Below are 64,954 nucleotides of genomic sequence, written 5' to 3'. Positions count from 1 at the left end.
ACACCATAGGCCTTATGACATTGCCCACCAGTCCCAAAATTTCTGGCAACCTTCCTTTTGGAGAAATAGACATATGGTAGGACCCCTCGCACCATTTGGTCACGATTGAATGGGGTGACTCCAGCATCAAGCAGGCAGCCCCCAAGGCAAGGAAGTGCTACTTTCAAGTTTGAGTTGCTATAGCCGTAAGTAGAAGGGAACCCCCTACTAGATGGCTTGTTTTCTGAGCAAGCTTGACTGCCTCCAGTGACTTCATGATGGGACCTGAAAGCCACCCCCATAAGGGCTCTTGCTCAGTGCCAGAGACTTGTAACTCTGGTAGGACAGCTTTGCCCAGGGTCCTTCTACCTTGCTCTGTTCACTAAAGGACTTCTGCATCTCCCATCACTTGGGTTTGGAACTACCCAACTCTCCTGGGCTTTCAGATAGACAAATATATAAAATATGCTTTGATTCTACATCCTTGGGGGGGCATTTGTTTGTTTGTTTACATTTTTTTTTTCAGAGCTGGGGACCGAACCCAGGGCCTTGCGCTTCCTAGGCAAGCGCTCTACCACTGAGCTAAATCCCCAACCCTGTTTACATTATTTTTGAGATGGGGCCTCACTGTGTAGCCCAGGTTGTCCTTGAACAGATTCTTTTCCCCAAGTGCTGGGATTATAGGCAAAGGGTACAAATGGTTGGCATAAGTAGCCTTCTGTTTTCTTCTGTATCACTTGTCAAGGTTACAGTATCCACACAAATGCTGATGTACTCATTGGCAACTCCAAGTTAATCAGAATATATTCGTCCTTTTTCAAAGCTATATAATATTCCACAAAAGTTTATGGGAATTCACATTTTGAGAGCTTGAGATGTTGTCTGGCTCTGTCTCCTTAGCTGGCCTGGAATTCCCTATTCCCTCTGTTTTGCAAGTACTGAGGTTTATACGTGTGAGCCACCTTATTTGGCTTTTACAAAACTTACCCAGATCCCTAACTTGTAAGTCCCAATGATAGACATGTCATCACACTATTAGAGTAACACTGGCTGAAGACCCCTGGGCTCCCCTTTAAAAGGAAGCAGAGATAACTTGTGTTTTGTTCTGTAATTGCAACTTTTTAAAAAAGATTTATTTTTAGGGGCTGGAAAGATGGCTCAGGACATAGGTTCAATTCCCACTACTTACCCAGGGGACCCAACACCCTCTTCTGGTCTTCATGGGTATCAGACATGCATGTAGTATGTACAAAGCCCTTCATTCAATCCTCAGCACCACGTAAACTGGGTGTGGTAGCACATACCTATAATCCCAGCACTCAAGAAGTGGAGACCAAGAGGGTTGGAAATTCAAGGTGGCCCTGAGCTATATAGCAAGTCCGAGGCCAGTATGTGAGATTCTGTCTTAAAAACAATAACAACTAAACGAAACAATGGTTTTTGTTTTTGAGATCATCTCACTGTGTATCCCTGGCTGGCCTGGAACTCTATGTAGACCAAGCTGAGCAGAAAATCACGGTGATTGGCTTTGCCTCTGCCTCCAGAGTACTAGACTTAATTAAAGGTATGTAAAGCCAGCCAGAGCTGCACAGTAAGACCCTTTTCAAAATAAATACATAAAAGGCCTTGGTGGGGGTGGCTACTGAAGATCGAGCCTTAGAGTCTTGCATGTGCTAGGCCGACATTGTACCACTGAGACATACATCCTAGCCATTAACTGTAATATTTAATACTCTGTCCTCAATGGAGTAACTGTAGTTTAAACCCATTAAAATGTGCCCTATTTGCATGTGAACAACCGCTTATAACTATAGTTCCGTGGGATCTGACCACCCTTTGAGGGCATCAGGCACACACATGATGCACATAAATGCATGCAAGCAGAACACACACACTCCAAGACAGGGTTTCATATCCCAGCATACCTCTAGAACCACCTCCTACCTGCACCTCCCCAGTGCTGGCATTACATTGCGAGCTGTCACACCCAGCTCCAAATCGACTTTTCAATGGCACTTGAGAGACTGAAGAAGATATACAAAGAGCCCACGGCTCTCTTCCAGTTCCCCAAGCCCCAGGTCCCTGATTCTGGGGCATTTTCTGATCAGAATGGCTAGCTGCCTGAATGTCAGTGGCTGTGCCTGGAGCTCTGTGCTAGAGCCCACTTTCCCTCCTCTCTGCTGTGACTGGATGGGAACCCATGGAAGAGAATACTCCTCCACAAGCATCTGTTCCCACAGCTCCCATGGAATCAGCAATACAGTACGCCCACAGCATTCCTGCACCACCGCATGGAGCTGGGACCAAGAGCCTATGTGCTTGTCTGTTTCTCTACTTAACTAATGTTCTTCTTTTTCTGGTGTCCTGATAAGCCAGCTAGGTGAGGATTAGCCATACCCTCACTCTAAGCCTAGGTTGTTCTGGAATTCACTGTGACATTCAGGCTAGCCCCTGACTTGTAGCAACCTTCCTGTCTCAGTGTGCTGAATGCTGGGATTAAAGGTTAGCTAGCTGTGGCTAACTACTGGAACAAATTTTCAAAATCAGCAAGCCATGCAGTAAACTCAGCAGCTAATGATCAGCTTCAGTAGGGGGGCCAGCCAAATGGTTCTGCGAGTAAAGGTGCTTGTTGCTAAGGCTGGCAACATGAGTCCACTCTCCAGGACCACATATGGTGGGAGGAGGGGAACCCAAGGTCTAACTAAGCCAGTAGGCCTCATGCTGTGGTGCACACACCCTCGAAAGAGAATATTTACGTTTTTTTTCTGATCATAAAACATTTTGCTCAGGACTTTTCTGTCTCTACCATCACAGCTGTGTCATGAGGTGAAAAATAAGAACTTTCCCTTCATTTGAAGGAAAGAGAGGGGCTAGAGAGATGGCTCAGTGGTTAAGAGCACTGACTGCTCTTCCAAAGGCTCTGAGTTCAAATCCCAGCAACCACATGGAGGCTCACAACCATCTGCAATGAGATCTGATGCCCTCTTCTGGTGTGTCTGAAGATAGCTACAGTGTATTCATATATGTAAATAAATAAATCTTAGAAAAAGAAAAGAGAAATAAGGGCTGTAAATGTAGCCCAGTGGGTAAAATGCTTGCCTAGCAGGTACAAACCTCTGATTTCAAAGCCTGGTGCCACACTGTGAGTGGTGAGTTCTCTGAGCACTCAGGAGCTAAAGACAGGAGAACCAGAAGTTCAAGGTCATTCCTCACCTACGTACTGAGGTGTTTTGGGTTTTTTTTTACTTTTTTTTTAATTGGATTTTTTTTTTTTAATTTACACATACTGAGTTCTAAGCCAGCTTGCTACTGGGGGCAAGGAAAGATGTCTTCATTAATGTTCTATTGCTGTGAAGAAACACCATGACTAAGGCAACTCTTATTTAAGACAAAATAACTTTTTTAAGCAATTTATTTTGTGTGTATGGGTGATTTCCTTGCATGTATGTACGTGCACCACATGCGTGCCTGGTGCCTGAGAAAGTGGTGAGCTTCCATGTGGGTGCTGGGACTAAAAACATGGGTCCTTTGCAAGAGCAGGGTCTCTTACCACTGAGCCAACTCTACAGTCCCCTCCCCACAAAAGCATTTCACTGGGAGCTTGCTCACAGTTTTAGAGGCCATTATCATCCTGGTGGGGAGCAGAGAGCCTGGGGCCGAAGCAGTAGCTAAGAGCGTTACATCCAGATCCCCAAGTAGCAGGCAGAGGGAGAGGCACTGGGCCTTGCAGATGCTTTTGAAACTCAGAGCTCACCCCCAGTGACACACCACCTCCAACAAGGCCACACCTCCTAATGTTTCCCAAATAGTTCATTGACTGGAGACCCAGCATTCATATAGATGAGCCCATGGGGGCCGTTCTCATCCACCACAAAAGGAAAGGAAAAATGGCTGAGAGGTAGGATGCAGGTCCACTGCATTGTTTTCCAGACAGGGTCTCCCTATGGCATCTCTGGCTGGCCTGGAATTCACTATGTAGACCAGGCTAGCCTTGAACTCACAGAAACCTGCCTGCCTCTGCCTCCCAAGTGCTGGAATTAAAGGAATGCACCATTACACCCAGCACCCTACATCCAATGCCTCAACAGAAAGAAAGAAATGAACATATGGGAATGAAATTTATGTGTTCTTTGATTTCTCTTTTTTTTTTTTTTTTTACTAATTATCCATACATTGATGTTTGAGGGCTAAGCACATAAAATATTCTCAACTAGATTATGTAAGCCATCTCGTTCCAGTAAGCTTACACATGGATAATTTCAATATAAAGGTCCTTGTGGATTCTTAAGGAATTTAAAGGGTCGTATTATAAAATTTTAGCGGGGGTTGGAGAGATGGCTCAGTGGTTAAGAGCACTGACTGCTCTTCCAGAGGTCCTGAGTTCAAATCCCAGCAACCACATGGTGGCTCACAACCATCTGTAATGAGATCTGGTGCATCTGAAGACAGCAACAGTGCACTTATATATAATAAATAAATCTTTAAAAAATAAAATAAAATTTTAGCAAGACGATCTTACAGTTTGAAGATGCCTTTTTTTGAGGCAGGGTGTAGATGTCCCTGGATGTCCTAGAACTTGCTCTGCAGACCAAGCTCTGACTCAAAGATCCACCTGCCTCTGCCTCTTGAGTGCCAGGATTAAAGCTGAAAGGCGTATGATGCCCCCAACCACCCAGCCGAAAACATTTTTAAAGTTGTCAGATAATAGAACGTAGGTGTACAGTAAGAATCGTGTTTGCTGGGAATAAATAGTGATGTAACCTTAACATAGCAGCCTTCAATTGCAGAATGTTCGTACTTACAGCTCAGAAGGAAGTGACCCTCCTCAGGAAGTCCCAGGTCAGGCTCAAGTTGAACAGATGTAAAAAAAGCAAACAGCCCCATCCCCAAAAGCTCTTACATCTATATCAGGATAATATCGAACGGCAAATGACAGTGGGGAATAACAAGATGGCTCATCGAGTAAGGCAGCATGCTGCTGCGCCGTACGAGTTCAGTGGAGGGAGAGAACACACTCATGCCAAGCTGTCTGCTGACCTCTGCACATACACCAGGGCACATGCACACCCTCACATGCTTGTGTACAGAAATAGAATAAAAATTTATTAAGAAATAACTAGGTAGGGGAGGTCTGGGAAAATGACTCCAGTGGTGGGTCGGATTGTTTGCCGTGCACGTATGAGGAACCGAGTTTAAATCTCTAGTACTAACAGGAACCTCTGGGCATCTTTCTGGGAGTGCTTGTACCCACAATAATGTCCTCTTCTGGCCTCAGCACAAGTACACACAGATATAAACACACCTCACACATATATAAAATAGTTTTACAGGGTTTCTCTGTAAAGCCCCTGGCTGTCCTGGAACTCACTCTGTACACCGCACTGGTTTCAAACTCTGAAATCCACCTGCCTCTGCCTCCCCAGTGCTGGCATGTGTGCAGTGGCTGAAGGGACCAGAAGAGGGTGTGAGATCCCCTGGGACTGGAATTACAGATGATTGTGAGGTATAAACGGCACTCGCTGAGAATTGAACCTGAGTCCTCTGTAAGAGCAGTCAGTGCTCAACCCCTGAGCCACCTCTGTGACCTAGGCAGAGGTCACTTTTACCGTAGACTTTGTACCAAGCCACCTCAAGACAGAGCACAGAGAACGAGTGGTTCTCACTGATGGCCACGCTGCACAGCTAAACACTGAAGGAAGGCACAGCCGGAAGAAAGGAACCCATCTCTGGCTGTGCCCACCTCAGAGGTGGAGCACGAAGCCCAAGGACAGAGAACAGTGTAGTGTTTGGGAGCAAGATTGCAACAGACGGCCTGGCGGGAAGTAAGTCATTCTAAGTGCCGGGGTTTCTTTACCTGATAAGTGGGGGGTTGGGGGGTGGGAGGTTCTGGCATAGTTATATATCCCATAACCCCAGCACGTGGGAGGCTGAAGCAAGAGGTTTACAAATTTGTGGAGGTGAAAACAGAACTCAGTGATAGAGTTCTTTCTAGCCTGTGCAAGGCCCTGGGTTCATCCCCAGGACAGTGACAACCAAAGTGGTTACACCACGATGGTCACACCCACCATGCATGGTGGCATCACATGTAATGCTTCTAAAAGATTAAAGAGCTCACCTGGCAAGTGACCACTACATCAGAATTGTCAGGCTAACCTCTCTCTACCTTAACGTGGATTTCCCCAAAGTGGGCTTAGCGGTAAAATGGGGCAGAGAAGACTGGCCGACTGCTATGGTTCTGATGTTGAATCTTGAAAAAGGTCCACATACCAAAGGATCTGTCCCAGGGCAGTACAACTAGGAAGCAAGGGAACTTTTATGAGGTAGGGCTTATCAGTTATCACTGGGGGTGTGGCCTCAAGGGGGTTACAGAATTCCTCTCCCCTTATGCCCCCCCCTTCCTCTTTGTTGTTGGTTTTGTTTGATTTGTTTCGCTAGGACAAGAGTCTCATATAGTCAAAACTAGCCTACAGCTCCCTATGTACTTCTGAAGATGACCTTGAACTTCTGATCTTCCAGCCTCAGTCCCCTAGGTGCTGTGATTGTAGGAGTGTACCACCACTTCCAGATTCAAGAAGTGCTGTGGAGGGGAGGGGAAGAAAGAAAAAAAAAAAAAAAGAAGTTTTATAGATCACTGGGTGTGGTGGTACATGCCTTTAGTCCCAGAACTTGGGCAGAGGCAGGAGGATCTCTAGGAGTTTGAGGCAAGCCTGATCAACAAAGTCAGTCCAGGACAGCCAGGGCTCTATTAGATAGGATAACCCTGTCTCAAAGGTCCTTTGGCCTAACCCAAGGCTTCGTGTGTGCTAGACAGGAGCTTTACTACCTGAGCTGCGTCTTAGCTCCTTGTGCTTCTTGGCTGAGGAGGTGAGCGGGTTACTTTGTCTTGTTTTGACACAGGATCTCACCGTGTAGCTCTGTCTGGCATGGCACTCGCTGTGTAGAGCAAACTGGCCTCAAACTCTGCTTCCTGAGTGTCACAATTAAAAGCTTGTGCCACCACACGAGGCTAACCGTGCACCTGGTGTAGAGAGCTGAGCCACTGCGGGTCTCCTTCACTGTCTGCCCAGAAAGTCTGAGTCTGCCCAGCTCTGATGTGGACACAGTTGATCATTTAAGAAAGTGTTTTCCCCAAGACTGTAATCCAAGGTTAACTTGACCCCCTGCTGTGCTCACTGGAGCGAGAGTGTGTCTTCTACCCTGCTCTTGGTAACCTTGGGTTTTCTTGGCATCTAGGCAGCTACAGTTAGTTCCTTATTATCACATGGCTCAGACCAAACCCTGAGATTCATAACTGCAGCCACAGGAGGGACTGGACCGTTCCTGAATTAAGTCACCACCTGTTGGTCCAACAAGAAAAAGGCCAGAATTCTTTTCTTTTTATTACTCTTTTGTATATGTGGGTGTATTTCCTGAATGTCTCAGTATCTGTATGTGCCCCTACAGTGCCTGTAGAGGCCTGAGGAGTGAATCGATCTCCCGGGACTGGAGTTACAGAGGGTTGTGGGCTGCAATGTAGGTGATCAGAATCGAATCCTGGTCTTCTAGAAAAGCAGCCAGTGCTCCCAAGTGCTGAGCCATCTCTCCAGCCCCAAGGCCAGGATTCTTGATCACAAGAGCAACAACATCTTTAGAAATTATGTCGGGCAGAGACTGAAGGAACGGGTATTCAGAGTCTGCCCCACCTGGGGATTGAGCCCATATATATACAGCCACCAAAACTAGACAATATTGATGAAGCCAAGAAGTGCATGCTGACAGGAGCCTGATATAGCTGTCTCCTGAGAGGCTCTGCCAGAGGCTGACAAATACAGAGGTGGATGCTGGCAGCAAACCATTGAACTGAGAACGGGGTCCCCATTGGAGGAGTTAGAGAAAGGATTAAAGGAGCTGAAGTGGTTTGCAGCCCCATAAGGACAACAATGCTAACCCACCAGAGCTCCCAGGGACTAAACCACTACCCAAAGACTATACATGGACTGACCCTGGGCTCCATCTGCATATGTAGCAGAGGATGGCCTTGGTGTGTGTGTGTGTGTATGTGTGTGTGTGTGTGTGTGACATATACAAGGCCCTGACTTCCACCTTCAGCATTACATTAAAATAAGTAAATAAACACTACAAAGGGAAGCATTGCAGTAGCTGTACCTGTCTTGCCACGAGTGAGCCTTGTCTTATGTCTGCTGTTTCCGTGCCACAGATTCTACTGTGTTCTGGCCTGGTTTGTTGGCTGACGGAGTCTACACATGGAGACATTGTCTGATAAAAGCAGCAAACGTGGTACTCACCTCTAAACCCAGCCCTTGGAAGGCAGAGGCAGGTGTGTCTCTGTGAGTTCAAGGCCAGCCTGGTCTAAAGATCAAAGTCCAGGACAGCCAGATCTATGCACAGAGAAACCCTGTCTTGAAAACCCTAAAAAGGGGCTGGAGAGATGGCTCAGCAGTTAAGAGCACTGGCTGCTTTTCCAGAGGACCCAGGTTCAATTCCCGGCACCCATATGGCAGCTCACAGCTGTCTGTAGCTCCTAATCCATGGCATCTAACACCTCACACAAAGATGCATGCAGTCAAAACAACAACACACATAAAAATCAATTTTGAAGAAGCAAGCAAACAAGAAAGTTCTACAGTGTTTCCCCAAAACTCTGAGTAGTGTCCCTTCTCATTCTTCGTTTATGAGCAGAGGCCCACAGAGAATAAACCTGAGCCCAACTATGGGTTGAATCAGTCTTCAAATCCACATCTTCAGTTCCTAGCCCTCAGCACCGCAGAATGTGACTGCATTTGTAGATAAGGAAAGTGGGTGTGGCTGTTTGGTGGAGTGCTTGCCTCACGTGCACGGTGTCCTAGGCTCCAACCCCAGCACCACATGTACCGATGAGACAGTGTGGACCTGTAATTCCAGCACTTGAGAGGTAGAGGCAGGGGTCAGAAGTCCAGCGTCATCCTCAGCTACACAGCGAGTTCCAGGTTTCAGGTTAGCCTCCAAGAGACCTGCCTCAACAACGACAAAACACAAACCAAACGAACAAGCAAAATCACAAACAGGCTCCTTAAGTGAGAGAGAGGGCAGTGCTGCTCTGCCCGGAGACCAGAGTTTGGTTCCCAGCACCGACAGCAAGAAGCTGACAGCGTCTGTAACTCCAGCTCCAGTAGATTCAATGCCCTCCTCAGGCCTCCTCAGGCCTCCTCAGGCCTCCTCAGGCCTCCTCAGGCCTCAGCACTCATATGTAACAAGCATGGAAACATACACATATATAAAATCATAAGGAAAGAAAGATCCCGAGCACCTAAATAACTGAGCACAGTGGCACATGCTTGTAGTCTCAGCTCTCAGATGGCTGAGGCAGGAGGATGGGTGGTAACTCCAAGGTTAGTCTGAACCCTAAGTTCAAATGGAATGACTGAGGGAACCCCCAAAGGTTACAATCTGATCTTATCCCATCTGCCTAGTGCTGCTGTGAGAACTGGGGACCCGGACCATGGGGGCACCAGAATGACTTAGACACACACAAGACAGCAAGCATGACCACAGGCAAGACACAGAGACGGACCTGGAGAAACCAGCCTTACAGACTCCATGATCTCCAGCTTCTGGCCTTGAGAACAGTGGAATATAAACGTCTGTTGTAGCCTGCGGATTATCATGGCTGCCCCCGAAAACCAATACAGTGACCCTTACCTATGGCCTCAGAGAGCCTCAGCATCCACAGGAAAAAGTGGAGACAAGATCTAGAAGATGTTGATTGTCTGTGGCATAGGTATTCTCCTTTTTGATGGGGTGGTGGCCATGAAGTTCTTTTTTTTTTTTTTTTTTTTTATTGATTTCGTATATATGAGTACATTGTAGCATTCTTCAGACAAACCAGAATAGGCCATCGAACCTCATCATAGATGCTTGTGAGGCACCATGTGGTTGCTGGGAATTGAACTCAGGAGCTCTGGAAGGGCAGTCAGTGCTCCTAACCACTGAGCCATCTCGCCAGTTCTGCTCCTGCCTTTCTTGTTCTGTCTTTTCCGTTCCTACTGGTTGCCTCTATGTCCCAGACATGTTAGAGACCTCACCACCAGGGGGCCTTTGCTCATGACTCTCTCTACCTAGCCTCTCTCACCGATCATACATGTGGTCATCCTTCAAGACGGAAGATGGATACTTCCTCAGGGAAGCCCTCTGGACTAAGCTTCTGATTGGCATCCAAATACCACTTGGCTTCTTTATTTGATACTCTGCTGTACTCTGATTTACTAGGCTGGCCATCCGGTTAATGTTCCTTTCCCTAGTCCAGAATTTCAGATTTGCAACGCCCGAATTAATCCCTAGTAGGGTACCTCATTCCCTGTGCCCTTGAGCCTGGGACAGGGTTGCTATGCAAATCTGTTGGTTGAATGAATATTGTTGTTGCTACTGTTTCCCTAAATCCTTCCTCCGACATTTCGGGGGGTATGTGGAGGAACACCCCTCAGATCTGTCTTCAGAAGGCTCGTCCAAAAGCCAGGAGTGATGGAGAACGTCTGTGATCCCAGCCCTTGGGAGGTGAAAACAGAAGGATCTGAAGTTCAAGGCTATCCACAGCTATTATAGTAAGTTTAAGACTAACAAGCTAGACCTTCCTGTGATCCTGTCTGGGACTGACATAGTGGCCATGCCTTGGAAAGCCAAGGCAAGAGGATTCTGTGTGTTCCTGGCCAGCCTGATCTACATGAAAGGCTACTGGCCAGCCAAGGTTACAGGGCAAGACAAAGCAAAACAAGAAAGAAAGAAAAAAGAAGAAACAAACAAACAAAAAATGGGGTTGCCAGGAGTGGGTCAATTTTGGCCAAAGCAAACGTCATTAGAGGCGGGGCTCTTCTGCGGGGGCACTGTGTTCCCCAGGGCTCCCACTAATCTCTCCAGTATTGTCTATCGATGCGATGTATCAACTAGCACTCTGTTGCCTCTCAGCTTCAAGTTCACACCCTCGCTGAGAAGACTGAGGTAGGTTCACGAGTTTGAGGCCAGCCTAGATAAATAGAAAGACCCTGCCAAAATAGATGTGGAGGGGCAGGGAGGGAGAGAGAGGAAGAGGGGAGAGAGAAAGGGACCCATACTTGCAACCCCAGTATTAGACAGCCAGTGCAGAATGATCACCGTGAGTTCGAGGACAGCCAGAGCCACCACATAGGGAATGAACAAATGAACGAACAAAAGAACAAACTTTTGCTTGGGGGGTGGGGGATAGGGGTAGGGGTGTGTGCGCGCGCCAAGAACAAGGTACTCACCCCCACCCCTACCCCCCCGCAGTACTTGTTGGGCCTGCACTCAGGAGAGGATGATGTCGAGCTTTGCCGGTAGAGGGCGCCAGAGAGAGCATGGTGGGCAGAAAGTTCCTAGCCTGTGTGTCCATCTAATGATCACCACCCCAGCCACAGCGCTGAGTAGCTGTCAGCGCCCTCGAGGCCCCCTGCAGCTCTCCTCGGGCTAGAGGCCCCCCACGTTGGACCTCACATCAACAGATGCCCTTGTTCCACCGGCCACCAGCCTCAGTCCCTGCAGCTGCGGTTTGTCCTGCTGCCCATTAACTATGGAACAGCTGTGGACGAGCACCCACGCAACTTCTCCACATCCACTCTCCTAAGAAACCCCAGCATAGAAGAGCGCCCTGCTGCCTCTAGGGAACTTCTAAAGTTCCCTTTGTGTCTTTAGTACCTTACAGTGTAAGCTTGATCTTTTTCTGTATTAATCAGACCCGGGCTGTTTTTTGTTTGTTTGTTTTGTTTTGTTTCTTTTGGGGGAGATACTGGAAGTTGAACTCAGGGTCTTGTACATGCTTGGCAAACACTCCATTTCTGAGCCCTAGCCCCAGCCCAATCAGCCCATTTTAACCACTGTCACTGTGTAGTGACTAGATTGGATACAGGATGTCCCCCTGTGCTCCCCGGTCTCCACTCAGCCCAGGTGTCAGATTAAGGGACTCTCATTCCCTCCCCCTCCATCCCGCACAATCACTGCCCTCAAATCTCTTCACATGACTGACTCCTTCTTGGCATCTGTTCCTCCGAGGGCCCAAAGACAGAGGCTCCCCTATCATGCTCAGAACACAATCTAGTGGGGCTCTGTGTACCCTGCTCCTCATCTAAAGACCAGCTATTTTCCAACACTCCTCATTCTTCTCCCTCTGGTCCGGAACCTTCTTCAGTCATTGTGGCCTTCTTTTAAGTTCAGACTGGCAAATCAGATCTCACCTCAAGGTTTACGCGCGCGCGCGCGCGTGTGTGTGTGTGTGTGTGTACATGCGTGCTCATGTGCATATGCCAAGCATATGAAAGACCCTGGATTCAACTTCCAGTATTACTAAAAAGGAATGTGTATATATATCCTGTATCCTAAGTGCTGGGATCACAGGCGAGCTTTTTTCTTTTTTTTCTTTTCGTGTGTGTGTATGTGTGTGTGTGTGTGTGTGTGTGTGTGTGTGTGTGTGTGTGTGTGTGTGTGTAATGCCAGAGATGAAACTACTCCGGGTCCTACTCCGGGTCTCACACACAAGTAAGAGAGCTTCCACAAGCTACACACCTACACACCCTCCACCCTCCATTCAAGGCTCGTTCCCCGATTCCACTCTACCCTCTTCAGAAGAGCCACTTCCTTTAAGAGACTCTTCACCAGCTTCCCAGACTCCTCTTAGCCTGCTTTGTGGCACTTGTGTCCCACAACACAATATTTCTCGCCATTATTTATTATTCACTGTATTGGCCTCCGCAGACGAAAAGTCTCTGTGAAGCCAGACTTGGTCACATATACTGCAGGATCCCCAGAGCAGGGACTCTTTACTGGGTATGCCATGGGTGCTCAGTACAGATTCGTTGATTGACTGAATAAGAGCGTTTTGCCTTTGCTACTGCCTCCCTGGAATGCCTTCTCCTCTCCATCCTGCCTTTCCCCACACCCTGCCTAATGCCTAGCCCCAACCCCCGTCTCCGGGGAAACCCTTCATGAGTTCTTCTTCCCTCCGCCCCCATCGCAATGGTTACATTTAGATAATAGATACAGTCCAAAGGGGACTTTGCAGGCAGAACAATGCAGGCTGCTTTTATTGGAGCAGAAGGGAATGGAAGAGACAAGCCGGGAGGCGGGGGAGGGGAAGGGAGGAGAGGAGAGGAGAGGAGAGGAGAGGCGAGGAGAGGAGAGGAGGGTCTCCTAGGCTGCGGAAGCAGAATCCGTTTGCAAGGGCAGGCAGCAGACTACGATGTTGGTCACTTTTTCCACTCCTTCTTCTCATAATCCCAGTGGGCAGACAGGCCCTGTATGGGGTTGCTCTTCATGTCCAGGAGGCGCTGGAGCTGCTGGGCTTTCCGTTCTTCCGTCAGGGTGACAACCTTCTTAGGGAACACTGCAGGGAGGGAGAGGGTAAAACAGGGGCAGCCCAGGTCCCCACGGCCACTCCGACTCTGAGCCTGGTCTACAGTCACACTGTCAGGGTGCCCTAGTGTCCTTGCTATCTCCAGGTTCTCCTCAATATCTCTGCCTGACCCTATGGCTTTGGCTGTCCTGAAACTCACTGTGTAGACTAGGGTGGCTTTGAACTCACAGAGATCCACTTGCATCTGCCTCCCCAGTACTGGGATTAATGGTGTGTACCAACAGGCTCTCCAGACTCTTGAAAAGAACGGTCCAGGACCCAGGCTTTGCTCCCAGCTTTGCCTTAAACCTACTTCAACTCCTTCCCTGCAGTAAGTCTGTTTCCCCGCTTATCTCTGTGATGACTAGCGGACTGATTTGAGGACTACCTGAGTCACTCCCAGCCCCACCCCTTCTGCACCCCGTGGCCTTGAACAAGTTACTGCACCTCTCTGAGCCTCAGCTTCCTCAGCAGCAGGAGTGGGTTCTGTCTGCAGGGCTATGGGGATGAAGTATGAGAACTTGTGAGGGTCTGGGCATCTCTCTGGCTGTACAGAAAGGAAGTCTTGGCTGTAACCTCCTACTAGACAGGAAAGGCAAGAGAGTTCCTTCTGTGTCCTGCAGCTTCGGGAGGTCATAGGGAGTAGGTCAGCACTGTTCACTTTACAAACTAAGGGAGGAGCCAGGCGGAAGTACAGGCCTGTCCTCCCAGCACTTGGAAAACTGAGGCAGGATAGAGAGCTTAGGGCCAACCTGGGCTACATAGTAATGATAAATACCAGGGAAGAACAGTATTTAACCCAAAGGCTAGATCCTCAGAGAGGGACTTGAGAGACCCTTACCTATGAACCAGAGAAGGTCCAGGACTAGAACTCCAAATAGATAGATAGATAGAGAGAGAGAGAGAGAGAGAGAGAGAGAGAGAGAGAGAGAGATGTAGATATCTGCATCCCAGGGTGACCCCCTTAGCCTAGGCTCTATCCCTGGTACGTAATTTCCCCCTTCATTCATTTATTTGTGTTGGTGTGCACAGTGGAGTACCCGTGTGAGCGCATGTGTGGAGGTCAGAGGAAGTAGTTCTCTCCTTCCAGCACGCGGCTCTTGGAAACTGAGGTCAAGTTGTAGGCATGGTGGCACACACTTTACCCACTCCCACCAGACAGACTTTCTCACTGTTCCCAGGGCTCGCTGCTCAGCTAGGCTGGCTGCAGGAATCCTACTGCCTCCCCCTTCCCAGTGCTGGAATTACAGATGTGCTCCACCACGGCCCAGCTTCAAAAATAATAATAATCATTGCAATAATTGGGCTGGAGAGATGGCTCAGTGGTTAAGAGCGCTGACTGCTCTTCCAGAGGTTCTGAGTTCAAATCCCAGCAACCACATAGTGGCTCACAACCATCTGTGATGGGATCTGATGCCCTCTCCTGGCACACGGTCACATATGCAGGCAGAATACTGTATACATAATAAATAAATCTTAAAAAATAATTACAATAATATAAAATTATTTATTACATTTTGGTATAATTTATGTTTATATATTATTCAGTTATTATTATTATCATTATTGTTGTTGTTATATCGGTGTTCTGCCCGAGTGTATATCTATTCACCATGTGTGTGTGTCTGGTACCTGAGGAGACCAGAAGAAGATGTCATATCCCCTGGAACTGGACTTACAAACTGTTGTGAGCTCTCATGTTGGTACTGGAATGAACCCAGGTCCTCTAGAAGAGTAGCCAGCATTCTGAACTGCTGAGCCATCTCTCTGGCCTGACATCTCAGCTTTCCGTGTGTGTGCTGGGATGGGATACGAACTTAGATCCTCCTGCTTGCATGGCAAGTTCTTTACTGACCGAGCCATCTCCCATCCAGTCACTGATACACTCTAGCCAGCGGTAGACAAGAAGGGCCCCAGCGACATAGCAAACCCCGAGCTAGACCATTTCCCAAAGACTTCCCCATCTCGTGTCTGTGCGACACAGGAATTCCCATCAGGCTCTTACAGAAAACACAGTAGGCTACTCCAAGTATCTGGGAGGCAGAGGGAGAGGCAGGCAGGTCTCTGTCCAGTCAAGGTCAGCCTGGTTTACACAGAGCATTCCGAGGCAGCCAGGAGTATATAATGAAACCCTGTATCAAACAAGTAAATACCCAAAGGACTGGCAAAATGGCTTAATGGGTAAATGTGTTTGCCACCAGGCCTGACTTGGACACCCAAAAGCTGTCCTCTTACCTCCATACCAAATACAATTTTAAAAGAAAGAAATGACCCACCTCCAAGAACTAAAAAACAAAACCAACCCGTGATGACTCTTAGCGTTCTCAGTGCTTGAAATTTTACAGCAGGATGGTGACAGCTGAGGATCTGAAGCCAACCTGAGGCTACTCACGGGGCTTCACCAGCCTGGGTGTGGTGCTTTGAACAAGAATGGCCCCCATAGGCTCATGTATTTGAATATTTAGTTATTAGGGAGTGCCGCTATTTGAAAAGCATTAAGAGGTGTGGCCTTGTTGGAGGCGGTATGCCACTAGGGGTGGGCTTTGAGATTTCAGAAGCCCAACTTCTCCCTTCCTGCTGCGTGCTGACCTGGATGTGGAGCCCTCAGCACCATGTCTGCCTACCTGCCACCGTGACAATGGGATAAACCTCCGAAACTGTAAGCAAGCCTCAATTAAATGCTTTCCATTTTAGAGTTGCCATGGTCATGGTGCCTCTTCACAACAACAGAACACTAAGACATTGGGAGAAAGAGTAAGACCTTATTTATTTGTTTGGTTGGCTGGCTGGTTGGTTTTTCAAGACAGGGTTTCTCTGTGTAGCCCTGGCTGTCCTGGAACTTACTCTATAGACCAGGCTGGCCTCTAATCCAGAGTCCTGCCTCCTGAGTGCTGGGATTAAAGGTGTGCAGCAGCAGCACGACCACTACCACCCAGCAGGACCCATTGTGGGAGGGAGGGGTGGATTCCCAGAAAAGGGACGTTTCCTACATTTCCCAGCTTTCCTTGTAGCTAAGCAAGGACATGTGATCATCTGTAGCCAATAGGACACGAACAAAAGAGGCTGGTCATGGAAGCCCCATCTTACACATCAAAGGCAAGCTTCCCCTCCTGTTAAGTGTGATGGAGCAGAGGTTCTGAGGAGCTGCCCTCCTGCCTGGATTGTTTCACTGGCTTTCTGCTATGAGGGATGAATAAACCTAGCTTAGGAGTTCTCTTACATACCTAACCCTGACTCTCAGAAAGGAGACCCCCCAAGTCTGAGGTCAGCCTGGGCTGCATAATAAGCCAGCTTTCAAAGGAAAAAAAAAGGAGTTGACCACAGTGGTGATCACCTTTAGTCCCAGCACTTGGGAAGCAAACGGATCTCTGAGTTTGAGGCCAGCCTGGTCTACCTAGTAAGTTCTAGTCTAGCCAGGGCTAAATAGTGAGACTGTCTTAAAAAAAAAAAAAAAAAAAGGGGGTTTGGGGATTTAGGTGGAGGGGAGGGCTTGCCCAAAGGAAGGCCAAGGCCCGGGGTACGGCCCCAGCCCCGTTTCAAAAAAACCAAAAAAAAAAAAAAAAAAAAAAAAGGGGGGGGGGGTTGGGGATTTAGCTCAAAAAAAAGAGTGCTTGCCTAAAAAAAAAAAAAAAAAAAAAAAAAAAAAAAAAAAAAAAAAAGAAAGAAAGAAAGAGAAAAAGGAAACAGACAATAGACTCATGTCTTCTAATTGTTGAACATATGGTAAGAAATGTGCAGTTGATACCCAGCAATCAAAAATACCACCATTCATGTCATGCACCCACTTAAACCTATAGCCCTCTCATTAAATCCTCAGGAGAACACAGAGAGCTGGGTGTCACTAGTCCCATTTTGCAGATGAGAAAACTAATGCCCAGAAGAGCTAACCTCCCTATATCCCCCACTAGGTGGCCATGTTCTGTTCTTCACCCTCCCTCTGTGGAGACTTTTCAGAACCCTTCAGATGAGTCCTAAATATGGTCCCCATGAGAACTCAGCCAGCGGCTACAGACACAAAGGACATAGAGGGCATAGATGGCTTATAGCCGTATGACCCATCCGATACTCACCATAGACCCGCTGCCACCAAATCACCAGAGCCGTGAATCCAATGAAGAAGAAGACGCAGCCCATCACTGTCTTCCATTCGTTGGAGCGATGGTTCATCTCTGCGAAGGTCTCGTGGAACTGGAGCCGGTACACTGGAGGCAGGCAGTGTGTGGAAGGGGACTCATGCATAACCGAACCAAGGACCCTGGAGTCTGGTCTTGGCCCCAGAGACCGTTAGCTGTGCCTTCCCGCACCATAACTGTGCAAGTGTATGCACATGGACATGTATGTAAAGGCTGGAGGTCGTCCCCCATCTTAGTCTTCCTTAATCTCTCTCTACTGTGTCTTTTGAAATAGTCTCTTACTAAACCTGAAGCTCACTGATTGGTCTAGACTAACTGGCCAGACAGATTCTCCTGCCTTGGCCTCCCCACAGCTGGGAGACTGCAGGCCAGTGCTTGCCACCCCAGTTTGTTTATTTGTTTGTTTCCTGAACTCTGTGGGCTCATGCTCGCATGACAGCCCTTTACTGACTGAGCCGTCTCCCCAGTACCCAGCCCATTCCTGTTTGCTGGTATGTTTTGCTTATTGTGACCTACAGTCTCACCCCTGCCTCAGCTTCCTGGATGGTGCACCCGGGAGGCAGCTCACCCATCAGATTCTTATTAAACACGTTCTGTACCCAAAGCATGGCAACCCTGTGCACAGCAGTGACCAAGCTGAAGGAAAATTCCTGTTGGGGAGACACTAAACATTTCAGGAAATGTGTTAGGGATGGGGTAGGGAAGCCGCCTCCACTGGGGAGACTAAGAAAGCCTCTAAGAGGAGATCTTGGAACCCAAGTTTGTGAACAGAGAAAGTCAAGTTGAAATTAAACAAAGTCAGCATGGGGTGGTGGCACATGCCTTTAGTCCCAGTACTGGCCAGGTGGAGGCAGGCAGATCTCAGTGAGTTCAAGGTCAGCTGGGGCTACCTGTTGGATACCAGACCCACCGAGATATATTATGAAAGCCTTTGTCTCAAAAAACAAAACAAAATAACAAAAAAAACCCCATCATCATCATCATCATCAACAACAACAACAACAACAACAAAACAAACAAACAAAAAACTAAATTCCCCAGGACTTCTACAGATGGGGAAGGGCCAAGGAAGGGTGGTGTGGCTGGGGAGTAGTGAGTCTTAGTGGGAGGCAGATCCCACAGGACCTGGCCAGCCACAGGGAAAACGGATTTGGGTCCATTCTTTTTGGTTTGGTTTGGTTTGGATTTTTGAGAAAGGGTTTCTCTGGCTGTCCTGAAACTCACTCTGTAGACCTGGCTGGCCTTGAACTCAGAGATCCACCTGCCTCTGCCTCCCAAGTGCTGGGTCCAAAGGCGTGCACCACCACTGCCTGGCTGGATTTGAGTCCATTCTAAAGGAGGAGGGAAGGTAGATTTCTAACACAGTACAGAAACGAGCTGTCATGTGACAATTTTCTATCAGGACTTTCCTGCCTCCCCTCCTGCTGCTGAGGCTTTTATCTGCTTCGTAGAACGCACCCTCCCCAGACCTTTGGAAGAACAAGGGCTCTGTTCACCAATATGTTCCTAGCACCTAGATCCCCAGACCTTTGGAAGAACAAGGGCTCTGTTCACCAATATGTTCCTAGCACCTAGATCGTTAGCTGCACACAAGAGGCTCTGTTTTGCATCGTTATGAATTAAAAACTATAAAACGTTAGTTTATTTGGGGGAAGAATCTCACTACACAGCCCAGGCTGCCCTTGCACCCATCATCCTCCTGCCTCAGCCATTCCCAGGGCTGGGACGCCATGTATATCACCATGCCAACTTAAAAACTTTATTTTTGCTTAAGTTGTACACTTTCTGGTAATTATCAAAATACAGTCACAGTCAGATCTACCTAGGCTCTGGCATGGTTATCGGGAGATGTGTGGACCAGGCCTATCGTGGCCCACTACCCAGCATGGTGCCTCAGCTCAGACCAAGAGTCACAGAGTGAAAAATCAACAGAGGGGACAAGAAGTGTCTGTGTCCTTGCCTCCTCCCTTCATTCCTTCTTTCCCTCGTTTCTTCTTTTCCCCCTTCCTTTCTTTCCTGCCTCTCTTCATTCCTGGTCACCCCTCTTTCCCTTTTTCCCTACAGTTCTTTAAGGGTGTCGGCCCCAAATGAACAACGTTTCTCTGTACTTTAAATAGCTCTAACGGCTGTGTGAAGGAAAAATGAGAGCTGGCTCAGCTTCCTGGGCAAAAGTGTCTTGGGTTGGGCAGTTTGGCTGCCGCAGTGACTCTCTACCCAGAGCAGCAGAAAGAAGGGAGGAGGTGGGGTGAAGGTGAGAGCAGGGGTGGGGTGGGAGGGAGAGGTCCAGGCTCAGTTGCTCTTTGCTGAGGGCACTGGTGGCATCTGCTGTAGTTCACCAACCTTCCCAGAATGTGTGGTATGGCTGCGGTATAGTCCTGGAGCCTTCTGTGCAGACTGGTGTCTAGTCTAAGCTGTGCAGACTGCTGTCTAGTCTAAGCTGTGTAGACTGGTGTCTAGTCTAAGCTGTGCAGACTGGTGTCTAGTCTAAGCTGTGCAGACTGGTGTCTAGTCTAAGCTGTGCAGACTGGTGTCTAGTCTAAGCTGTGCAGACTGGTGTCTAGTCTAAGCTGTGCAGACTGCTGTCTAGTCTAAGCTGTGCAGACTGCTGTCTAGTCTAAGCTGTGCAGACTGCTGTCTAGTCTAAGCTGTGCAGACTGCTGTCTAGTCTAAGCTGTGCAGACTGGTGTCTAGTCTAAGCTGTGCAGACTGGTGTCTAGTCTAAGCTGTGCAGACTGGTGTCTAGTCTAAGCTGTGCAGTGCTAGACTGCAGACTGCTGTCTAGTCTAAGCTGTGCAGACTGCTGTCTAGTCTAAGCTGTGCAGACTGTGTCTAGTCTAACTGCAGACTGGTGTCTAGTCTAAGCTGTGCAGACTGGTGTCTAGTCTAAGCTGTGTAGACTGCTGTCTAGTCTAAGCTGTGCAGACTGCTGTCTAGTCTAAGCTGTGCAGACTGGTGTCTAGTCTAAGCTGTGCAGACTGGTGTCTAGTCTAAGCTGTGCAGACTGGTGTCTAGTCTAAGCTGTGCAGACTGGTGTCTAGTCTAAGCTGTGCAGACTGGTGTCTAGTCTAAGCTGTGCAGACTGCTGTCTAGTCTAAGCTGTGCAGACTGGTGTCTAGTCTAAGCTGTGCAGACTGGTGTCTAGTCTAAGCTGTGCAGACTGGTGTCTAGTCTAAGCTGTGTAGACTGGTGTCTAGTCTAAGCTGTGCAGACTGGTGTCTAGTCTAAGCTGTGTAGACTGCTGTCTAGTCTAAACTGTGCAGACTGCTGTCTAGTCTAAGCTGTGTAGACTGATGTCTAGTCTCAGCTGTGCGGCCACATCAGTGCCTTTATCTTCCCGAGCCTCAGTTTCCTACAGTTGTGAGACCAGCTGCTGGCCACTTAATGGTGAATACAGGGACATACTTAGTGTGGTGACATTTGGGTAAAGAAGGAAAGAGGGGGTAGCTGGAAAGATGGCTCAGCCATTAAAAACACTGACCGCTCTTCCAGAGGTCCTCAGTTTAATTCCCAGCAACCACATGGTGGCTCACAACCATCTGTAATGTGATCCGATGCCCTCTTCTGGGGTCTGAGGACGGCTATAGTGTACTCACATACATAAAATAAAAACAAACAAATAACTAGAAGAAAAGAGGGGAGCCACTTCCTTTCTGGAATAGAGAGAAGGAAGGGAATGAGGGAGGGAGAGGGAGGTACAGGAGGGAGGAGCAGAGAGGGGAGGAAGGTGGAGAGGAAGGAAGAGGGAGGTTAGGGAGAGGGGGAGCAAAAAAGGAGAAGGGGAGGGAGGTGGGAGAGCGATGGAAGATGTGGAAGGAAGGAAAAGGAGCCAGGCAGAGCACTGGGCATGTAAGCTTACATGGTAAGGGTGCAGCCTGGCTTGTTCCCAACCAAATTGCCAGGGTCTGCATTTGTAGTAGATGCCCAGTAAAACACAGAGCGAGGGAGTAAGCAAGTGAGTGAGCGAGTGAGCAAGTGAGTGAGTGAGCGAGTGAGTGAGCTTCTGTCCATTGGCACCTCCTGAAGGAAAAGATGTCTGCCACCCCAACTGTGGAATGAGGCAAATAGGCTCGAGGTAGCCAAGGTTGGCCCAGGGCCACATAGTCTTCTTACCTCCTTGCTCCCTGCCTGCCTCAGCTGCCTCTCTGTGCCCACATAGTGTCCTAAGGACCCTCCACATGTGTCACCTGCTGTGACACCTTTCTCCATGTCACTTGGATTCCCCAGTAAGACCTCCTGGAGACCCCACCTGTCTTTTGGGTCTGCATTCCCAGGGACATATCCAACCTTAGCCACACATCCTGTTTCACACCCTGAGGTCAGTCCAGGTGACTCTCTTCATGTCCCCAGTGTCACTAGCTTCAGACACGGAGGTTCAGTGAATAAAAGCGTGAATTGAACTTCATCCCCTCCCTGCCTTCCCCTTCTCTCCCGCCAGCCAGCCAGCCTAGCCCAGTACTTACAGGCCACCTTCTCTGCTTGGCTCAGCTGGGCCCAGCTGCCCTTTTCTTTCTCCTTCAGGGCCCGCTGCTCCTCGCTGAGCTCTGTGCAGTAAGGCTCATCCGGCATGGGATAGGAGCGCTGGGCATAGCAGTCAACATAGGGGGTCATCCTCCGCTGACTGCTAGCTGCAGATACAAAGGAGGGAGCTGTGTCCAGACTGCCCCAGAGTCACCCTTCTCTAGTCATGATTTTAATCAGAGACAGACAGTACATTTCTTGTTCACCATGTGCCAGCTTACGGCTTTCAGGTGAGTTGTTGGCTCAGGGGCCACATGTCACTCTGGACCAGATGATGTGGTCGTCTCCATTTCACAGATGAACACATTGCTCCTTCAGGCAAGGAACACAGCCAGGGCTACAGGTTACCTCTTCTTTGCTGCAAACCCTGTGTCCTTTGGGAAGAAGATCTAAGCCTGAGAGGAGGTCCAGTAAGGCAGAAGTTAGGGGTGAGGAAGGGCTTAAAGAGGGAACTGAGATCCATTTGAAACCGCCATGCAAATTATAAAGTACCCTGTGCGTGTCTTTACACGTGCCTAATGGGGCTTCATTAGAGACAGCCGGGTTTGCACTGCCGCTTAACATGCAAAACACTAGGGGTTGGGGATTTAGCTCAGTGGTAGAGCGCTTGCCTAGGAAGGAGGCCCTCTATCAGCTCGAAAAAAAGAACCAAAAAAAAAAAAAAAAAAAAACATGCAAAACACTGTGCACGGATCTATCTGAGCGGCCTCATTTAGAAGGTATGGGCGATAGAGACATTGTTTCACACCTCAGTGGAGGCTTCCAGATCGTGTATCCAAAAGTCCTCTGAGTGAAGAGGGGACAAGAGTACAGCTTGGTTGGTAGAGTGTTTGCCTAGTACACAGGAAGCCTGAGGGTGTGAGGAGGTCTGGCTTTGATCCCCAGAACCACCGAGCATGGTGGAACAGGACTGTCATCTCATCACTTGGGAGGATTAGAAGTTCGAGGTTGTCCTTAGCAATTCCCAGGTCAGCCTGGTACATGACAGCCTTTCTCCAAACTATTGAACTAGAACAAAAGGAAAGGAAGGACCTGCAAGTGACTGGGGGTGAAGACAGCTCAAGTGGCCAGATGACCTGAGAGTTCAGTCCCTAGAGCCTATGCAAATGTGGAAGGAGGGATTCCACAAAGTTGTCCCCTGACCTCTGGAGGTATGGTGTAGTATAAATAAATAGGACTCCATATCTCCCACATGCACACAGTAATACATTTAAATGGCCCCCATGCATGGTGCATAGAAGCAATAATACTTTTTTTAGAGCACCAAAGGCCTGGCACACTGCAGTATTCAGTGACATCAGTCCAGAGAGGACGGTTTTCTCCCCAGCCTCTTCTAGAGGCTTTCCTTGGTAGCTAGACCTCAGCTTCTTGCAGACTGCTGGGTTGCCCTGAGAAGGCTAGGAAGTGGGGGGTCTTGCTAGAGGCTCCCCTGTTTGCTGACATTAGAGACAGGAGAGCAATATTAGGACAGTTTTCATTCTGAGTCCTCTCCTCTCTCTCTCTCTCTCTCTCTCTCTCTCCTCTTCTTTCTTCTTTTCTTCTTTTCTTCTTCTTCTTCTTCTTCTTCTTCTTCTTCTTCTTCTTCTTCTTCTTCTTCTTCTTCTTCTTCTTCTTCTTCTTCTCTCTCTCTCTCTCTCTCTCTCTCTCTCTCTCTCTATCTATCTCTTATTTTGGCTTTTTTTCAGTCTCCCAGGCTGGTCTCTAACTCACAGTGATCCTCCTGCTTCAGTCTTCTAAGTACTGGGTTTGTGATGAACAACAAATGTTATCTTTGATATTATACTCCTGAGTATCAAGACATCCCTCCTGCAATCTCGTTGACATCTCTCCTGCTTTAGACCTCTTTCTTCTGACCAGTGCTGACACCAAGGTCTGGAAAGGAGAATTCAGGGTCCTGTAGCACCCTCCCCCTTGGGATACAAAGGCCTTAGAGGTAAGGTATGGGAGCCAAGCTTTAATGAGACCTGGAATGAAGCGGGGGAGTGGGGTGGGGGAGTGGGGTGGGGGCTGCCCTCTCTTTCCTCAGTGGCTCTATTTGCTGGAAAAACTTGGTCCAGGACCCAGAGACAGGATGGAAGGAAGTGATATAAGCTAGTTAGGAGGCCTTCCTGTCAGATCTCGGGAGCTCAGCATCTGAGACTTACCAGCACCTCCTGGGCTGTGTGTCCCTTGAGTTCTGAGTCCTCCTGTCTTCATTACCAGACTCCGGGCAGCTCTGGAAAACATCTGCAGGATGGAAAACATGTCTAGTTCAGCACCACCTTGCTCTGCCCGCTCCTCAGGGTCAGATTCTGATTTGCTGGTCAGCTTTGTCTAAAGCCACCGCGGGAGTTGATGGGGGTCTCAACGTTCCTAATGCTGCGGAGACTCCTTAACACAGATCCTCATGTTGTGGTGACCCCCAACTATAAAATTATTTTTGTTGCTACTTCATAACTAGAAGTTTTGCTACCGTTGTGGATCCTGATACGCCAGTGGTTTTAGGAGACCCCTGTAAAAGAGTCGTTCAACTCCCAGGTTGAGAACCGCTGCCCTGGACCTTTGGGTTCTTCATTCGTCGTTTGGGAAGTGGGAAGAGGTCTAGCCACTGGGTGAGATCTGAACAGTTTAGGACAGGGAGCCCCGTTCTCTGATGCCAGCCTCCCATCAGCCAAGTTGGGAAGCCCCACTGATTGTCTGCTCCAGAGGAAAAGTCCTGGGCCTCCTCACCGCAGGGCGGTTAGCCCAGACCTCTAAGCAGATGCTCTGCGCCTGGCTCCAAGGTCTCCTTAATTGACTGCCTACGTGCGCTCTGCCTGCTCCGCTGCAGGAGGAGGGGGCAGGCTGTGCCCTACCAACACTCCGGACTCGGAACGGGACGTGGGACGTGCAGAGTCTGACATCCCAGGGGCTTTAGAGGCCAAGGACCAAACTGGGTCAGCGGGTGGGAGAGGCAGCATTTCTAGGAAAAGGGCCACCCCACCCTCTAGAAAGAGGCCCCATTACTGGGGCCGGGGGTGATGCCCCGGACTAGGACCCGGCATTAAAACGGGTCAGTGGGGGAATCTCAGCAAAAGAGGGCTGTGTGGTGATGGAGCAAAGGCTTAGGGTGGCCACCACGAACACCCCACCCCCAAGACCCTTCCCTCAGGTGGGACTCACAGTTGCAAGCTGAAGACGGCGGAGGTACCCAGAACTGCCCTGCTGAGTGACTGGCAGGGAACCGCAGACCAGGCTGAGGGGACCAGAGCACGCTCCGCCTCCGCCCGCCACCCCCAGCGTGGGAACGTCCCGCCTTGGTCGCTTGTGCTGGGCCACGTCCCCAGGGGCGCAGGAAAAGAGAAAGGACTGCAGCTTCCCACCCGGTCCTCACCGGTGTGGGGACCTCCGCAGACCCCCAGCTGACAGAGGAACTGGAGAAGAACCTTGACGCCACACCTTTCTCCGTGCCAGCACCAGGAATGCTTTCTGGTTTTGTTGAGTCGGGGTTTCCTGTAGTACAGGCTGGCCTGGAACTCACTATATAGCGGACTCTGGCCCTGAGCTACTTCTTGACTTTACTTCCAGGGCACTGAGATTTACAGATGTGATTCCAATGTCTCAGCCTTCCAGCCTCCTGCCCCAGGTAGCCTTCAGGTACCATCGTGGGCTCCCTGGGCCCTCCACCCTAAGAGAGATGCGTTAAGGGGAGAGAGGAAAGCCTCTCAGGATTCTGGAGGTAGAAAAAGAAGGATCACAAAGTTGGCTTTGCTACAAGATGCTGTCTCTAAGGAAAGAGAGATACCCACCTGCCCTGCCGGATTTCTCATCTGAGCTATGACTCTCAACAAGTGGCCTAATGTCTCTAAGCTCCAGTTTTCACTTCCATTTGAGAGGCCAAAGTTTCCTACCTCGTGTACCTTGCTTCACAGGCTGTGATACTCACTTCGTTACCAGAATAACCTCAGGTACATTTAATAAATTGACCTATTGACCTAGCACTCTGGAGGCAGAGTGTGAGTGTGCAACCACACAGTGTGTGAGTGTGCATCCCCACAGTGTGTGTGAGTGTGCATCCCCACAGTGTGTGAGTGTGCATCCCCACAGTGTGTGTGAGTGTGCATCCCCACATGTGTGAGTGTGCATCCCCACAGTGTGTGTGAGTGTGCATCCCCACAGTGTGTGAGTGTGCATCCCCACAGTGTGTGTGAGTGTGCATCCCCACAGTGTGTGAGTGTGCATCCTCACAGTGTGTGAGTGTGCATCCCCACAGTGTGTGCGTGTGCATCCCCACAGTGTGTGTGAGTGTGCATCCCCACAGTGTGTGAGTGTGCATTCCCACAGTGTGTGTGAGTGTGCATCCCCACAGTGTGTGTGAGTGTGCATCCCCATAGTGTGTGTGTGTATTCCCACAGTGTGTATGAGTGTGCATTCCCACAGTGTGTGAGTGTGCATCCCCACACTGTGTGTTAGTGTGCATCCCCACACTGTGAGTGTGCATCCCCACATTTTTGTGAGTGTACATCCCTACAATGAGTGTGAGTGTGCATCCCCCCAATGTGTGTGAGTGTGCATCCCCACAGTGTGTATGAGTTGCATCCCCACAGTGTGTGTGAGTGTGCATCCCCACCAGAATAACCTCAGGTACATTTAATAAATTGACCTATTGACCTAGCACTCTGGAGAAAGAGTGTGAGTGTGCATCCCCACAGCGTGTGAGTGTGCATCCCCACAGTGTGTGTGAGTGTGCATCCCCACATGTGTGAGTGTGCATCCCCACAGTGTGTGTGTGTATTCCCACAGTGTGTATGAGTGTGCATCCCCACAGTGTGTGTGTATTCCCACAGTGTGTATGAGTGTGCATTCCCACAGTGTGTGAGTGTGCATCCCCACACTGTGTGTTAGTGTGCATCCCCACACTGTGTTTGAGTGTGCATCCCCACATTTTTGTGAGTGTACATCCCTACAATGAGTGTGAGTGTGCATCCCCAGTGTGTGTGAGTGTGCATCCCCACAGTGTGTGTGAGTGTGCATCCCCACAGTGTGTGTGAGTGTGCAACCCACATGTGTGAGAGTGTGCAACCCCACAGTGTGTGGAGAGTGTGCACCCCCACAGTGTGTGTGAGTGTGCATCCCCACAGTGTGTGTGAGTGTGCATCCCCACAGTGTGTGAGAGTGTGCATCCCCACAGTGTGTGTGTGTGTGCATCCCCACAGTGTGTGTGAGTGTGTGCATCCCCACACTGTGTGTGAGTGTGTGCATCTCCACAGTGTGTGTGAGTGTGCATCCCCACATGTTTGTGAGTGTACATCCCTACAATGAGTGTGAGTGTGCATCCCCACAGTGTGTGTGAGTGTGCATCCCCACAGTGTGTATGAGTGTGCATCCCCACAGTGTGTGTGAGTGTGCATCCCCACAGTGTGTGAGTGTGTAACCCCACAGTGTGTGAGAGTGTGCAACCCCACAGTGTGTGAGTGTGCATCCCCACAGTGTGTGAGAGTGTGCATCCCCACAGTGTGTGAGAGTGTGCATCCCCACAGTGTGTGAGAGTGTGCAACCCCACAGTGTGTGAGAGTGTGCAACCCCACAGTGTGTGTGAGTGTGCATCCCCACAGTGTGTGTGAGTGTGAGCATGTATGAACCACACTAAGCCTGTGGCCTTCAGAGAAGGTTTCCAGGAATCATGGGCCCAGAATCAAATTTGTCAGAGTCGCTCAGCAAGTGCCCTTATCTGATGATGAGTTCAAGACCAACCTAGGCTACAAAGTCAGACCTCTCTTAAAAGGAGGTCAGTGGAGCTAGGTGTGTAGACACATGCTTACAATTCCAGCACTCAGAAGACTTGAGTTCAAGGCCAGCCTAGGCTACATATTGATTACCAGGCCAAAAAGGGTTACATGAAAAGATCTTACTTAAAAACAAAGCAAGCAAGCAAACAAACAGAACAGTTGAAGGATGGAGCTGGGCGCTACAGCTCAAACACAGAATGCTTACCTAGTATAGATGAGTATAGGTCTGATCCCAGCACTCAAAACTCTTTTTTTTTTTTGGTTCTTTTTTTCGGAGCTGGGGACCGAACCCAGGGCCTTGCGCTTCCTAGGCAAGCACTCTACCACTGAGCTAAATCCCCAACCCCAAAACTCTTTTTTAAAAAAGATTTATTTATTATATATAAGTACATTATAGCTGTCTTCAAACACACCACAAGAGGATATCAGATCCCATTACAGATGGTTGTGAGCCACCATGTGGTTGCTGGGATTTGAACTCAGGACCTCTGGAAGAGCAGTCAGTGCTCTTAACCATTGAGCCATCTCTCCAGCCCTCAAAACTCTTTTCTTTAATTTTTCCTTCCTTCCTTCTTTCCTTCCTTCCTTCCTTCCTTCCTTCCTTCCTCCCCCTCCCCCTCTCTCTTCCTTCCTTTGTCTCTCTCTTTTTATTTATTTTATGTTTATGAATACACTCTAGCTGTCTTCAGACATACTAAGAGGGCATTGGATCCTGTTATAGATGGTTGTAAGTCACCATGTGGTTTCTGGGAATTGAACTCAAGACCTTTGGAAGAGCAGTCAGTTCCCTAACCAATGAGCCATCTCTCCAGCCCCTCTTTCTCTCTCTTTCTTCCTTCTTTTCTTTCTAAGAATGCATTGATCCTGGGCCCACACAGCTACCTTCATTACCAGTCTACAATGACAAGACCAGACACAGTTCCCGCTCTTACAGGTTCACAGTCCAGTTCCAGACAGAGAGAAAGACCTGTTGGAGCCCAGAGGCAGAAAGGCCTGAGTGTTTTCCAGAGTAAAAGAGGCTGCATGGGCAGGGTTGAATGCAAAAGGCAGACTAAGTGAGGGGAGAGACAGGGATGAGCACAGGGAGGATCTTGATTTTTATTCTAAAGAGAGGACTGGGGCTAGTGGTGAGTGCTTGGCCGACATATCCAAGACCCTGGGTTCAATTTCTAGTACCTAAAAAAAGAGAACAAGAGGCAGCCAAAGGCTAGAAGTGGGACACTGTGGAAATGGAGAAGGGTATGAATTCAGTCCGGGAGGCCAAAGATTGTCAGTGGACTGGTAGGTAGGGCTGTGGTTCCACTGTGAACTGGCATCACGGTGTCCTGGCTTTGTGTCCATGGTATATGCCCATCCCCAACCCACCCATTGGGGTTCCAGTTTGCCCATCCAGCCCAGTTTACTAAAAGCAAGGGGTCTAGTCTTCAGGGAAAGATACAAGGGTAGACACGTAAGGGAAGATATTAGAAAGAACTTACAGGCAGAATGCAAATTACCTCTGTTCTGGACCTGGGTAGCAGGGTCTGGAGAAGGTAAACACGTCGTTACAGGATTCCAATAGCCCTCTGCCAACTGCCGAGGGCAGGCCCTGCCAGTCTCTAGTGGTCACCCCTGGGAGCTGCCCTTTCCTTCCAACCAGAGTAATCCTATATTTGCGAGATACCAACGGACAGTTTTCCCCCTGGAGACTGACACGGTATGCTGCGGGTTAACCTTCTGGGGCAGAGGGCAGAGGAAGACCCTAAATCATACAGCCTTGAAGAAGCATACCTTACATCTTCACCGCCACAGCCCAGCGCCCCCAGCCCCACAGCGCTCTGCACCCCGCCCCTCCCCCACCAGCGATTTAACCTAGGGTTTTGCCACCACACCCAGCGTGCCTTCAGCGTCCCCAGATGCGTGGGTAACCGTGCTGGGAAGAGTAGCTTCTGTGTGGGCTCTTGGGTGGGCGATGCTACTTCTGGGCCTCAGTTTCTCGTCTCACAGGGCCTCCCTAGGGAAGGCTTATGTGGACCGTGACCCTCTGCTCTTCTCTGTCCTTTCCCACCAGCCTGTGTGGGAACTCCAGGCTCTCGATGTAGTGAGCCTATGATGAGGAACATCTGTTTGGAAGCTCTGCCCAGGGCTGAGGAAAAAAGTAAAACCAGGACCCCTTCAACAGGCATGGTAGATATGGTGGTTCGCTGTGCATGAGGGGCCATTGAAGAACATCCTCTGTGGGGTCTGGACCTGTGACAGACTTTCTGCATATCAGGCCACTCTGGGGTACCTGGCCAGGGAATAAGTCTGCCTCTGAGAGCCAGCGTGAGACTGGCCCTCAGGGTGCTCTCTTGAAATCTGGGAACTTGGGAGTGCAGACGGGAAGGTAGGGAGTGAAAGGTCATCCTCAGCCACATAGCAAGTTCGACGCCATCTTGGGCTACATGAGACTTCAAAAAACAAAATTTCTGGTTGGGCACCAAAGTAGGGAATACTCCTTACCGGCGGCATAGCACTCTTGTCAGCACCTGTGAAGAAGGAAGGGATTTGTCATTTTTCTGTGGGCACTAAAACTTGGTATTGGGAACACTTTAGAAAGAGGCCTCTAAGCCTGACATGGCGGAGTGTGCCTTTAATCTCAGCACTGGGGAGGCTGAAGCAGGTGGATTTCTGTGAGTTCCAAGCCACACAGAGTTGCATAGAGAGACTCTTGTTTTAAAAAAAAAAAGTTTTTGGTTTCTTTTCTTTTTTTGTTTTCCTTTCTTTTTCTCTTTCTTCCTTTTTTCTTTTCTTTTTCTCTTTCTTTCTTCCTTTTTTCTTTTTTCTTTTCCTTTTTCTTTCTTTCTTTTTTTTTTTTTTTTTTGGCTTTTTTAAGACAGGTTTCCTGGCTGCCCTAGAACCTGCTCTGTAGTCCAGGCTGGCCTTGAACTCACAGAGATCTGCCTCTGCCTCTGAAGTCCTGGGATTATTTCTTTTCTTTTCGTTGTTTTGTTTATGTCCATGTTCCCTGATATTTACTCTTTTTTTTTTTTTTAAAGATTTACTTATTTACTTTACTCTATCTGCATGTATACCTGCAGGCCAGATGAGCCACCATGTGGTTGCCAGGAATTGAACTCAGGACCTCTAGAAGAGCAGACAGTGATTTTAACCACTGAGCCATCTCTCCAGCCCTCTGCTCTTTCTCTCTCTCTCTCTCTCTCTCTTTTTTTTTCTTTTCTTTTTCTTTTTTTCAGAGCTGGGGACTGAACCCAGGGCCTTCTGCTTGCTAGGCAAGCGCTCTACCACTGAGCTAAATCCCCAACCCCTCTTTCTCTTTTTAAAAATAGAAGTTGTGTTTATTTTTACTCTTGTGTGTGGATTCATGTATGAGTGCAGGTACCCAAGGACGCCAGAAAGGGGCATCACGTCCTCTGGAGCAGAGTTACAGGTAGATGTGAGCTGGGGATGTAGGTGCTGGGGGTCCTGGCCAAGAACAGAAAACTCTTAACTCACCTCAGCCGTCTCCCAGCACACTTCATACTTTCTTATGTCTTTGTCTCACTTACTTAGCTTTAGTTTTTCTTTTTTCAGTTTCATGAAGTAGAAGTCTGCATTATTGACTTGGAATATATATATATGTGTGTGTGTGTGTGTGTGTGTGTGTGTGTGTGTGTGTGTGTGTGTGTGTGTGTGTGTGTGTGTGTGTGTGTGTGTGTATGTGTGTGTGTGTGTGTGTGTGTGTGTGTGTGTGTGTGTATGTGTGTGTGTGTGTGTGTGTGTGTGTGTGTGTGTGTGTGGTGTGTGTGTGTGTGTGTGTGTGTGTGTGTGTGTGTGTGTGTGTGTGTGTGTGTGTATGTGTGTGTGTGTATGTGTGTGTGTGTGTGTGTATGTGTGTGTGTATGTGTGTGTATGTGTGTGTGTGTGTGTGTGTGTGTGTGTATTGCTATACAATTCTCCATTTTGCTTTAGATGCATCTTATAAATTTTGATGTTTTATGCTATTAACTCAATTTCAAATTATTTTGTAATTTCTTTACAGACCTTTTGGTCTGTGAGCCATAATTATAGCTTGGCATGGTGGGACACACCTTTAATCCCAGATCTGTGAAGTCAAGGTCAGTGGTCTAGAGTTAGTTCTAGGACAGCCAGGGTTGTTACATGGAGAAACCCTGCTTCAAAAACAAAAACAAAAACAAAACAAACAAACAAAGAAAACCCCACAAATTGGTGGATTTCTTATCAACCTACTTTCCTACTTTCACCTCTCTACCCTAAAGGGTTCTTCCTGGGTCACTGATGTGTGTGCTTGTGTGTGTGTGCGCATGGCTACTAGGAGGCCAGAAGAGAGGATTTCTATCATTCTTTGCCTTACTTTTTTGAGTTAGGCTTTTTACATAAGTGCTGGGGATTTGAACTTGGGTCCTCCTGAGCTGTCTCTCCAGTCTGGCTAAGTCAGTTTCGGTGTCTTGACATTAACTTAGGTACAGAAGTTCTTTGGATGTCACTTGTTTTCTCATTCATGTCGTTTTCCTGTTCATGGGATTCCAAGGTCTAGCGTTATGTTTAATGTCACATCTTCTCTGCCTCACTGATCTGTGACAGTTCTTCAGACCTTTTGGTCCTGACCTTAGAAGCGCCTGACTGTTTGGATTCCTGTAGGTGTGTTTTGTACACTGTAAAGCTTACCCTTTGTGTTATTCAAATGCTGATGTCTCTGCCCCATATCTTGTTTCAATCCGGGCACAGCATTGCAGTGCTTATGTCAAGAAGGTCCTGTCTCAAGTCTATGTAAACAATTCTTACCGTTTATTCTCTGCCTTGTCAATAAATGCTGCTCACCCAATGGTTGGGCAGAAGAGAGACTAGGGAAGAAACTTCTGCCAGCCACGGGGTGGAGAGAGAGAAGGAAGAAGTTTCAGTCAGGAGGAAGGGCTTCTGAGAAGACACCATGAGAAAAAACCATGTAAAGCCCAAAGGCTCAGAACAATATTAAACATGGAGATGGGGCTGGGAGGTGGCCAGATTAGATTAGGGGTTAATATAAATCATTTTACTGCCCACATATTGACTGGCAGCTTGAAATAAATCTTGGTTTCTCTGTGTGGTTATCGGGGACTAGCCAGGGTAAAGAAATACAGCTGCTGGATTAATTCACTGGTGACACTTATATTAAAAATAATTAATTTTAGAGATTCCCCAACATTTTTCTCATGATCCAATTGCTAGGGAAAACGTCCCAGAGGCAGGGAGTGGTGTCTTACCTTTCTCCGTCCATCCTGCCAGGGCATTTGATATTGAGTCACATAGCTGCTGAGATGAACCCCAACCACGGATAAGGTGCTCTCTACTGGGCTTCTTAGAACACAGGAGAATATTTACTGATGTTGTTCAAGACAGGGTTTCTCTGTGTAGCCCTGGCTGTCCTGGAACTCGCTTTGTAGACCAGGCTGTCCTTGAACTCACATCTGCCTGGCTCTACCTCTAGCCTTATTTTTAATGTTATACCTATGAGTGTCCCCCTCCCTGCTGCTCTGTGTGTATGTTTCTTTAGAGACACGGATCTCTGGTGCCCTAGGAAGCCAGGCAGAATTGGGTCTCCTGGAACAGAAGTAACATATTGTTATGAGCTGCTGCATGAGTTCCGGAACTGATCCCAGGTCCCCTGCAAGAGCAGCGACTTCTCTTAACCACCGAGGCCCTGAACCAGCCCTACTTTAGAATTATTGTTAATTTTTAAGACATGGCCTCACATTATGTAGCCCTGGTTGATCTAGAACTCACTATGTAGACTTGGCTGGCTTTGAACTCACAGAGGTCCATCTGCTTCTGCCTCCCAAAGGCTACGGTTGAAAGCATGCACCACCATACTTGGCCTGTTATTATTTATTTTTAATAACAAAATTGTATTTACTTAGAAGCATTCAGAATGTCAACAAAACAGCCTCCCCTTTTTTGCAATTACAGAGTGGTTTTCAGTTAATAGAGGAACAATTATCTTTGTATAAGCCCCCCCAAAAAAAAACAAAAGAAAAACCAAAAATGAAAACCAAACTACTGTCCCCATACATAAGTAATTTGTGCTGTGCACCAACAAAAACCTGCTTTAAATTTCCATGCCGGGGTTGGGGATTTAGCTCAGTGGTAGAGCGCTTGCCTAGCAAGCGCAAGGCCCTGGGTTCGGTCCCCAGCTCCGAAAAAAAGAAAAGAAAAAAAAAAGTGCCACCAGGACAGAGCTAGCTAAGGACACCTTCGGTAGTGTGTTAACTAAAAAGACACTGTACAGTTTAAAAACAAATCTTACACAGCAGTACATTTTAATTCTCTTCTTGAAAAGGAGTGAGTTGTGTACAGGAGAGGTTAAAGGCTTCCTAGACAAGAAAAACACTGTGCTAGAACCAACAGTTGTCGTCGTCGTCATCGTCGTCGTTGTCGTCGTTGTCGTCGTCATCATCATCATCATCACCTCCACCGTTTTATCTTCATCTTCCTCTCTTCCTCTTCTTCCTCCTCTTCCTTATCCTCTTCCTCATCTTCCTCTTCCTTTCCTTGCTGTTTTCAGCCCTGATAACCCCATTAGCTCTGTAGGCAGCAATATCCTCCTTGTACTTCTCCTTCTGCTTGCCCGCCGTCTCATAGGGCTGCTGCCATCTGTAGCAGTGTTGTTCTGCATCTATCCTAGTTTCTTTTCTACATCACCAATGGTTCAGCCAGGATGCTCGCCTTTGATTTTGGGGTGGTACTCAGAACAGAACAAGAGAAAGGCCTCTTGGGTGCATTGGGGTCCTTGAACTACTTTTTGGCCTCCCCTTTGTGGGGGATGTAGGTTTTCCTTTCTCTCTTAGTCTTGTCAGCCTTTGCCCTATCTTCAATTTTTCCCTTTTCTTTCCCAGACATGGTCTTTCACCTCTCTGAGCAGAGCACTTCTTGGAGAACTCTGAGAAGTTGACAGAATCATCTGGGTGCTGCTTCTTGCGTTCCGCGGTGTAGGTTTGCACAAAGAATGCATCTGAGTACATTTTGCCTCTCTGCTTCTTAGGATCTCCCTTTGCCCGAGTTAGGTGAGGCACAGAGTCGCTCAGTGCTCATCTGCCTCTCGCTTACTCGGTGCTCATCCGCCTCTCGCTTGCCCCATGCTCTCTCTGGAGCTCAAGGTTCTACAATGGCTATGAGAGCGGGAGACAGACGCCCCGTTGTTATTTTGTTAAAGATATATCTTTTTATTTATGTGTGGATGTCACTGTGAGTCTACACTTGTGTGGAGGTGGCTGCAGAGCCCAATAGAGGGTGTAGATCCCCTGGAGCCAGAGTTACAAGTAGTCAGTCTCGAGCTGCCCCACATGCTTGCTGGTAACTGAACAGGGACCTCTGGAAGCGCTCCTAACCAGCGAGCTCTCTCCCCAGCCTCATATTATTACTTCAATTTGTGAGGTGCAGGCATGTGTATTTGTATGGGTGTGTACACACGTGTGTGTACGTGTGTGTGCACCAGAGGTCAGCGTCATGTGTGTTCCATTATTTTTATTTATTTATTTATTTTTGGTTCTTTTTTTCGGAGCTGGGGACCGAACCCAGTGTTCCATTATTACTTATTGCTCTCCATCTTAGTTTACAAGACAGGGTCTCTCACTGAACCTACTGTTCATTGACCGGGCTTGGCTGACCAGAGAGCACAGGGATCCTTGGGTCTCTACCTCCCTGGCATAGGAGCATGGGAGTTATAGGTGCACGGTTCCATACTTCATATACACACACACCCCGGCTTGTCTCCCCTACTAGAGATTGACCCCGTGGTTTTACACATGCCTGGTGAATGCTCTTCCACACCCCCCAAACCTTTTTTTTTTTTTTTTTTGCTTTCTATTTTAAGACAGGATTCTGAAGCCTGGGGAACCCTGTGTCAAAAGATAAAAGGCTGTGAAGACACCGCTGTGGTTCAGTCACCCTCCAGCAGTGTCATTAGCTAGAGACCAAGCCCTGAATACGTGAAACGGTCACTTCAAATCCAAACCAGAGCCTCGGGGGAGACTTTGAGAGTTCCCAAGCTGGACCTGCTTCCCGGAGGAGATGAATTCAGATAAAGGAGATTTGGCAAACGTTGTTTGAAGTTTGTGTGTGTGTGTGTGTGTGTGTGTGTGTGTGTGTGTGTGTGTGTAAAGTCTACAGGTCAGAACAAGAAAAAGATGCAGGTGAGCACATAAGGGCCCTGGGCTTTTGTAACCAGAGCTGTTCTCAATGCCCTTGTCCAGGCTTGTGGACTCTAGATGTTCACAGCTCACAGTCCCCTTTCCTCAGTGGCAGGCTCTCCTCAGGGTTGTCCCAGAGTCCACCCAGTTGGATAAGGAGCCGGACACTAGTGTAGTACATTTGCATCTATTCATCTACCTTCTTTTATGGTACACGTGCTTACTGAGAGGTGACTTTGTGTCAGGTAGCAGACACGGGGCAGGAGGCAGGATGCTCAGGGAGGGAGTCCTCAGTCTAGATAGAGAAGCACACTGAACAAGTGAATAAGAGAGGTTACCCCAGCTACGCTCACTCACAAGCAACCCCAAACTTAGTGTTCTGAATCAACTGGGAACAGCCAGACATGATGTCTGTGATCTCTCAGACAGGACGCTGAGGCAGGAGAATTCTTGAGTTCAAGGCCACCTGGGCTATAGTGTGAATTCCAGGTCAACCTGAGCCAGACTTGAGACCCTGCCTCAATATTAGCTAACAGAAACAAAACTCTGGAGTGGAGCCTGAGAACACACCTTTAAGGCAAGCATTTCTCTGCAGGTCTACACAGCAAGTTCCAGGGCTTGGAACATGTAAAGCATGTGTTCCACCCCAAGATAGACCATTAGCCCTGTACGGTTAGTCATGAGACAAGGTCTGTGTTATGATTTGAATAGAAAATGTTCCTCACAGGTGGTGGTATTATTTTGGAAGGTTCTGGAAGCTTTAGGAGACGGGACCTGTCATAAATCAGGCGTGCTCCAACAGACTGCCTTTCAGTGACTCAGCTTACATCATTGCCCAGTGCCGTTGTCATTGTCGCCAGGTGCAGTGCATTCCCACAGCTGCTTCGAGCTGCATAGCAATGTGCACTCCCTTTAAAAGGTCCAGGCCACCCGAGCCGCTGTCTGTCTTGTTTTTTCTCTCTGTCTCCCGGCATTCCCAGAAGGCCTTTCACTCTCCCTCACCCCCAATAAACTTCTTGGATTAGATCTGTTGTGCCAGTTCTTAGTTACACGCCTTGGCCTCGAACCCACCAAGGTACCTTTTCACTGCTTTATCCTGACAGGAACCAACTGTTAAATAGAAGGTTGTAGGTCTTGTGAAAATATTGTCCTGGCTCTAGGGTTTTATTAAAGATGCATTTTATTATTAGTTTTAAAATTATGTATATAGGTGTGTGCTCCTGAATGCAGATGTCTCCTGAATACAGGTGTCTGAGGAATCCGGTAGCATCAGATGTCCCCGGAGCTGGAGTTAAGGAGGCCATCCAGTGTTTAAGTGCTAGGAACTGAACTCAGGCAAAAACAGTGCCTGCTCTTAGCCTGAGACATTTCTCCAGCCCAGATACATAAGATCTTAATCAGAGCTCAGCTGTGGGTGGAAGTTTCTGGAACACACACACACACACACACACACACACACACACACACACACACACACACTTGCGTTTAATACTCTGGCAGTCCATTAGAGGCCGCCAGGGTTCAGGTCGTCTCTAACCTCGGGACCTAGGCAGGGTTTCTCGCCCATGCGGGCGCAGTTCCAGTTCTTCCAAGAGGGGGCGCGAGTGGACAGAGGAAAAAATGATCCCACACAACCCATGGTTGTTCCTTGGGGGCTGCTGGGAGAGGGAGGGTCCACTGGTTCCCCTCTCAGAAAATTTCCCCATTCTCCTCCTGGCTTAGAGATCCCAGGTCTCAAACCCAAGAAAGGCACACAAACACAACAGACACAACAGCGTGATACTTCTGTCTTGCCTCGCCTCATATACAGGCACAACCTAGTTTTTGTGGAGCTTCTAACATACAATTTTTACAAACTCCACAAAGAAACCTGTGAACTTCAAACTCTTAAGAGTGAGGATGGCCAGGGCTAAACAGGGAAACCCTGGGGGTTGGGGGGGGGCGGACCTTGGAGTTTAAGCTTGGGTAATTTCAGATTAAATGAACCTCCTTTCCTGCCGCTGCCGCCTCTCTCTCTCTCTCTCTCTCTCTCTCTCTCTCTCTCTCTGTGTGTGTGTGTGTGTGTGTGTGTTCATTCACTGTTAATCTCCAACTAAGAATGGAAACTCCTAGACGGTACGGAGTCTTGTTGGAATTCTTAGTTACTGCAGTCTGTCCCTAATGCATGGGAAGGGGCGTCTAACTACAGGATGAATGACAGTTGGGATTCCTATACATTTCCAGGGAGAAGTGACTGTGGTTTAGCCTCAAGCTCAGAGCATATCAATCGGACCTTGCAGGAACCTCAGAGCGGTAGATAGAAAACTCAGGATGCTTGAGAGCCAGACAGAAGCAGCAGACATCCGATCAGAAGTGGCACTGGGGCTGGCTCTCCGGCTTCCCTCTTGGCCCTCAGCCATCTCTCCTCCTCTCCTAACCGCTCCTTGCACAATGCCCTGATGCAACCCTGTAAGGGCCTGGGGCACCTCTCTTGGGGGCAGCTCTGCGAAGAAGAAGGTTTTGCAAGAGTTAGGGACAGGAAGCAGAGCCAGCCAGGGTGGGGTCAGAGAGATAAGAGAGCCAGGCCTGCTCCCCCCCCCACCTGTGGTTCCTCCTAGCCCTGGTTTCCTCTTCCCTTCCTTTTCCAGGAAAGTAGCGCCTGGTCCTCACCCTTGCCTCACCCAACTCCTGCCTGGCCCTGTGACTCACCTCCCTCACTACCACAGCCAGAATCTGAGATCTGCCTACAACCCCGAGAAGCCAGCTATGTGACCCTGGGCATTGGGTAACCCTCCCTGGATGGCAGTTCTGGTGTTCAGTAAGTGTTATTGCTGGGTGCAGTGGCTGGATCGTACTTCTAACCCTAGCAACTGTGGCAGAACTATCTGGGGTCTAAGGCCAGCCTGGGCTACAGAGTAAAACCTTGTCTCAAAACAAAACAAAAACACCAAAAAACCCAACAACAACAACATCCAAAAACCTGGATGTGGCAGCACACGCCTTTGATCCTAACACTCTGGATGCAGAGGCAGGTGGATCTCTATAAGTTTGAAGCTAGCTTGACCTACATAGTAAGTTCCGGGACCAGCCAGGGCTACATAGTGAGACCTTGTCTCAAGAATGAATGAATGAATGAATGAATGAATGAAAACAAGCAAGCAACCAAACAACAAAATGCATGGTATTAAGAAAAAGTCCGTGTGAGGAAGCAGTTAAAGAGTATAGTGTAGCCAGAATCAAGATAATACACAACAGCAGACCCCTTGCCTAGCATATGTGAGGCCCTGGGTTCAATCCCCAGTACTATAAAAACGTGACATGGTTGGGAGTGGGGGAGTGAATAAAGCAGCACCTGCATCAAGCCAGCACTGCAGCCCTATGCCTGAATGATTTGCTCAGGGCCTGGGCAGGAGTGGACTTGTATATGAATAAGAAGTGCCACTGGTTCCTGGGGTTGGGGATACTGATACAAGTAGATGTCAGAGCTTGATGCCCTCATAAGGCATGTGTTCTCCCAAAGCCAAGTCACGTAGAACCTAACCCAGGACATCTTGGATCTGAGGAAGCCTGGGTTATTTCTACCTTTCTCGGTGCATTATGTTTTGTTCTTCTTGTTGTTTGAGACAGGGTGTCATGTAGCCCAGGCTGACTTCAGATTTGCTCTGTAGGTTAGGATCACCTTGAATTCCTGATCCCCCTGCTCAGTTTGTAATCCCAGAGTGAAGAATATGCAGTTTCAGGCCAGTTGACAGGCAGGGGCGGGCTACACAGAGAGATGCTGTCTCAAAAAAGCAAGAGCCAGGGATGTGGCTGGTTATGAGCGTGTTCGAGGCTCAGGGTTTGGTTCCCCACTACTAAAGAAACAGGTTAGTCAACCGTTACTATTATTGCTATTAAAATGAGCTTCAGGGGTTGGAGAGAAGGCTCAGTACTAACGCTCAATCAAAATGAGCTTAAGATTGCATTGGGCCACTAAGGGGTTAAATAAGTTGCTACTCTTGAAAGTTTAATGTAGGTAATGCCTAATCACTTTTTGGCCTTTTGTCTAAGACGAAGGATAGGATAAGGCCGATCGAATCCTAAGCACTGTGTGTTTGTTAAGTACGATAAGGAGGACCCTGAGTCCAGCACCCAGGGAACTTGTCCTGTCTTCAGTCTTTGCCCTGCTCCTAGCAGCACCAAGTCTGTCTGGGAGGGGTTGAGATGTTAATGATTTCCAAAAGGGGAGGGTTTGGCTTTTGCACACACACACACACACGTTGGTGGCCTCTGTCCCTGGGTTTGGGGTTCTCTCACACTATCACACTATGCAACACACACACACACACACACACACACACACACACACATACACACACTGGTGGTCTCTGGCCCTTGGACTGGGGTACACACGCGCACACACACACACACAATTGGGGATATGTGCACACACTGGTGGTCTCTGGCCCTTGGTCTGGGGTACACACACACACACACACACACACACACACACACACACAATTGGGGATATGTGCACACACTGGTGGCCTCTGGCCCCCTCCCTCCTTGGTGCCTCTTATGCAAGCTGCCGACGCCCGCCCTGTTCCCAGGCCGGGCTGCAGCTGCGGGCGGAGGGGCAGGGCGGGGGCGGCCGCTGTTTGTCTAGCGCGGCCGTGCCAAAGTCGGCGGGCCCAGACAGCCAGGCGCCTCCGTACACCTGGGGATGCTCAGGTTAAATAGCTCCGCATTCCTCGGGCCCAGCTGATGGAAACGCTCCCAGGCCGCTGCGGAGCCGGCCTCCAGATGGGCTGGGTCCGGGCCAAAGAGGAAGAGAGGGAAACGTGGAAGCCAGAGTGTGCCTGGATGGCAGGGGAGGGGGAAGGGGGGAGTGGCCAGGGGCGCAGCGGCCCCTTTCTGGGCTAGAAGGCCGCTCTGGAGGGTAGAGATGCACGCGGGGACACGCCCACGTCCCTGTGGGTGGGCTTGCAAGGGGGACCCACACAGGCGGAGGAAGTGGGCGCACACGTGTGCCTCCGATTAATAATTTCTAACTGTCTTATGTACCAGGCTGCATGCTGAAGTCTGATCTGGGTTTCGTTTATTCTGGACGATTCTGTGAGGTTGGTACTATAAAACTGCCCAGGTGGAGAGGGCACAGCAAAGGGTTTAATCACCTACAAATAAAAGTACTACCAAAGTAAAATCCATCAAAAGCTTGAGATCATTTTATGAACCTGGTTTAGTGTTAAAGTTAACGTAACTTAGTCAAACTTAATATAAGTGCTCGATAAATAATCCCAATTTTTTTTTTGTTGTTGTTCAGTTTGTTTCTTCCATGGTAAAACTGGCTCAGAATCCTACCTTTAGCCCTAATGGGGATCCTTAAATTCTCCAGGCAAAGGAGCAGTCTGGCTCCTGGTTCTAGATGTTGTTTGAGTTTTAATTATTTCATATTGTGAGACAGGGTCTCCCTATGTAGCTCTAAGTTGCCTGGATCTTGCTACACAGACCAGGCTGGCTGGAACATGCCTTTAGTACAACTGGTTTATTTTGTTTAGTGACAAACTATATCAATAATTCTTACTATTGGGGACAAGGTCTTTGCCCTTTCTGGGACTCCATTTCTCTGAGGTAATTAGCCTGGCAGGGGTACTTGAAGAATGGTATCCTCCAGGTCTAACTCACAATTGGCCAGGAAGGTGGGAATTGTACATTTTGAGGAATGGTTTGCTGCCCCACTCCTGCCCTACCTAGACTGGCAGTGGCCTAGGAATGCCAAGGAGCCCAGTGTGACTCTGTAGCCCATTATATCAACCTAGAGCCGGGCAGGGATGGGCACAATGCACACAGCAAAGTCCCAAGGGCTGGAGGGCACACGCACTAAAGAACCCATGTGCGCCTTGCTACACACATCCACCACCCCAGTCCAAGCCTGCATAGGAGAGATGCCCCAGTTCCTACCACCAGTCACTCAGGTCACACACAGGCACGGACTGATATTTGTGCACTACTGCCCTTGTGAGTGCAAATCCACGTGTCCAGGTAGACAAACCTAAGGAAAGCCTTCCCAGAGGTGGGGACCTGACTCACCCACACAGTAGCCTGGGGAGGGCTGGGGCGTTGATTTGCTAGTAGAGCCAGGCCAGGGTGAGGGGCTGAGTTCAGACCCAGAGCAGGTGGCCCTGCAGCTGTGTACAGCCTAACCCTGCCAATTTCATCACCCACTTGGACAAGGCAGGAACCCTAGGGCAACCTGCTGGCATCCAGAGGAAGGTGGCTCAGCAGGGAAGAGGGGGCAACAGAAGTCCTGCTTCAGGAAAGCTATGACCTTAGGCAGGCCCTTTTCACTAGGTCTCATCATACACAACCCCCCCCGCCCCCCCCCGCCTGCCCTTGGTGAGAAAATGGATGGTCCAGTGACCAGCCTTCTCAACTTGAATGGCTTGAATACTCCCCAGCCCAGAGCAGGGGACCCAGCAGGTCCATCTGCATTTTAACAACCTCCCAGGGTGATCCAGATGGCCTAGGGACCCTGTCGAGAGAAAGCCCTACTAGAGGTCTAGAGGGCTTTAATTTTACGACACTAGGGAACAGGAAAATGGCCAGGGATGAGGGAAAGAATAGACATTAAAGACACCGGAAACACTCATTCAGTTCGGTAAGAATGACAGCCCAGATGTGGCCATCCAGTCCCCCAGATTCTCAACACCAGCTGTGAAAATGGTCAGAGGTCACTCCTGCCCAGCCCCCTCCCCCATCCAAGAAGTCACTGCAACGTTATCTAAAGTGTTTGTTTAATAACAACAAAAAACCCACCCCCATAAGAACTATTGTAAAACAATATTCTCAGCCAGTGATCATTGTAATATACAATACAAAACATTTTCTCAGAAATCTGAGAAGCACGAAATGTGACCATTTAAAAAAAAATGTCTGCTTTTTCAAAAAAACAGACACACACGGGGTTGAATAACCCCCTCCTCAAAGTCTCTGGAGGCTGAAAGGTGGAGAGGGTGAGACTCCGTTGATCAACCCTCTACCCCCTGGACAGATCCGTCAAGAGTCCCGGGGCCGCGGTAGTGTCTTTCCCCGGGTTCCCCTGGGGAACCGAGAGCACTTTTTTTCCTCTTGCCTCCTGAAGGGCTGGAATCCATCTGGTTCCTCAGTGCGCCGCCTCAGCGACACAAGATGCGGTCGTCGGCTGGAACACATGCCGCCTGTGAACACCAGAGCGAGATAAGGCATGAGACCCACTGGAAAGAACTGGAGGGGAGAGGCATTCCCACTTCTCTACTCCAGGAGGCACGATGAAAGCGCGAGCTTTTTCCTATTGGTCGCCCCTAAATAACTATGCTCCTGAGAAGTAAGGGGGACACCCCCCCTCCCGTGGCCTCAGTTTCCCACAGGAGAATAATGTAATACTCTGACTCGGACCTCACCTCGGCCGCCAAGGCACTGATCTCGCCGTTCAGGGTGCTGAGCGGGGCCCGGACGGGCAGCCCCCGGCCTCCGGCGGTCGCGACTTCAGACTCTGAGTTCAGCTCCAGCTGCAGGTCCCTGATGTAGTCGATAACATGCTGCAGTATCTCCACCTTGCTCACTTTGCGGTTCTGAGGCAGGGTGGGCACCAGCTCCTTGAGGCGTGAGTAGCAGCCGTTCATGTCGTAGAGCAGAACGTTCACCTGCTGTTCGTCCAGCAAGGCGGGCAGGCGCGTCCCAGCGCAGCGCGAGATGGCCACGCTTTGCTCCGACAGACCAAGCACCACTTCGCCCGCCGTCCTGCCTGCCTTCAGCGAACAGCTGGGGCCTGCGGTGGCCGCGGCACTGCTACTGGCGACCTTCATGATCCTGAGGACAGGCGGAGAGGCGCGGAGGAGTCTGAGAACAGGGTGTTAGAAGAGAGCAAGAAGTTGGAGAAAGGTTGTACAATGAGTAGGCTCAGCTCTGGGGCCAGCCTTTTATAAGGGCGGACCCAGGGCGGGTTCAGAACGTTCAAAAGCAACCAATAGGTTGCTGGAGGCGTGACTTAGCTTGCCCTCCGGTCCCACCTCTGGATCTACTAGCACACCCTTAGGCTGATGGAGAGGTGGTGGGTCTCAAGAACTGAGAGGGTGGGAGGGCATAGGCAGAGCAGTTAGTGGGCTCTTCCTTAAGGAAGCAAAGAGGCTAAGCTAATACTGGCAGTTAACAAAAAGACCCCAGGAATCAGCTTCTCACTGTCTCTTTCTCACATCTCCAGGTCCGTTTTGCAGATGAAACAGGAACCAGGCTGGCCCTGGGTTGGCCAGTGACTCAGGACTAGCCAAGGACTCCCAGATGCTGTTGGAAGACTGGGCTGTGATCTTTACTTATTAAAAGCCAAATTCTATTTTTATATTTATTTACTTTTGAGGGTTTGCTGATTTTTTTTTTTTAAGAGTCTCATGTAACTGTAGCTCATGCCAGACTGGGAACTTGGTATGTAGCTAGCGGTAGATGACCTTAAAATTAAGATGTTCCTTGCTCTGAATCACAGGTGCGCTCTGCCACATCATGTTTTGAGACAGATTTTTTAAGCAGGCTCCCTTTTACTTTGAACTCCGCGCCTGACTCAGTTTCTAGAAAATGAACTGTAAAGTCCCTAGATCCAGGACCTAGGCCAGTTGAACTGGAAGAGATACTAGGAACCTCTTTAAAGCGGCAGAATCTGAGACCTGAACTAGATAGAGGGTCGCGGTGGAGTGGGACTACAGACCCCAGTTCTACCCTGGATTTGCAGCATTTTGCAGAAAGGGTCCAAATCTGCAGCAGCTGGTGATTTTTTTTTTTTTAATTTTTTCTACTCTTTTTGCTAGATTTTTTTCCTTCTTGAAGGCCTCCGAGCAAGCTCTCCCTCCCACGGTGCAGCAGCTGCGGAGATCACCCCCTCCCTTTCCTTTCTCGGGCTGGTCTGTGTCAGCGTCTGAACAAGCGGCTCAGACCGTTAGACGCCAGGCCCGTGACGTCACCCATTCATAAAACCCGGACGGGCTGTCAGGCTGGCGCCGCGCGGGCGGTCGCCATGGAGACGGCAAACTGGGCTGGAGCATTCTCCGCTCCCCCCCCCCTTCTAACCCCCGCCCCTGAGCCTGTCACCTGCAGACTTAGGGCGGGAGGCCTGGGAATGCTTTCCTCGTGGGTGCGGTTGCTGACCAAGGGTCAACTTACCTCCCCGCCCCACACCTGCCGAGTCTCCCCCACCCAGCCCTACAGCTCGGGCGGTTTGGGAGGTTTTCTCACACCCTGCCACCCCAAACCCCTCAGGACCGAGGCCCCTCCCCAGCTGAGCTGGATTCCTTCGCTGAGACTACAGGTGTGCTCTGCCACATCACGTTCATGTTCTGACACAGATTTTAAGGCTGGTTCTCCTTTATTTTGGACTCCGAAGCTGACTCAATTTCTAGAAAGTGAACTGTAAAGTCCCTCGGACCAAGACCTAGGTCTGTTGAACTAGGAGTTCGGGTCTCAGAGAACAGAGTCTGAGACCTGAGCTAGATAAGGGCCACAGTGTAGATGCTTCTCGTGCTCTCTGAGCTCGTCTCTGCCTTGCTCTTTGCCTGGTTTCTATAATAGCCACGGCCATTCCTTAGCACTCTCAGAGACAGAGCTGTGTGAAATTTGCCTTCATCTATTGTAGTTCTCTTCACAACACTAAAGACAGACTTGTTTAGTTTATTTACAAAAGAAAGGGTGCCTTAAGACCTCCCAGGATCCTTAGCTGTTGCCCTAGAAGCATTATTATGTCTAGGACACAGTGTCACCCTTGGGATGTAGCAGTTGGAGGACAGCTTGCCTAGCATGCTGGAAGCCCTGGTTTTCCTCAGCATGGTATAAAACCTGGTGTGGGGGCACATGCTTACAATCCCAGCACTCAGAAGGCAGAGGCAGGAGAATCAAGTGCTTATCCTAAACGGGTATGGGGTGGAGTGAAAGGGCTTGGGGTGTGTGTTGAGGGGACTGGCACAGGCCTTTAACCCCAGCAGTCAGGAGGCAGGGGTGGATAGATCTCTGTGAGTTCAAGACCAGACTGGTCTACAAATCGAATTCCAGGATAGCCAGGGCTATTATACCCTGTCTCAACAAACGAATGAATGAATGAATGAATGAATGAATGAATGGGTCTATCTGAATAAATGAATGAATAGTTTATCTTAAACCACACTTCCTCAAGACCAGCCTGGTATAGGGTATAGATGGGGGCCTGTCCCTCACTGTGCCTCCCAAAGATTGACTCCAGAGCTCTAGACAACCAGAAACAGGAAACTGAAGTTCAGACTTGTCACTCAGGACTACCCTAAGAAACAGAGGTAAAATACTATATACCTCCTAGGAGAGCATTACAGTGATATTATAGTTTCCCTAGGTGACATTATAGTCCCCTTCCCCACAGCAAAGAATTCACACAAACACTTGGTGGAAGAATGAACAGCAGCCCAACGTCTGGACGTCAGAAAAGCAGGGACACTTACTAATGAGACCAGCTTCCAGTAACAGATTGTGACATCTGTAATCCCAGCATTCCCCAAAGGATGAGGCAGGAGGATCTAAAGGATTAGAAGTTTAAGGTCAGTGTAGTCGAAAAAAAGAAAAAGCAACATATTGCTAATAAGCTGAACTCCCTCCTCAGCTCCTTACACACTGCAGTGTTTGCCAGCTGCTACCAACATAACACAATGTTTGAACTTTGCACTACTTAAAAGAATTGTGGGGTGTGTGTCTGTATGTGGGTGTATGTGGGTATGGTGTGTGTGTATGTGTGTGTGTGTGGTGTGTATGTGTGTGTATGTGGGTATATGTGTGTGTGGTGTGTGTGTATGTGCCACGTGGTAGCTGGAGAGAGCTTCTGACTTCCACATGCTCATCATGCATGCACGCGCACGTGACACCTCCTCCTATATGAAAAATAAATAAAAGCATAAAATTAAATAAGTAATTTAAAAAAAGACTTGCTTAAAGGACTGGAAAGGCATTGGACAACCAGAGAAGAAAACTGGAATATTAATCAATAGCAACTAATTATTCATTCCCCCAGAGAGTCTACTGACTGCTGTCAGTTCTAGAGAAAGCTAAGCTGACAGGAATAGAGCTCCCTGCTGGGCTGTTTCAAGAGGTGGTTGCCACCCTGTCCAATGGAGTCAGCCTTGTAATAGCATTTGGGAGCAAAGGAAAACAGATTGAAAGTTTGACGCCTGTCTAGACTATAGAGTGAGTTCAAGTTTGGTCAGAACAATTGAGGAAGAACCCATTTCAAATCTTTTAAATTTAGCCCATTTTTACATTTTAGGGAAAAAAAAATACATACATTAAAGAAAAAAAAAAGCTTGCTTGTTCTTGATGCACCTCACCCATGCTGGCCTTGAACTCACAGAGATCCACTTTGCTTTCCAAGTACCATGAATAAAGCATGGCTAAAAATTTCCACTTTGTTAAAAGGTCAAGCCTGATGATTGACACATGTAATCCCAAGCATCCCGGAGGCAGAGGCAGAGGCAGAGGCAAACATGATTGTAAGTGGGAGGCTGTTTTTGACTGTACAGTAAGGTCCAGGCCAGTCTCGAGGGGTATATGTGTATATAAAAGGTTGGAGATGTAACTCAGTGGTAGAATTCTGTCTAGCATGTGCAAGGACCTAGATTCAACTACCAGAACCACCAAAGTGGGAGAAGAAAACCTCTGTAACTAATAGGACTGATTGCCACTGTGAGGAAGTATAAGATGATAAGGTGGGCAACATCTTTTTCCTCTTCCTCCTCCTCCTCTTCCTCTCCCCCTTCTTTGATCGAGCCTCATGTAGCCCATGCTGGGCGCAAACACACTATGTAGCCAAAGTTTAGCTATGAACTCCTGACCTCCCCAGCATCTCCAGAATCATGTGTGCCACCATACTGGGTTTGGCATGCATGTGTTTGCTTCGAGAAGGAGTTTCCCACTATGTAGCCCTCACTGGCCTGGAACTCTCCAACCAGGCTGGCTTCAAACTCACAGAGATCGGAGTGCTGAGATTAAAGTCATGTACTACCATCCCTGGCCCTAGTTGTACTTTTGAACAGAAGCCTATGTAGGGCTCTGGGTGTAGCTTAGTCGTGCAGCAAGTATTTACTGTGTCACAGTCCCTGAGCTCAATCTCAGTATGAACAGAGAGAAAGGAGAAAGAAATGGAGACGAGTTTCTATACTGGAAGTCTGTGAGGGGATGTAAGTGCTGTGTGCATGCCCTGTGCAGCACGGGGGAAGTCAGAGGACAACTTGCAAGGGTTCCTTCTTCCACTGTGACTTCCTTCTACCCCCACTTCTGGGGACTGAACTCAAGTCAGGACTGCATATCAGGCTCTCTTACCTGCTTCTCTGTCTCTGTCTCTCTGTCTCTCTGTCTCTGTTTCTCTCTCTCTCTCTCTCTCTCTCTCTCTCTCTCTCCCTCCTCCCTCCTCCTCCCCTCCCTCCCCCCTCCCTCCCTCCCCCTCCCCTCCTCCCTGTTCCTGCTTGCCTACTTGCCCAGCAGGACCACAAAATCAACTCACCTTTACTAGATGCCCTAGAGACAGCAAGAGGAGTTCTCGTCTGTTCTTTTTCTTCATGAGACAGGGTCTTACTTGCCCAGGCTGGACTCCATCTAACTATGTAGCCTTAACTTCTGATCTTCCTGAGCTCTGGGATTACAGCTATGTACCACCAAGCCTGCTTTACGTGATGCTGGGGATAAACTCCACAGCTTTGTCCATACCAGGGAAGCTCTCTACCGTGTGAGCGACAACCCCAGCCTTCCTCTGTTTTCTATTTCACATAAAATACGGATTCTTTTTTTTTTTTTTTTTTTTGCCTGCCTGCATGTCTGTGTACCCTGTGGGTCCCTGGTGCCTGTGTCCTCTGAGGCTAGAAGAGGGTGTCAGATTTTCTGGAACTGGAGTTACAGAAAGTTGTGAGCCACCATGTAGATGCTGGGAATTGAATATGACCCCCTGGAAGAGCAGCCATCTCTTTATCTTTATTCCCAGCATGCTGCTCGCACACGCATGCACATACGCACACATGCATACACACACACACACACACACACACACACACACACTTTTTTGTTTGTTTTTTGTTTTTGTTTGTTTTTTTTGTTTTCGAAGTGTGATCCAAGTTGATCTTAAACTTTCTTTTGGAGTAGCTGGGACTACAGATGACTGTCACTACACTGAGACTTTCAAAGTGGCCTTTGCTGGGAATATAGGTGCCTGTCACTGTGGCTTATTTGGTTGAAGGTTCTTGGGTGGGGTAGTTTATTGCATTAGTTACTTTTCTCAGGGCTGTGACAGAGTATCTAACAAAACAACTTGGGGAAGGACTGGTTTCTTTTGGCCAGAGGTTATGAGTGGGAAAGGCACTGCAGAGTGAATGTGAAAGCTGGACACATTGTATCCAGTCACGAAGCGCAGAGGGACAATGCTGCTGCATAGTTCAACCTCTCACTTGCCTCTTTGTATTCAGTCTGGGACCCTGGATCTTCCCAGCTCAAGGTTTTTGAAATGGCTCTCATGGACATGCCCAGAGGTGTGTCTCTTAAGCAATTCTAAATCCAGTCAAGTTGACAATCAAGATGAAAACTTAGTCTCTGTGTGCTCTACGGAGAGGCACAGGAGAAATGTACTGAATGAGGGCATGGCACTATTCTAGGGAGGGCTGCAGGTGTGCAGTCACACCTGCTAGGGAAAGCTTCTTCAGTCTGATTCCTGTCGCTGTCTGTCATGCAAATAGCCCAGAGTGACTTAGTGCTCCCTCCCTCAGTATCACTCATAGTTCTAAGCACTAGCCCAAGCCTGAGCTCCAGAAGCAGGCACTCAGGTCCTCCACCCAGCCGGTAGCTCGGTTTGCTTCCCAAGGCCTGTCCCAACATAGAGGCACAGGGAATAGTCTCTGAATGAGGAATCAGCAGCCCCCGGAGGTAGCAGTCACTTCTCGCCTGTTCTATATAAGGAATGGCTTCAGATCACACAGTGTGGAGGTGGTGTTGTCTCCCTGTGTTGGGGTGGGGAGACCTTGCATCTAAGGCCACACTGCAGAGCATGTCTCAGTGGACATGCGCACTTCCAGATACTCTTCAACTGCCCTTTCCCAGAGTCTTGGCTCTGTAGGTCCCAGGGCGGGCCTGTTGGTACCACGTGATCTACTCTGGCCCTGGCCCTGCAGCTGCTCCCCAGATGTGCCCACAGTGAAGTCTTCCAGCAGCCAGGCCGGCGCCTCTGGGCTGGGACTGAGGGAGCTTTGGGGAAAGACCTTGGGCTCTGACTGTCCCCACCTCTGATTGTAACCAGAGAGCAACCCCCATTCCACCCCAGGACTCTGGCCTGGCCAAACACTGTATCTGTGCCCATCTCCTTGAGAACACAACCCAAACTCCTCCCCTTTACTCACCACCCTCCCAGCCCACCCCATGTCCTGTCCTCCCGTTTCTCTTTCCAGCCCCTTGACTTCCTCTAACCAGTTCCATCCGGCCTCTGGGCTCTTGCCCTGGATGTGCCCTCAGCCTAGATCACTTCCCAACCAGATCTCTGCTAGTTTGTCACCCTGAGGTCCCAGGTCAAAGGTCCCCTCCTTGCTGGAAACCTCAGAAGACCCTTGGCTATTTTCTTTTACTATCTAAAGTGATCTTTGTCTTGTGCTCTGTTACCCATTTCCTAGTCCCATCCTCCTTCCGTGGGGCTGGGAGCTCTAGAAAGCGAGTAAAATTTACCAGGCATGCTAAACCTGTAATCCCAGATTTCAGGTAAAGCAGCTGGAGAACTGAGATTTGAGGTCATCTTGGATTGCAGAGTACGACCCTCTTGAGGAGGGTGGGGAGCAGGGTTGGTCCGCTCAGAAAAGGTTAACAATTTGCTCAAAGTCACACAGCATAATGCTTTGAAGCTGAATAATTTTTAGATAATTTTGGTTAACTAATGAATTGTTCCTCTAAGTCCTCGGTTTCCTCATTTGCAAAATGAGAATAAAAGTGGAATTTGGAGCTGTGCAATAGCACAGTGGGAAAGGTGCTGAGGCCAGGCCTGACAACCCGAGGACCTATTCTTGTGATCTACCCAAATGATCAGAGGAGAGAGCCAACTCTTACAAGCCGTTCTGTGTCCTCCACATGAGTGCTATGACAACACTCCTCCACACCACCACACGCACACTAAATAAACAAGGATAACATAGTAACAAGAGACACTTAAAAGCTGAACTTAACCCAGAGTTACGGTTAATGTTTAACCTGCAAGAAGTGTTCTCAAATGGGAGCCAGCAAAAAACGGTTGTATCTTTTTGGGGTCTCATTTATCAAGACTCCAGATCCGGCAGGAGGCTGGGGTTGGGGTTTGGCACAAGATGGGTGTAAAGGCTTTCTGGCCTTCCCACTCATGGAATCATCCCTGCCTGCTCTGGACTCAACTTCTCCATCTGCACAATGGACCTATAGCCAGCCTCACTGTGAAGGTTCCAGGCTGCTTTCCTGGTGATTCTAGGGAGTGTGATGGCCTAGGCCTGGACCCACCTTTTGCCTTCCACCCAGTTTTCAGAAGAGGCCCCAGAACAATGGGAGGGAGCTTGGAGCCTGGCAGTCTGGGCCTGCCCAGAGTCCCTGCAGATGAAGGGGTGGGGCCTTCCTGTGTCTGGACAAAGGGCTGCTGCCCCCATCCCCCAGTCTCCGAAGGCCAGGAGAAAGGCAGAACCCCTGCCAGGGAGCTCCTATCTTAAGCTACCAAACCTTAAGGCGGCACACTGCTGTACACACCCGCACAGAGGATATGGGCGTGCTGATCCAGTACCACAGGCGTGTGCATCAGACACAACCAGCATGGTAGCAGCATGCTCTCACATATGAGCAAAGGAGCAACCCGCTAAGATGCACATTAACATACGTTAACATGTATGTACATACACCAAATCTGTACAAAGCCAACACACTGGAAAAGACACGAAAGGAGGCCACACATCAAACCACGGAATGATCTTCCTCATCCCAGCCACTCACACAGCACATGCAGCCATCCCAGGAACCGAACCAACTAACACACACCCTCCTCCCCTGTACTGGAACCACCAAGGTAACACACACTCCCAAACTGGGCAGGACCGTTCATACCAATGCACCATCCACAGACTGCAGTGTAGCTTGGGGCAGAGCACGCTGGAGGCCCTGGGTTCCATCCTGAACACCACACAGAGCAAACCAAAGCAAGCTGAGCATAGGCCTCATAACCCAGGACCATCACTGAAAATCTCCAAGGCCTGCCTAGTAAGTCCAAGGCCAACAGGGGCTACATGCAAAGTAAGAGCCTGTCCAAAACTAACTAACTAACTAACTAACTAACTAATTAACTAAAGCCAAAGCTCAAATGAAAACATTAAAAAAAAAACCCAAAAACAAAAAACCGAAAACCTTTCAGATACACCGAGCTAACTGTGACAAAAACTTCTCTTCTAGGCATCATCAATCGACATGCTTATGCCCAGTCACTGTCAACTTCTGCCAGGATGAAGACTCCATGTTGGGTGATACCATGCAACTAGGATCCCAACTACTTGGGAGACAGAAGCAGGAGGATCTGTCTCAAAACAGCAACAGACGGCGGATTCTATGGAATTTAAAATTAAAACAAGCCAAAGTCCCACCAAGATACAATGCCGTCACCCAGCCCGGTGTGTTTAATTGTACACAGCCCCTGGGTCCTCAACACGAATGTCCACTTCAGCAGGCTACAGAAGTCCCACAGACACACAGCCGTCCTTATCCTGACCTCAGGAGTCCCACGCCCACGCATACAGGCCTAGCCCTTTCCCAGGACTGAGGTGTGGGAGTTTGCCTGACCTTGGCGTGCTTTCTCCGAGGCTGGCAGGTCCAGCCTAAGCAAAGCCCAGCAGAGGTTGGAGGACGGGACAAGGAGATGATTGCCCAAGAGACCTCTGGGTGGGGCCTCAGTGGCTTTTTGCTTGCACCCTCTGGGACCGGACAGGAGACTCCAGAGATCCCCTCCTGGAAGCTGCGCCCCTCCCTTCCTCCCTGGCACATGACCTGGCCTTTCTTTGACTCACCTACTTCCCATACACCTGGGCTCCCTCTCCTACTGCTCCAGGGCCTGGAACCAGGGGAGCAGCTGAGGTTGAGACTCTCACAGGACCCCACCCAGCTCCCTGCCCATCCTTCAAAGCCTCCAGCACCCCCTTCCTGCCCTGCTCCACCCAACCCTGAGTATCCTGTCACTGGGGTTGACATCTCAGGCCCCAAGGAAGGACAGCTGGATTCACACACTGTGTGAGTCACCACGCTGCCTTTCCAACTTTTCTTTTTAAAAGTCTCATTATGGTTTCTACCGAGGTCAGAGTAGTGATGTGCAGGTTGAAAGGAAGTTAAGACACCCAGGAAGCTGGGATTGATGGCTCACGCCTGAAATTCTAGCTCTCGAGCAGCTGAGTCAAGAGGGTAATCTTTAGTTCAAGACTAGCCTGGGCTACATAGTGAGTTCTAGCCAGCTTAGAATTGGACAGAAATTTGAGAGCTCGTCTCAAACACCAACACCACAAAAAACAAAAGCAAACAAACAAAAACAATGAGGAGGTCATCCAGGAACACATAAGAATGAAAGGGACCTTTTCCAGGGTGTCTCAGAGGCTCCAAGAGGCCATTTGGCTCCACTCCTTTCAATCCGAGGGACTGAGCCATTTAATTTCTTTGTGTCTCTGTGTAGTTATCTGTGAGAGTCAGAAGGGTAGTGCTCCCACCTCTGTGAGGACAGCAGTGCTCCCACCTCTGTGAGGACAGCAGTGCTCCCACCTCTGTGAGGACAGCAGTGCTCCCACCTCTGTGAGGACAGCAGTGCTCCCACCTCTGTGAGGACAGCAGTGCTCCCACCTCTGTGAGGACAGCAGTGCTCCCACCTCTGTGAGGACAGCAGTGCTCCCACCTCTGTGAGGACAGCAGTGCTCCCATCTCTGTGAGGACAGCAGTGCTCCCACCTCTGTGAGGACAGCAGTGCTCCCACCTCTGTGAGGACAGCAGTGCTCCCACCTCTGTGAGGGTGAGTTGATAAGGCCAGTGAAGAGCTTGGAACAGTCTTTAGGAAAGGCGGCCTTCTTTAGAAACTGCTCTAATTGTTCCCAGACCACACTGTCTCTCTTAGAGGCTCCACAATGGCCATTTTCTTCATATAGAGCGGCTCACACTTGCACTACAGGGAGTGACTTTAGGGAGCCCCATTCGTTCAACTGGAGTAACCAAATGGGAACACTTTGCTAGGGACACACAGATGCTATCTGTAGCCGGCCATTGTCACCTCAAAGGCACAGTCAGTAGACTAATGAAATCTCTATATTCTGGCTAGCGGAACGACCTGCAAGATCACTATCTGCGGTGCCTGTGTACCCTTCACAGTTGATTCAGGAGCCCCCAAACTGCTGCCTACCTAGGGAACTTGTAGTCTGGTGGGACAGCCGGACCATGAGGCCGGCATCTCCCAATTCCCAGAGCTGTGAAGACACAGGGATGGGAGACAACCCACAGAAGACTGTTAGGGAAGTCAAGGGGGTCTTCCTGTCAGAGGAGACTACTGTCCTGCTAAGACAGGTTTTTCTAGCTCTGACATCTGCTGAGCGTGCAGACATGTCTGCAGGAGACAATGGCCCATCACACTGCAAAGCCCTTTCCAGTCTGGTAATTTAAAATGCTGGTGCTGGTGTGGGAGGAGACCTCTAGTCCTCTGCAGGTGGGTGTGGAAACTGGTAGGATGGCTCAGAGCTCTGTGTGGCAAGAGGAGTAAAAGTGAACATTCAAACACCCAGTGACCCAGAGGCTTGCTCTCACTCCCACGGACAAACCCAGAGTGTCTTGCACACAACGCGCTGCAGATGTGGGCTGGGCCCCACAGCACTGTCCTGGCAGCCTCAAAAGGAAAGCGCCTTGTCCTCACAGAACAGAACTAAAGTGACAATGGCCAACTGTGCAACACTTCATCAGAGTGAGCTGGAGGGGACGGGAGCACTCCGCAGATGCATGACCGACTCCTGCTCAGGCGAACGGAGAATGAAAGAGAAAACAAGCACATTAAAATCCTCATGAGCAGCCTGGCAGTGGTGGCTCCTGTCTTTAATGCAGAGACAGGCGGATCTCTGAGCTTGAGGCCAGCAAGTTCCAGGACAGCCAAGGCTACACAGAAAAATCCTGTCTTGAAAACTCAAACAAACAAATCTAATGAAAAGTGCCAGTATGTTTATGTGCAGCAAAATCTAAAGCAGTGATTCTCAACGTGGGGGTCACGCCCCCGTGGGGGTGTCAAACGACCCTTTTACAGGGGTCACCTTAGACCATTGGAAACCAGATATTTATATTATGATTCATAACACTAGCAAAATTACAGTTACGCTGTAGCAATGAAAAGAATTTTGTAGTTAGGGATCACTAAAACGTGAAAAATTATATTTAAAGCATTAGGAAGGCTGAGAACCACTGGTCTAAAGAAAGGGGCATGGGGAGTAATAAAAATAGAAGCAAGAGACAGGCCAGGCGTGGTGTTACACGCCTTTAACCCCGGCACTCAGGACAAGAGGAAGGTGGATCTCAATGAGTTCCAGGACAGCCTGATCTACAGAGTGAGTTCCAGGACAGCCAGGACTAAGGGAAGAAACCCTGAAACTCTGTCTTGAAAAAGAGAGAGGTGGGTAGGGAGGGAAAGTATGAGGTGGTTAGGGATGTAGCTAAATTAAGAGTGCTTGCCTTACACTCAGGAGGACCTGGGTTTGACCCCCAGCACAAGACTTGGTGGTACATGTGTACAGCCAGCACTTGGGAGGAAGAGGAAGGAGGGTCGAAGTTCAAGATTATCCCAGCTACTAAGGTAGCAAATACTAATGCCAAAGCCCTGGTGGGAGAGAGACCCAATGCAGGACAAGCTATTGGCACCCCTCCCCCATGCCTCTCCCCCAAACAACAACTACAAAAACCTACAACCAAGGCTAATGTCTCCTGCAAGTCTGCAGTGTTCCGAACTGAGGCAGAGCTGGGCGTGGACCTTGGCCTGAGCTGCTCCTGCAGCGATGTGGGACGGAGTAGGACCCCACCTGGAAGAGGCTAGCACCCGGTTTTGTTCCGTGCGCGCAGTTCCCGAAAGCATCCCCCGCCAGGGCACCCGCCCCGGCAGATGGGCGCCCGGACTGAGCGCGCTGGACCGTGGGAACCGGCCCGCGGCTCAGGAGAGGCAGGGCACATATGGGGCGGGCGCCGGGGGCGGCGGCAGATGGGTGCGAGGCTGGCCCCGGCTGTGCGACAAAGGCGAAGGGCAGATGTTTGTGACCAGATGTTCGCAAGAGTGAGGCGGGGGCCTGGGAAAAACCGACAGGCCAGTTTCCTGCATCCTTCCCTCGTGGCCGCAGGGGAGAGCCTGGGAAGCCAGGGATGGAGGTCTTGGTCTCACGGCTGATGTGATGCTGGGTCTCAACCTGGGTCCACCGCACCACACCCTGCACCACCGTCCTACTCCTGATGCACAGGAGTCTGTGGGTGCAACTGTACCATCATGGCCACAGCACAGCTCAAAACCTCCTACAGGAGGACCCTATGTGCCAGGTTCTGGCCAGTGCTGAGTTATCACAGGGAACAGAACCAAATCAAATCTACATCCTGGGCAGCTTTTATTTTGGAGGCGGGACAAGGACACATGCAGTACAGACACATAACATTATCTTATATGAGAACAATTCTTACTATTTTACTAATTGTGAGATAGTCTTGCTATAAAGTCCAGGCTGGTCTGGAATTCAGAATACCCCTACCTTGTCACCTCCAGCTCCCAGAAGGTAATATGCTATTTTTATTTTTTTTAAAATCTAGGGGTTGGGGATTTAGCTCAGTGGTAGAGCGCTTGCCTAGCAAGCGCAAGGCCCTGGGTTCGGGCCTTAGCTCCGGGGGGAAAAATGTATTTATTTGGGCTGGAGAGATGGCTCAGTGGTTAAGAGCACTGACTGCTCTTCCAGGGGTCCTGAGTTCAATTCCCAGCAACCACATGGTGGCTCACAACCATCTGTAATGGGATTCAGTGCCTCTTCTGGTGTGTCTGAAGAGAGTGACAGTGTACTCACATAAAGTAAAACAAACAAATCTTTAAAAGAATCTATTTATTTATATTTGTATGAGTGTCTTTCCTGCATATGTGTATATATATGTATACATACATATATATGTACTGAGTATGTACCTGGTGCCCAAAGAGGCCAGTTTTCTGGAGTTATCAATGGTTGTAAGTCTCCATATGGGTACTGGGAACCAAACCCAGGTCCTCTGTAAGCAACAAATGCTCTTAACTGCCATCTCTCTATATCTGTCTGTCTGTCTGTTGTTGTCTGTCTGTCCTGGGGGATAGAGAGAAGAAGATCAGGAGCTTAAGGCCATTCTTAGTTACACAGTAAGTTTGGGGCCTGGCTGGGTTGCACCAGCCTCTATCTCAAGCCTGGTTAAGCCTGTGAGAAGGTTCAGCAGCGAAGGTACCTGCCACCCAACTTCATGAATTGATTCTCATCTCTCAGTTCCAGGGACTCACATGAGGCAGACGAGAACTGAGCCGACACCCGCCCCCCCCCCCCTCTCTCTCTCTCTCTCTCACACACACACACACACACACACACACACACACACACACACACACACACACACCACGACTAATACTTTTTTTTTCCTTTTTTTTTCGGAGCTGGGGACCGAACCCAGAGCCTTGCGCCTAAAAATACTTTAAAATTCAGTTTTTTAAAAAGTCAGGTCATTTCGTTATGTTTCCTGGGAAGAGGACGCTGACAGGCAGCAGAGCCTGAAGGAAGGTTCCCCGCAGTGTGTGTATCAGCTTGTTTGAAAGAGCAACTAGAAACAAGTCCTCATAAACAGCCCCTGGAAGAACGGCTGAACGGACTGTGAATTCCTCGTGGCCCTAGGATATCATGAGACAGCACCTTTCTTTCAGGAATTTGTCTTATGTGGGGAAAAAGGATGTATGTATGGGAGGGGCAGCCAGCTGGAAAAAGCCACACAGCCACGGCCGGGGCACATCTCAAATCATGGTGTCGTAGTCACAAGGGAACGGGGAAGAGTGGAGCATGGGTGTGGGCCTGGAATTTCAGCGTTTGGGAGGCAGAAACAGGAGGATAGAAAACTGGGCTTACCTACGCTACAGAGTGTTCTTCAGGCTTTCAGGCCAGCCTGGGCTACATTTCAAGATCCTGCCTTTAAAAAAAGAAAACTATGGGGGCTGGAGAGATGGCTCAGCGGTTAAGAGCACCCGACTGCTCTTCCAGAGGTCCTGAGTTCAATTCCCAGCAACCACATGGTGGCTCACAACCATCCGTAAAGAGATCTGATGCCCTCTTCTGGTGTATCTGAAGACAGCTACAGTGTACTCATATATAATAAATAAAATAAATAAAAAAAAAAAAAAAAAAAAGAAAACTATGGAGGTTGGAGAGGGGGCTCACTGGTTAACAGCAATTGCTGCTCTTGTAAAGGACTCGGGTTTGGTTCCCAGCATCCACATGGCAGCTCACAGCCACTTGTAACTCCAGCTCCAGGGTTCCAATGCACACCACATATATACACTCAAAATAAAAAGTTGTCTTTTAAAAAGGAAAACATCCAGGTGTACTGATGAATTCCCTTTAAAACCCTAGCTTTCAAGAGGCAGAGGCAGAGACAGATGGATCTCTATGAGTTTGAGGCCAGCTTGATCTACATAGTGAGTTCCAGGACAGTAAGACCTGTGTGAACCAACCCAACATCAAACAGAAAAAGAATACAGCAGGCTGGGGCTGGGGCTGGGGCTGGGGCTGGGGCTGGGGCTGGGGCTGGGGCTGGGGCTGGGGCTGGGGCTTGGTATTTGCCTCAAATGCATGCAATCCTTGGTTCAATCTCCAGTGCTGCAAACGACATCAAAAACCCAGGTTTATGCCATAAGATGAAAGGCCACAAAGGACTTGCTGTTGACTTTAATCCTGGGAGCTTACAGGACAGAGGGAGAAGATAATGACTCCAGAGAGTTGTCCTCTGACCACCACACTCATGCCATGGCATGTGTACCCTCCTCCACAACACACACACAATACACACACAACACACACATAACACACATATACAACACACACATAACACATACAAACACGTACACAATATACAGACACACAAAACACATACACACAACACACACATAACACATACATACAACGCTTACACACAGACACATACACAACACATACAAACACAGATACAACAATACACAGACACAACACATACACACACATATACATACACACACACCATACACACACACCACATACACAGACACACAAAACACATACACACAACACATACAAGATACGTACACACACAACACATACACAAACATACAACAAACACAAAACACACACAAACACATACAACACACACAGGCATACACGCACACAAGACACATACACACAACACAAACACATACAATGTACACACTAATAATATTTAATGAAATAAAAACGTAAAGAAGTCAGAACAATGCCTCACTGCTCAGTGTTTAGTATCCTGCAGGGCCGTTCGGCCATCACTACTGACAGTTCTGGAGCGTCCCCATCACTTCAGAGAAGCCATTAGGAACTCCTCACCACAGAACACCGCCCCACACCCCTGGGCCTGTTATTACTTTTCTGTCTTTAAACATCTGAGTGCTCTGGATACTTGATGTACATGGAATTGTTCAGTATGGATCTTAGTGACTTCTGCTTTGATTTATTTGTTCGGGATTTGTTTGTTTGTTTTATTTTTGAGACAGGGTCTCTTTACATAACCCTGGCTGTCCAGGAACTCACTATGTAGAGCAGCCTGGACTTGAGCTCACAGAGATCCACCTGCCTCTGCCTCCTGACTGTTGAGATTAAAGGTGTGTGCCACCATGCCCCAGCTTGCAACTCTTTTTTTTTTTTTTTATAGCAACAAAGTTTTCAAGTTCCCCCCACTTCCTCCCTCCTCCCCTCCCTCCCTCCCTTTCTCTCACTCCACCTCTCTGTCTATTAAGCGAGGCTAGGATGATACTCCAGGACCTTTCTTGTACACGCTTGCAAGGCAAGGGCTTCTTCACCGCTGAGCTACAAGCTGTACATCCAACCAAAACGAATTTTCTTCCTTTATATTTAGATTTTTAAAAAAAATGTGAAAAAAAATGTGATAACTCAGATTTCAGGTGCACCCTGTGGTGTGGTGTGGTGTGTGTGTGTGTGTGTGTGTGTGTGTGTGTGTGTGTGTGTGTGTGTGTGTGTAGAGGCAGGCTATTGTGAGCCACCATGTGGGTGCTGGGTCCTTGGTAAGAGCAACAAGTACTTTGAGCCACTGAATCCTCTCTCTAGCCCTTTTCTTTGACAAGGTCTTATGTAGCTCCAGCTGGCCTTGAATTTAATATGTGGCTCAGGGCGGCCTTTTCTGTCTCCATCTCTGAGTACTGAGATAAGAGATGTATGTGTGTCACTATACCTGCTTTATATTATGCGGGGACTGAAGCTAGGGCTTTGTGCCAGCTAGCTAGGCAAGCACTTTACCAAGTGAAACACATTTCTAGCTGTAGATCGTGTGTCTTTGTTTTTGAGACACTGTTTCACTTCGCAACCGGGGTGGCATGAAATGGGTAGGCAGGTCAGACTAGCCTTAAATTCACAGAGATCCCCCTGCCTCTGCCTCTTAAATGCTGGTATTGAAGGTGTGTGCTATCATGACCAGCAGAACATATTTTTTTAGGGCACAGCTGGTGGAATACATTTTAAATCTCAGCACTTGAAAAGCAGAGGCAGCTGAATCAGGAATTTGAAGCCTTCCCTACAGAGGGAGTTTAAGACCAGTCTAAGACCCTGTCTCAAAAACAGCAAAACCATGGAGACACTGGCAAGTTGTTTGTTTACTTATTTATCTTCTCTTTTCAAGGCAGGGTTTCTCTGTGTAGCCCTGGCTGTCTTGAAACTCGTTCTGTAGACCAGGCTGGCCTCAGAGATCCACCAAGGGTGGGATTAAAGGCATGTGCCACCATGCGCCTGGCTTGGTGAATTGTTTCAATGGGGATTTGGATGGGGATTATACGGATATCTCAGATGTCAGGTGCACCTTTTGTTGTGTTGTCCAGGTTTCTGCATCCTTTGCTTGTCTATGGTGCTGCACTGTTGGTCTTGTGCTGACTAAATGACCACACAGCCACAGTGGAACACTGAGAATGCTTTGGCTTTAAACAGAATGGAAGCCTTTCTCATTCTATGTCCCAAACACCCTGAGATACTAGCTTGAATGTTTGAGGGTGGGCAGGAGGAGTTTGGGAAAGGTAAAGATGCTATTTTACAAGGGGAACAGAGGGCTGGGAAGCCAGTGACTCCCGAGATCCCATGGGAATGGACAATGATTCTGATTCTGTTTCTAGCTGTGATTGGCAAATATCCCACCCCACCGTCCTTCCTTTATATTGAGGTGGAACTGCACATTTGAGGATTCATTTAGTTCAGGAGTATTTTGAGTTTCTGGAGGCTATAAAGCAATAGGAAAAATGGCTTCGACATCACTTAGAGACCTGGCAAATGGAGCTCTCAGTTCCTGGAGACCTTCGTCATCCGTGGCAGGCATAGCATCTGTAGTGTGTGTGCTCATCTTCTGGGCATCCCGTCCATTCCCTCTTCAGTTGTGCTTTTGTTTTTCCTAGGCAGGGTCCAGGCTGGACTTGGAAGTTATGATCCTGTTGATGCAGCTCAGTTTGTGTGTGTCTAGCACGCAGGAATTCCTAACTCTATCCCTAGCACCAAATAAACTCGGCAACACTTCTGCAATCCCAGCGCGCAGGAGGTTGAGGCAGGAGGATCAGAATTCAAGGTCATAACTAGCTACACAGCAAATTCAAGGTCAGCTTGGGTACCTAAGATCCTATTTAAAAAATACTTTTTTTCCCCCTTTACAAAGCAATTAAATTATAACTGGTATGCCTTAGCATCTGGAGAGCAGAAATTCTGGGCAAGTCCATCAGACTTAGTTTTGATCTTCAGTTTTAAGAGCCTACTGTGTGCCATGGTTTGGCCAAGTCTTGGGAAGATGGTGGTGAGTAACAGTAGCTTTTTTTCCCTTCTTAGCTTCCTCGAGCTTTTTACACGACCAGGGTCATGACCTAACTCCTTAACTGATATTCAGAATGACGATAATGAGCCAACGTGCTTCCGATTTCAGGCTGGGAGAGCAAAACTGCCTTCATATCCCTGCCCTGCCGCTTGGGAGACACGTATCTTCTTGGGTCTGGGTGCCCTCCTTTGCGAGAGGGATCTCAATCATGCCACCTGTTGGGTTGTGGTGGGGGGTGTATAGGACAATGAGGAAATTGGAAATTCCTCCTGCCCAGTTTAATCCATCTAAGTGCTCAAGAAGTCACAAGGACTGGAGTTTTCCTTCCGGCTGGAACCCAAGGTTTTTGTGCATGCTGGGTAAGAACTCAGAAAAAAATTAACTAAACTATTAAAAACTTTAAAAGATCGCTATTATGGGAGCCTAGCAACTAAGAACAAGTGCACCATCAACTCCATTTTCCCAGGAGGAAACAGTGCAGAGGAGAATGGCTGCTCGCCCAAGGGCAGCATGCTCTGGCTGGTTGATTCTCAGGATCTGGGTCTATGGAGCAGGGAGTTAAGGGCTGGGAGCTGGGGCTCCTCCTCTCAGTTGGCTCCCCTCCTCTTCCCTGGGAAAATCCAACAGGTGGTGGGGCCACGGTGCTGGGGCCATTGTGTGGCCTGGAGGGTCGTGAGTGTGTGTGGGGGAAGATGGATGCCTTCATTACCATGTGAATCCTGGGAAAGCGCAGGGCTGGAGGTGGGTGGGTGGGGGACTTGGCTAGCTCTGGCCAGACCACACAGCGGCTGAGAAGGGGGTCCCTGTGAACCCTGAAAGAGCCTTTTAAAATCCCAGGTACCGGGATTCGTCCTCTTGTTTAATCCCTTATTTTTAGAACATTTCCATCCTATGAAGCGTAAACAGAACACTGACAGAAACAAGAATCTTTAAAGGGAGAAACACCCGTTTCCCACCCATACACATACTTTTTCAGTTGCAATTCCCCACCGCAGGGGCTGCCTATCACAGCAAACTGTAGTCCCGCACCTCAGTGGAACATTTCCCGGTGGGGCTCTTTCTGACTGCTCCTCAAATATGTCCTAGGTAGCTCCAGAGTGATTAGCAAGTAGTTGGTGAGCAAACTGGTAGAGGCAGGGCTTGGACTTAGAAACTAGACGTGGTCACTTTGGTGGGAGTGGAACGGGTGACTGGTTTGATGATGGGGAAAGAGATGGAGCTACACAGACTAAAATGCCGGGTGACCATGAATCCCCCACTTTACAGATGATTAGAACGAGTCCACTGACAGAATCCACACAAGGCTAGCACTGCGGCAGTAAGTTCAGTTTCTGCTATTTCTGGAGTTTTCCCTTGGGACAGGAAAGAGGAAGGCTACTTGAGAGTTGGGGTGGGTGAGGGGACAAGAAAACCAGAACTGGGGAGTGGCTTCAGGCACAGAGAAATGAGGACCCGAAATCCAGATCTGACACATACAAGCAAGCACACAATGAAGCACACAGACATATATACATAGACACATGTGCACACAGAGAGACACATATAAACACACAGACACACATGCACACACAGACACATATACAGACACATATACATAGACACGTGCACACACAGACACACATGTACACACATATACACATAGACATATGCACACAGATACACATGCAGAGACACACACAAAAGACACACAGACATATATGCACACACAGACACATATACACAGACACACAAGCACATGCACATGCAATCACACAAAACACACACATGCACACATATAGACCCACATGCACACACATGCACACTCACACAAAAACACAGAGACACACATGCTCACTCACACAAGCATACACATAGACATACAAGCATGTGCACTCACACAAAACACACACATACATGCACACACACAGACACGTATATACAGACACACAAGCACATGCATGTGCACTCACACAAAACACACATACATACATGCACACAGACACATACACAGACACACATGCACACACACAAACACAGGCACACTCGCACACAGAGACACACATGCACATGCATGCACAGGTATGCACACTTAAACACACACATACATGCACACAGACACACATGCATACTCACATACATACTCGCTACAGAGCAGAAAGAAGGCAGAAGGGCACAGGTTCACAAGTTGACACAAACAGGCTTGAAACTGCTCATAAGCTGGTTCTCAGCTCCTGTCTCCCTCTCTCCACCAGGCATCCTGCCGCAAGCGCTTATAAATTCGTGCACCCTTAAGTGTGCCAGAAACACCAAGGCATGCACAATGGGGAGGAAAGAGTATAGGCAGCCACAGGTTTGGCCTGAGTTCTGGCACTAGACCAAGATAGTGAAAGCTCATTTGGCAAAACGCAAGTTGAGATGCTTATCTGACTGTCCAAGAAATGAGGAGAAATGGAAGCCACCGCTCGGCAGACCGGTTCAGCCAGTGCTGGCGAGTCCTCTGTGTCTGTAACCTTTATGACGGAAAGTAACTTGATTTTTTTTTTTTTTTTTTTTAAATGACAAGGTCTCCCACTGTAGCCCAGGCTACAGTGCCACGTCTTCCTGCCTCAGCCTCCACATCCATCTAGGGAAGTAACTTTGAAATGACGAATTCACTGTTTGTAGTTTCTATGGTGCCCGTGCCTTCCTTGCATCATCCCAATCTGTAAATTCCACCTCTTTCACCCCCCCCCCCCCCGCCTTTGTTTTTTTCTGTGATAGAATCTCCCCTGTGTCTCCCTGGCTGGCCTGGAACAACTTGCTATATAGACCAGGCTGGCTTTAAACTTTCATTCTCCTGTCTGTCTTCCAAGTGCTAGAATGAGAGGTTCTGCGCCACCGCACACAGCCTGAATGGTCATTCTAGTTTAATAGAACAGGTGCTTCCCGATTACAGAATTGCACATAAAAGCCAGCTAAGATCTGAAGAACAAGGTTGGCCAGGTGTCGTAGTCCATACCT

The 64,954-nt window shown here is 48.9% G+C and overlaps 2 protein-coding genes across 3 annotated transcripts; both read right to left on the bottom strand.

Moving 5' to 3' along the window:
• Positions 1-13,011: 13,011 nt before the first annotated feature.
• On the bottom strand, positions 13,012-25,216 carry LOC116900704. Its single transcript, XM_032902407.1, has 5 exons — positions 25,144-25,216; positions 24,147-24,228; positions 21,945-22,109; positions 17,422-17,553; positions 13,012-13,342 (listed from the first exon to the last, which is right to left on the bottom strand). Exons 2-5 carry the CDS (start codon positions 24,226-24,228, stop codon positions 13,206-13,208), a joined length of 516 nt encoding a protein of 171 aa, XP_032758298.1. The 5' UTR covers positions 25,144-25,216; the 3' UTR covers positions 13,012-13,205.
• A 17,412-nt stretch (positions 25,217-42,628) lies between these two features.
• Positions 42,629-43,795, bottom strand: Id1 (inhibitor of DNA binding 1, HLH protein). Of its 2 annotated transcripts, none has more exons than XM_032904442.1 (2): positions 43,286-43,795; positions 42,629-43,068 (listed from the first exon to the last, which is right to left on the bottom strand). In XM_032904442.1, the coding sequence occupies exons 1-2, from the start codon at positions 43,693-43,695 to the stop codon at positions 43,014-43,016; spliced, it is 465 nt and encodes a 154-aa protein (XP_032760333.1). In that variant the 5' UTR covers positions 43,696-43,795; the 3' UTR covers positions 42,629-43,013. The 2 variants fall into 2 exon arrangements, with proteins under 2 accessions (XP_032760333.1, XP_032760334.1); XM_032904443.1 differs by having other exon boundaries at positions 43,291-43,794.
• Positions 43,796-64,954: the final 21,159 nt, after the last annotated feature.

Source organism: Rattus rattus, chromosome 5, assembly GCF_011064425.1.
Source record: "Rattus rattus isolate New Zealand chromosome 5, Rrattus_CSIRO_v1, whole genome shotgun sequence".
NCBI classification, from domain to species: Eukaryota; Metazoa; Chordata; class Mammalia; order Rodentia; family Muridae; genus Rattus; species Rattus rattus.
Note: the sequence above shows the minus strand (reverse complement) of the source record. Positions and strands in the feature narration are given on the sequence as shown.

Bases quoted from the DNA above. Each gene is read 5' to 3' on its own strand.
- LOC116900704 (XM_032902407.1), bottom strand. From the start codon at position 24,228: ATGTTTTCCAGAGCTGCCCGGAGTCTGGTAATGAAGACAGGAGGACTC. The intron at 17,554-21,944 runs GTAAGTACTGGG...GCCTGCCTCCAG, and splicing joins CCAAGCAGAGAAGGTGGCCT to TGTACCGGCTCCAGTTCCAC. The intron at 13,343-17,421 runs GTGAGTATCGGA...CCCTCCCTGCAG, and splicing joins TTGGTGGCAGCGGGTCTATG to TGTTCCCTAAGAAGGTTGTC.
- Id1 (XM_032904442.1), bottom strand. From the start codon at position 43,695: ATGAAGGTCGCCAGTAGCAGTGCCGCGGCCACCGCAGGCCCCAGCTGT. The intron at 43,069-43,285 runs GTCCGAGTCAGA...TGGTGTTCACAG, and splicing joins GCCTTGGCGGCCGAGGTGAG to GCGGCATGTGTTCCAGCCGA.